Source organism: Plectropomus leopardus, chromosome 15 (genome assembly GCF_026936395.1).
Source record: "Plectropomus leopardus strain MGB_pleo_1.0 chromosome 15, ASM2693639v1, whole genome shotgun sequence".
In the NCBI taxonomy this organism is placed as follows: Eukaryota; Metazoa; Chordata; class Actinopteri; order Perciformes; family Serranidae; genus Plectropomus; species Plectropomus leopardus.
The window spans coordinates 386345-458433 of record NC_142190.1 but is presented as its reverse complement, the minus strand read 5'-3'; the positions used below and the strand labels follow the sequence as shown (position 1 = coordinate 458433).

General features: G+C 38.1%; 2 protein-coding genes across 2 annotated transcripts; one reads left to right on the top strand and one right to left on the bottom strand.

The window, feature by feature from the left end:
* Positions 1–39938: 39938 nt before the first annotated feature.
* taf9 (TAF9 RNA polymerase II, TATA box binding protein (TBP)-associated factor) lies at positions 39939–46635 on the bottom strand. The gene is made up of 7 exons (XM_088088612.1): positions 46505–46635; positions 44824–44905; positions 44592–44728; positions 43367–43501; positions 43205–43286; positions 41714–41827; positions 39939–40382 (listed from the first exon to the last, which is right to left on the bottom strand). The coding sequence occupies exons 1-7, from the start codon at positions 46538–46540 to the stop codon at positions 40222–40224; spliced, it is 747 nt and encodes a 248-aa protein (XP_087944738.1). The 5' UTR covers positions 46541–46635; the 3' UTR covers positions 39939–40221.
* A 1107-nt stretch (positions 46636–47742) lies between these two features.
* On the top strand, positions 47743–57392 carry cdx1b (caudal type homeobox 1 b). Its single transcript, XM_088088829.1, has 3 exons — positions 47743–48462; positions 53977–54125; positions 55654–57392. Exons 1-3 carry the CDS (start codon positions 47967–47969, stop codon positions 55894–55896), a joined length of 888 nt encoding a protein of 295 aa, XP_087944955.1. The 5' UTR covers positions 47743–47966; the 3' UTR covers positions 55897–57392.
* The last annotated feature ends 14697 nt before the right edge of the window (positions 57393–72089 follow it).

The following is a 72089-nucleotide window of genomic DNA, read 5'->3' as shown; positions in this document are numbered from 1 at the left end:
CGGGTCATTTTTTGGACATGCACTGTTACACTGTTTTTGGGCTTTTTTGCAACATTCTATACTAAGGCGTGACTCGGCACCGGATTTCATGCACTTTTAAGGTGTTTTCAGTCCTTTTTGGGACATGTTATATTTTGATGTTTTTGCCATACTATAGCCTTGCCTTTTCGGGTCATTTTTTGGACATGCATTATTAAGGTAATATTGACCTTTTTTGCAACATTCTATGCTATGGTTTGTTTCGGAAGGCTCTTTTATGCAGTTTTAAGGTGTTTTGAGCTTTTTTTGGGACGTGTCATATTTTGACGTTTTTGCCATACTATAGCCTTGCCTGTTCGGGTCATTTTTTGGACATGCACTGTTACACTGTTATTGGGCTTTTTTGCTACATTCTATACTAAGGCGTGTATCGGCACCCTATTTCATGCAGTTTTAAGGTGTTTTCAGTCCTTTTTGGGACATGTCATGTTTTGACGTTTTTGCCATACTATTGCCTTGCCTTTTCGGGTCATTTTTTGGACATACATTATTACGGTATTATTGACCTTTTTGCAACAGTCTATGCTATGGTGTGTTTGGGGACGCTGTTTTATGCAGTTTTAAGGTGTTTTGAGCTTTTTTTGGGACGTGTCATATTTTGACGTTTTTGCCATACTATAGCCTTGCCTTCTCGGTCATTTTTGGACATGCACTGTTACACTGTTTTTGGGCTTTTTTGCAACATTCTATACTAAGGCGTGACTCGGCACCGGATTTCATGCACTTTTAAGTTGTTTTCAGTCCTTTTTGGGACATGTTATATTTTGATGTTTTTGCCATACTATAGCCTTGCCTTTTCGGGTCATTTTTTGGACATGCATTATTAAGGTAATATTGACCTTTTTTGCAACATTCTATGCTATGGTTTGTTTCGGAAGGCTCTTTTATGCAGTTTTAAGGTGTTTTGAGCTTTTTTTGGGACGTGTCATATTTTGACGTTTTGCCATACTATAGCCTTGCCTGTTCGGGTCATTTTTTGGACATGCACTGTTACACTGTTATTGGGCTTTTTTGCTACATTCTATACTAAGGCGTGTATCGGCACCCTATTTCATGCAGTTTTAAGGTGTTTTCAGTCCTTTTTGGGACATGTCATGTTTTGACGTTTTTGCCATACTATTGCCTTGCCTTTTCGGGTCATTTTTTGGACATACATTATTACGGTATTATTGACCTTTTTGCAACAGTCTATGCTATGGTGTGTTTGGGGACGCTGTTTTATGCAGTTTTAAGGTGTTTTGAGCTTTTTTTGGGACGTGTCATATTTTGACGTTTTTGCCATACTATAGCCTTGCCTTCTCGGGTCATTTTTTGGACATGCACTGTTACACTGTTTTTGGGCTTTTTTGCAACATTCTATACTAAGGCGTGACTCGGCACCGGATTTCATGCACTTTTAAGGTGTTTTCAGTCCTTTTTGGGACATGTTATATTTTGATGTTTTTGCCATACTATAGCCTTGCCTTTTCGGGTCATTTTTTGGACATGCATTATTAAGGTAATATTGACCTTTTTTGCAACATTCTATGCTATGGTTTGTTTCGGAATGCTCTTTTATGCAGTTTTAAGGTGTTTTGAGCTTTTTTTGGGAAGTGTCTTATTTTGATGTTTTTGCCATACCATAGCCTTGCCTTTTCGGGTCATTTTTTGGACATGCATTATTATGGTATTATTCACCTTTTTTTGCAACATGCTATGCTATGGCGTGTTACGTAACACTCTTTTATGCAGTTTTAAGGTGTTTTGAGCCTTTTTTGGGACGTGTCATATTTTGACGTTTTTGCCATACTATAGCCTTGCCTTTTCGGGTCATTTTTTGGACATGCATTATTATGGTATTATTCACCTTTTTTGCAACATTCTGTGCTATGGTTAGTTTCGTAACGCTCTTTTATGCAGTTTTAAGGTGTTTTGAGCTTTTTTGGGGAGGTGTCATATTTTGACGTTTTTGCCATACTATAGCCTTGCCTTTTCGGGTCATTTTTTGGAAATACATTATTATGGTATTATTCACCTTTTTTGCAACATTCTATGCAATGGTTTGTTTCATAACGCTCTTTTATGCAGTTTTAAGGTGTTTTGAGCTTTTTTTGGGAAGTGTCATATTTTGACGTTTTTGCCATACTATAGCCTTGCCTTTTCGGGTCATTTTTTGGACATGCACTGTTACACTGTTATTGGGCTTTTTTGCTACATTCTATACTAAGGCGTGTATCGGCACCCTATTTCATGCAGTTTTAAGGTGTTTTCAGTCCTTTTTGGGACATGTCATGTTTTGACGTTTTTGCCATACTATTGCCTTGCCTTTTCGGGTCATTTTTTGGACATACATTATTACGGTATTATTGACCTTTTTGCAACAGTCTATGCTATGGTGTGTTTGGGGACGCTGTTTTATGCAGTTTTAAGGTGTTTTGAGCTTTTTTTGGGACGTGTCATATTTTGACGTTTTTGCCATACTATAGCCTTGCCTTTTCGGGCCATTTTCTGGACATGCATTATAATGGTGTTTTCCGCTGGTTTTGCAACATGCTTTGCTATGGCGTGTTACGTAACACTCTTTTATGCAGTTTTAAGGTGTTTTGAGCCTTTTTTGGGACGTGTCATATTTTGACGTTTTTGCCATACTATAGCCTTGCCTTTTCGGGTCATTTTTTGGACATGCACTGTTACACTGTTTTTGGGCTTTTTTGCAACATTCTATACTAAGGCGTGACTCGGCACCGGATTTCATGCACTTTTAAGGTGTTTTCAGTCCTTTTTGGGACATGTTATATTTTGATGTTTTTGCCATACTATAGCCTTGCCTTTTCGGGTCATTTTTTGGACATGCATTATTAAGGTAATATTGACCTTTTTTGCAACATTCTATGCTATGGTTTGTTTCGGAATGCTCTTTTATGCAGTTTTAAGGTGTTTTGAGCTTTTTTTGGGAAGTGTCATATTTTGATGTTTTTGCCATACCATAGCCTTGCCTTTTCGGGTCATTTTTTGGACATGCATTATTATGGTATTATTCACCTTTTTTGCAACATTCTATGCAATGGTTTGTTTCATAACGCTCTTTTATGCAGTTTTAAGGTGTTTTGAGCTTTTTTTGGGAAGTGTCATATTTTGACGTTTTTGCCATACTATAGCCTTGCCTTTTCGGGTCATTTTTTGGACATGCACTGTTACACTGTTATTGGGCTTTTTTGCTACATTCTATACTAAGGCGTGTATCGGCACCCTATTTCATGCAGTTTTAAGGTGTTTTCAGTCCTTTTTGGGACATGTCATGTTTTGACGTTTTTGCCATACTATTGCCTTGCCTTTTCGGGTCATTTTTTGGACATACATTATTACGGTATTATTGACCTTTTTGCAACAGTCTATGCTATGGTGTGTTTGGGGACGCTGTTTTATGCAGTTTTAAGGTGTTTTGAGCTTTTTTTGGGACGTGTCATATTTTGACGTTTTTGCCATACTATAGCCTTGCCTTTTCGGGCCATTTTCTGGACATGCATTATAATGGTGTTTTCCGCTGGTTTTGCAACATGCTTTGCTATGGCGTGTTACGTAACACTCTTTTATGCAGTTTTAAGGTGTTTTGAGCCTTTTTTGGGACGTGTCATATTTTGACGTTTTTGCCATACTATAGCCTTGCCTTTTCGGGTCATTTTTTGGACATGCACTGTTACACTGTTTTTGGGCTTTTTTGCAACATTCTATACTAAGGCGTGACTCGGCAATCGGATTTCATGCACTTTTAAGGTGTTTTCAGTCCTTTTTGGGACATGTTATATTTTGATGTTTTTGCCATACTATAGCCTTGCCTTTTCGGGTCATTTTTTGGACATGCATTATTAAGGTAATATTGACCTTTTTTGCAACATTCTATGCTATGGTTTGTTTCGGAATGCTCTTTTATGCAGTTTTAAGGTGTTTTGAGCTTTTTTTGGGAAGTGTCATATTTTGATGTTTTTGCCATACCATAGCCTTGCCTTTTCGGGTCATTTTTTGGACATGCATTATTATGGTATTATTCACCTTTTTTGGCAACATGCTATGCTTTGGCGTTTTACGTAACACTCTTTATGCAGTTTTAAGGTGTTTTGAGCCTTTTTTGGGACGTGTCATATTTTGACGTTTTTGCCATACTATAGCCTTGCCTTTTCGGGTCATTTTTTGGACATGCATTATTATGGTATTATTCACCTTTTTTGCAACATTCTGTGCTATGGTTAGTTTCGTAACGCTCTTTTATGCAGTTTTAAGGTGTTTTGAGCCTTTTTTTGGGACGTGTCATATTTTGATCGTTTTGCCATACTATAGCCTTGCCTTTTCGGGCCATTTTCTGGACATGCATTATAATGGTGTTTTCCGCTGGTTTTGCAACATGCTTTGCTATGGCGTGTTACGTAACACTTTTTATGCAGTTTTAAGGTGTTTTGAGCCTTTTTGGGACGTGTCATATTTTGACGTTTTTGCCATACTATAGCCTTGCCTTTTCGGTCATTTTTGGACATGCATTATTATGGTATTATTCACCTTTTTTGCAACATTCTGTGCTATGGTTAGTTTCGTAACGCTCTTTTATGCAGTTTTAAGGTGTTTTGAGCCTTTTTTTGGGACGTGTCATATTTTGACGTTTTTGCCATACTATAGCCTTGCCTTTTCGGGCCATTTTCTGGACATGCATTATTATGGTATTATTCACCTTTTTTTGCAACATTCTATGCTATGGTGTGTTTCAGAACGCTCTTTATGCAGTTTTAAGGTGTTTTGAGCTTTTTGGGAGGTGTCATATTTTGACGTTTTTGCCATACTATAGCCTTGCCTTTTTCGGTCATTTTTGGACATGCATTATTATGGTATTATTCACCTTTTTGCAACATTCTGTGCTATGGTTAGTTTCAGAACGCTCTTTTATGCAGTTTTAAGGTGTTTTGAGCTTTTTTGGGAAGTGTCATATTTTGACGTTTTGCCATACTATAGCCTTGCCTTTTCGGTCATTTTTGGACATGCATTATTATGGTATTATTCACCTTTTTTGCAACATTCTATGCTATGGTTTGTTTCATAACGCTCTTTTATGCAGTTTTAAGGTGTTTTGAGCTTTTTTTGGGAAGTGTCATATTTTGACGTTTTTGCCATACTATAGCCTTGCCTTTTCGGGTCAGTTTTTGGACATGCATTATAATGGTGTTTTCCGCTGTTTTTGTAACATGCTATGCTATGGCGTGTTACGTAACACTCTTTTATGCAGTTTTAAGGTGTTTTGAGCCTTTTTTGGGAAGTGTCATATTTTGACGTTTTTGCCATACTATAGCCTTGCCTTTTCGGTCATTTTTGGACATGCACTGTTACACTGTTTTTGAGCTGTTTTGCAACATTCTATACTAAGGCATGTCTCGGCACCGTATTTCATGCACTTTTAAGATGTTTTAAGTCCTTTTTGGGACATGTCATATTTTGACGTTTTTGCCATACTATAGCCTTGCCTTTTCGGGTCATTTTTTGGACATGCATTATTATGGTATTATTCACCTTTTTTGCAACATTCTGTGCTATGGTTAGTTTCGTAACGCTCTTTTATGCAGTTTTAAGGTGTTTTGAGCCTTTTTTTGGGACGTGTCATATTTTGACGTTTTTGCCATACTATAGCCTTGCCTTTTCGGGCCATTTTCTGGACATGCATTATGATGGTATTATTCACCTTTTTTTGCAACATTCTATGCTATGGTGTGTTTCAGAACGCTCTTTTATGCAGTTTTAAGGTGTTTTGAGCTTTTTTGGGGAGGTGTCATATTTTGACGTTTTTGCCATACTATAGCCTTGCCTTTTCGGGTCATTTTTTGGACATGCATTATTATGGTATTATTCACCTTTTTTGCAACATTCTGTGCTATGGTTAGTTTCGTAACGCTCTTTTATGCAGTTTTAAGGTGTTTTGAGCTTTTTTTGGGAAGTGTCATATTTTGACGTTTTTGCCATACTATAGCCTTGCCTTTTCGGGTCATTTTTTGGACATGCATTATGATGGTATTATTCACCTTTTTTTGCAACATTCTATGCTATGGTGTGTTTCAGAACGCTCTTTTATGCAGTTTTAAGGTGTTTTGAGCTTTTTTGGGGAGGTGTCATATTTTGACGTTTTTGCCATACTATAGCCTTGCCTTTTCGGGTCATTTTTTGGACATGCATTATTATGGTATTATTCACCTTTTTTGCAACATTCTATGCTATGGTGTGTTTCAGAACGCTCTTTTATGCAGTTTTAAGGTGTTTTGAGCTTTTTTGGGGAGGTGTCATATTTTAACGTTTTTGCCATACTATAGCCTTGCCTGTTCGGGTCATTTTTTGGACATGCACTGTTACACTGTTATTGGGCTTTTTTGCTACATTCTATACTAAGGCGTGTATCGGCACCCTATTTCATGCAGTTTTAAGGTGTTTTCAGTCCTTTTTGGGACATGTCATGTTTTGACGTTTTTGCCATACTATTGCCTTGCCTTTTCGGGTCATTTTTTGGACATACATTATTACGGTATTATTGACCTTTTTGCAACAGTCTATGCTATGGTGTGTTTGGGGACGCTGTTTTATGCAGTTTTAAGGTGTTTTGAGCTTTTTTTGGGACGTGTCATATTTTGACGTTTTTGCCATACTATAGCCTTGCCTTTTCGGGTCATTTTTTGGACATGCACTGTTACACTGTTTTTGGGCTTTTTTGCAACAGTCTATGCTATGGTGTGTTTCGGCATGATTTCATGCACTTTTAAGGTGTTTTCAGTCCTTTTTGGGACATGTTATATTTTGATGTTTTTGCCATACTATAGCCTTGCCTTTTTCGGTCATTTTTGGACATGCATTATTAAGGTAATATTGACCTTTTGCAACATTCTATGCTATGGTTTGTTTGAAGGCTCTTTTATGCAGTTTTAAGGTGTTTTGAGCTTTTTTGGGACGTGTCATATTTTGACGTTTTGCCATACTATAGCCTTGCCTGTTCGGGTCATTTTTGGACATGCACTGTTACACTGTTATTGGGCTTTTTGCTACATTCTATACTATGGCGTGTATCGGCACCCTATTTCATGCAGTTTTAAGGTGTTTTCAGTCCTTTTGGGACATGTCATGTTTTGATCGTTTTTGCCATACTATTGCCTTGCCTTTTTCGGTCATTTTTGGACATACATTATTATGGTATTATTGACCTTTTTGCAACAGTCTATGCTATGGTGTGTTTAGACGCTTGTTTTATGCAGTTTTAAGGTGTTTTGAGCTTTTTTTGGGACGTGTCATATTTTGACGTTTTGCCATACTATAGCCTTGCCTTCTCGGTCATTTTTGGACATGCACTGTTACACTGTTTTTGGGCTTTTTGCAACATTCTATACTATGGCGTGACTCGCAATCGGATTTCATGCACTTTTAAGGTGTTTTCAGTCCTTTTGGGACATGTTATATTTTGATGTTTTTGCCATACTATAGCCTTGCCTTTTCGGGTCATTTTTTGGACATGCATTATTAAGGTAATATTGACCTTTTTTGCAACATTCTATGCTATGGTTTGTTTCGGAATGCTCTTTTATGCAGTTTTAAGGTGTTTTGAGCTTTTTTGGACGTGTCATATTTTGACGCTTTTGCCATACTATAGCCTTGCCTGTTCGGTCATTTTTGGACATGCACTGTTACACTGTTATTGGGCTTTTTGCTACATTCTATACTATGGCGTGTATCGGCACCCTATTTCATGCAGTTTTAAGGTGTTTTCAGTCCTTTTTGGGACATGTCATGTTTTGACGTTTTGCCATACTATTGCCTTGCCTTTTCGGTCATTTTTGGACATACATTATTACGGTATTATTGACCTTTTTGCAACAGTCTATGCTATGGTGTGTTTAGATGCTGTTTTATGCAGTTTTAAGGTGTTTTGAGCTTTTTTGGGAAGTGTCATATTTTGACGTTTTTCCATACTATAGCCTTGCCTTCTCGGGTCATTTTTTGGACATGCACTGTTACACTGTTTTTGGGCTTTTTTGCAACATTCTATACTAAGGCGTGACTCGGCACCGGATTTCATGCACTTTTAAGGTGTTTTCAGTCCTTTTTGGGACATGTTATATTTTGATGTTTTTGCCATACTATAGCCTTGCCTTTTCGGGTCATTTTTTGGACATGCATTATTAAGGTAATATTGACCTTTTTTGCAACATTCTATGGTATGGTTTGTTTCGGAATGCTCTTTTATGCAGTTTTAAGGTGTTTTGAGCTTTTTTTGGGAAGTGTCATATTTTGATGTTTTTGCCATACCATAGCCTTGCCTTTTCGGGTCATTTTTTGGACATGCATTATTATGGTATTATTCACCTTTTTTTGCAACATGCTATGCTATGGCGTGTTACGTAACACTCTTTTATGCAGTTTTAAGGTGTTTTGAGCCTTTTTTGGGACGTGTCATATTTTGACGTTTTTGCCATACTATAGCCTTGCCTTTTCGGGTCATTTTTTGGACATGCATTATTATGGTATTATTCACCTTTTTTGCAACATTCTGTGCTATGGTTAGTTTCGTAACGCTCTTTTATGCAGTTTTAAGGTGTTTTGAGCTTTTTTGGGGAGGTGTCATATTTTGACGTTTTTGCCATACTATAGCCTTGCCTTTTCGGGTCATTTTTTGGAAATACATTATTATGGTAATATTCACCTTTTTGCAACATTCTATGCTATGGTTTGTTTCGGAAGGCTCTTTTATGCAGTTTTAAGGTGTTTTGAGCTTTTTTTGGAACGTGTCATATTTTGACGTTTTTGCCATACTATAGCCTTGCCTTTTCGGGTCATTTTTTGGACATGCATTATTATGGTATTGTTCACCTTTTTTGCAACATTCTATGCTATGGTTTGTTTCGTAACGCTCTTTTATGCAGTTTTAAGGTGTTTTGAGCTTTTTTTGGGAAGTGTCATATTTTGACGTTTTTGCCATACTATAGCCTTGCCTTTTCGGGTCATTTTTTGGACATGCATTATTATGGTATTATTCACCTTTTTTGCAACATTCTATGCAATGGTTTGTTTCATAACGCTCTTTTATGCAGTTTTAAGGTGTTTTGAGCTTTTTTTGGGAAGTGTCATATTTTGACGTTTTTGCCATACTATAGCCTTGCCTTTTCGGGTCATTTTTTGGACATGCACTGTTACACTGTTATTGGGCTTTTTTGCTACATTCTATACTAAGGCGTGTATCGGCACCCTATTTCATGCAGTTTTAAGGTGTTTTCAGTCCTTTTTGGGACATGTCATGTTTTGACGTTTTTGCCATACTATTGCCTTGCCTTTTCGGGTCATTTTTTGGACATACATTATTACGGTATTATTGACCTTTTTGCAACAGTCTATGCTATGGTGTGTTTGGGGACGCTGTTTTATGCAGTTTTAAGGTGTTTTGAGCTTTTTTTGGGACGTGTCATATTTTGACGTTTTTGCCATACTATAGCCTTGCCTTTTCGGGCCATTTTCTGGACATGCATTATAATGGTGTTTTCCGCTGGTTTTGCAACATGCTTTGCTATGGCGTGTTACGTAACACTCTTTTATGCAGTTTTAAGGTGTTTTGAGCCTTTTTTGGGAAGTGTCATATTTTGACGTTTTTGCCATACTATAGCCTTGCCTTTTCGGGTCATTTTTTGGACATGCATTATTAAGGTAATATTGACCTTTTTTGCAACATTCTATGCTATGGTTTGTTTCGGAATGCTCTTTTATGCAGTTTTAAGGTGTTTTGAGCTTTTTTTGGGAAGTGTCATATTTTGATGTTTTTGCCATACCATAGCCTTGCCTTTTTCGGTCATTTTTGGACATGCATTATTATGGTATTATTCACCTTTTTGCAACATTCTATGCAATGGTTTGTTTCATAACGCTCTTTTATGCAGTTTTAAGGTGTTTTGAGCTTTTTTGGGAAGTGTCATATTTTGACGTTTTGCCATACTATAGCCTTGCCTTTTCGGGTCATTTTTGGACATGCACTGTTACACTGTTATTGGGCTTTTTGCTACATTCTATACTAAGGTGTATCGGCACCCTATTTCATGCAGTTTTAAGGTGTTTTCAGTCCTTTTTGGGACATGTCATGTTTTGACGTTTTTGCCATACTATTGCCTTGCCTTTTCGGGTCATTTTTTGGACATACATTATTACGGTATTATTGACCTTTTTGCAACAGTCTATGCTATGGTGTGTTTGGGGACGCTGTTTTATGCAGTTTTAAGGTGTTTTGAGCTTTTTTTGGGACGTGTCATATTTTGACGTTTTTGCCATACTATAGCCTTGCCTTTTCGGGCCATTTTCTGGACATGCATTATAATGGTGTTTTGACCTTTTTTGCAACATGCTTTGCTATGGCGTGTTACGTAACACTCTTTTATGCAGTTTTAAGGTGTTTTGAGCTTTTTTTGGGACGTGTCATATTTTGACGTTTTTGCCATACTATAGCCTTGCCTTTTCGGGTCATTTTTTGGACATGCACTGTTACACTGTTTTTGGGCTTTTTTGCAACATTCTATACTAAGGCGTGACTCGGCACCGGATTTCATGCACTTTTAAGGTGTTTTCAGTCCTTTTTGGGACATGTTATATTTTGATGTTTTTGCCATACTATAGCCTTGCCTTTTCGGGTCATTTTTTGGACATGCATTATTAAGGTAATATTGACCTTTTTTGCAACATTCTATGCTATGGTTTGTTTCGGAATGCTCTTTTATGCAGTTTTAAGGTGTTTTGAGCTTTTTTTGGGAAGTGTCATATTTTGATGTTTTTGCCATACCATAGCCTTGCCTTTTCGGGTCATTTTTTGGACATGCATTATTATGGTATTATTCACCTTTTTTTGCAACATGCTATGCTATGGCGTGTTACGTAACACTCTTTTATGCAGTTTTAAGGTGTTTTGAGCCTTTTTTGGGACGTGTCATATTTTGACGTTTTTGCCATACTATAGCCTTGCCTTTTCGGGTCATTTTTTGGACATGCATTATTATGGTATTATTCACCTTTTTTGCAACATTCTGTGCTATGGTTAGTTTCGTAACGCTCTTTTATGCAGTTTTAAGGTGTTTTGAGCCTTTTTTTGGGACGTGTCATATTTTGACGTTTTTGCCATACTATAGCCTTGCCTTTTCGGGCCATTTTCTGGACATGCATTATAATGGTGTTTTCCGCTGGTTTTGCAACATGCTTTGCTATGGCGTGTTACGTAACACTCTTTTATGCAGTTTTAAGGTGTTTTGAGCCTTTTTTGGGACGTGTCATATTTTGACGTTTTTGCCATACTATAGCCTTGCCTTTTCGGGTCATTTTTTGGACATGCATTATTATGGTATTATTCACCTTTTTTGCAACATTCTGTGCTATGGTTAGTTTCGTAACGCTCTTTTATGCAGTTTTAAGGTGTTTTGAGCCTTTTTTTGGGACGTGTCATATTTTGACGTTTTTGCCATACTATAGCCTTGCCTTTTCGGGCCATTTTCTGGACATGCATTATGATGGTATTATTCACCTTTTTTTGCAACATTCTATGCTATGGTGTGTTTCAGAACGCTCTTTTATGCAGTTTTAAGGTGTTTTGAGCTTTTTTGGGGAGGTGTCATATTTTGACGTTTTTGCCATACTATAGCCTTGCCTTTTCGGGTCATTTTTTGGACATGCATTATTATGGTATTATTCACCTTTTTTGCAACATTCTGTGCTATGGTTAGTTTCGTAACGCTCTTTTATGCAGTTTTAAGGTGTTTTGAGCTTTTTTTGGGAAGTGTCATATTTTGACGTTTTTGCCATACTATAGCCTTGCCTTTTCGTCATTTTTTGGACATGCATTATGATGGTATTATTCACCTTTTTTTGCAACATTCTATGCTATGGTGTGTTTCAGAACGCTCTTTTATGCAGTTTTAAGGTGTTTTGAGCTTTTTTGGGGAGGTGTCATATTTTGATCGTTTTGCCATACTATAGCCTTGCCTTTTCGGGTCATTTTTGGACATGCATTATTATGGTATTATTCACCTTTTTTGCAACATTCTGTGCTATGGTTAGTTTCGTAACGCTCTTTTATGCAGTTTTAAGGTGTTTTGAGCTTTTTTTGGGAAGTGTCATATTTTGACGTTTTTGCCATACTATAGCCTTGCCTTTTCGGGTCATTTTTTGGACATGCATTATTATGGTATTATTCACCTTTTTTGCAACATTCTATGCTATGGTTTGTTTCATAACGCTCTTTTATGCAGTTTTAAGGTGTTTTGAGCTTTTTTTGGGAAGTGTCATATTTTGACGTTTTTGCCATACTATAGCCTTGCCTTTTCGGGTCAGTTTTTGGACATGCATTATAATGGTGTTTTCCGCTGTTTTTGGAACATGCTATGCTATGGCGTGTTACGTAACACTCTTTTATGCAGTTTTAAGGTGTTTTGAGCCTTTTTTGGGAAGTGTCATATTTTGACGTTTTTGCCATACTATAGCCTTGCCTTTTCGGGTCATTTTTTGGACATGCACTGTTACACTGTTTTTGAGCTGTTTTGCAACATTCTATACTAAGGCATGTCTCGGCACCGTATTTCATGCACTTTTAAGATGTTTTAAGTCCTTTTTGGGACATGTCATATTTTGACGTTTTTGCCATACTATAGCCTTGCCTTTTCGGGTCATTTTTGGACATGCATTATTATGGTATTATTCACCTTTTTGCAACATTCTGTGCTATGGTTAGTTTCAGAACGCTTTTTTATGCAGTTTTAAGGTGTTTTGAGCCTTTTTTTGGGACGTGTCATATTTTGACGTTTTTGCCATACTATAGCCTTGCCTTTTCGGGCCATTTTCTGGACATGCATTATGATGGTATTATTCACCTTTTTTTGCAACATTCTATGCTATGGTGTGTTTCAGAACGCTCTTTTATGCAGTTTTAAGGTGTTTTGAGCTTTTTTGGGGAGGTGTCATATTTTGACGTTTTTGCCATACTATAGCCTTGCCTTTTCGGGTCATTTTTTGGACATGCATTATTATGGTATTATTCACCTTTTTTGCAACATTCTGTGCTATGGTTAGTTTCGTAACGCTCTTTTATGCAGTTTTAAGGTGTTTTGAGCTTTTTTTGGGAAGTGTCATATTTTGACGTTTTTGCCATACTATAGCCTTGCCTTTTCGGGTCATTTTTTGGACATGCATTATGATGGTATTATTCACCTTTTTTTGCAACATTCTATGCTATGGTGTGTTTCAGAACGCTCTTTTATGCAGTTTTAAGGTGTTTTGAGCTTTTTTGGGAGGTGTCATATTTTGACGTTTTGCCATACTATAGCCTTGCCTTTTCGGTCATTTTTGGACATGCATTATTATGGTATTATTCACCTTTTTTACAACATTCTGTGCTATGGTTAGTTTCGTAACGCTCTTTTATGCAGTTTTAAGGTGTTTTGAGCTTTTTTTGGAACGTGTCATATTTTGACGTTTTTGCCATACTATAGCCTTGCCTTTTCGGTCATTTTTGGACATGCATTATTATGGTATTATTCACCTTTTTGCAACATTCTATGCTATGGTTTGTTTCGGAAGGCTCTTTTATGCAGTTTTAAGGTGTTTTGAGCTTTTTTTGGGACGTGTCATATTTTGACGTTTTTGCCATACTATAGCCTTGCCTTTTCGGGTCATTTTTTGGACATGCATTATTATGGTATTATTCACCTTTTTTGCAACATTCTATGCTATGGTTTGTTTCGTAACGCTCTTTTATGCAGTTTTAAGGTGTTTTGAGCTTTTTTTGGGAAGTGTCATATTTTGACGTTTTTGCCATACTATAGCCTTGCCTTTTCGGGTCATTTTTTGGACATGCATTATTATGGTGTTATTGACCTTTTTGCAACATTCTATGCTATGGTTTGTTTGAATGCTCTTTTATGCAGTTTTAAGGTGTTTTGAGCTTTTTTTGGGAAGTGTCATATTTTGACGTTTTGCCATACTATAGCCTTGCCTTTTCGGGTCATTTTTGGACATGCATTATTATGGTATTATTCACCTTTTTGCAACATTCTATGCTATGGTTTGTTTAACGCTCTTTTATGCAGTTTTAAGGTGTTTTGAGCTTTTTTGGGAAGTGTCATATTTTGACGTTTTTGCCATACTATAGCCTTGCCTTTTCGGGTCATTTTTGGACATGCATTATTATGGTATTATTCACCTTTTTTGCAACATTCTATGCTATGGTTTGTTTCATAACGCTCTTTTATGCAGTTTTAAGGTGTTTTGAGCTTTTTTTGGGAAGTGTCATATTTTGACGTTTTTGCCATACTATAGCCTTGCCTGTTCGGGTCATTTTTTGGACATGCATTATTATGGTATTATTCACCTTTTTGCAACATTCTGTGCTATGGCGTGTTTCAGAACGCTCTTTTATGCAGTTTTAAGGTGTTTTGAGTCCTTTTGGGAGGTGTCATATTTTGACGCGTTTTTGCCATACTATAGCCTTGCCTTTTCGGTCATTTTTGGACATGCATTATTATGGTATTATTCACCTTTTTGCAACATTCTATGCTATGGTTAGTTTCGTAGCGCTCTTTTATGCAGTTTTAAGGTGTTTTGAGCTTTTTTTGGGAAGTGTCATATTTTGATGTTTTTGCCATACCATAGCCTTGCCTTTTCGGGTCATTTTTTGGACATGCCTTATTATGGTATTATTCACCTTTTTGCAACATTCTATGCTATGGTTTGTTTCGAATGCTCTTTTATGCAGTTTTAAGGTGTTTTGAGCTTTTTTGGGAAGTGTCATATTTTGATGTTTTGCCATACCATAGCCTTGCCTTTTCGGGTCATTTTTTGGACATGCATTATTATGGTATTATTCACCTTTTTTTGCAACATGCTATGCTATGGCGTGTTACGTAACACTCTTTTATGCAGTTTTAAGGTGTTTTGAGCCTTTTTTGGGACGTGTCATATTTTGACGTTTTTGCCATACTATAGCCTTGCCTTTTCGGGTCATTTTTTGGACATGCATTATTATGGTATTATTCACCTTTTTTGCAACATTCTGTGCTATGGTTAGTTTCGTAACGCTCTTTTATGCAGTTTTAAGGTGTTTTGAGCCTTTTTTTGGGACGTGTCATATTTTGACGTTTTTGCCATACTATAGCCTTGCCTTTTCGGGCCATTTTCTGGACATGCATTATAATGGTGTTTTCCGCTGGTTTTGCAACATGCTTTGCTATGGCGTGTTACGTAACACTCTTTTATGCAGTTTTAAGGTGTTTTGAGCCTTTTTTGGGACGTGTCATATTTTGACGTTTTTGCCATACTATAGCCTTGCCTTTTCGGGTCATTTTTTGGACATGCATTATTATGGTATTATTCACCTTTTTTGCAACATTCTGTGCTATGGTTAGTTTCGTAACGCTCTTTTATGCAGTTTTAAGGTGTTTTGAGCCTTTTTTTGGGACGTGTCATATTTTGACGTTTTTGCCATACTATAGCCTTGCCTTTTCGGGCCATTTTCTGGACATGCATTATGATGGTATTATTCACCTTTTTTTGCAACATTCTATGCTATGGTGTGTTTCAGAACGCTCTTTTATGCAGTTTTAAGGTGTTTTGAGCTTTTTTGGGGAGGTGTCATATTTTGACGTTTTTGCCATACTATAGCCTTGCCTTTTCGGGTCATTTTTTGGACATGCATTATTATGGTATTATTCACCTTTTTTGCAACATTCTGTGCTATGGTTAGTTTCGTAACGCTCTTTTATGCAGTTTTAAGGTGTTTTGAGCTTTTTTTGGGAAGTGTCATATTTTGACGTTTTTGCCATACTATAGCCTTGCCTTTTCGGGTCAGTTTTTGGACATGCATTATTAAGGTAATATTGACCTTTTTTGCAACATTCTATGCTATGGTTTGTTTCGGAATGCTCTTTTATGCAGTTTTAAGGTGTTTTGAGCTTTTTTTGGGAAGTGTCATATTTTGATGTTTTTGCCATACCATAGCCTTGCCTTTTCGGGTCATTTTTTGGACATGCATTATTATGGTATTATTCACCTTTTTTTGCAACATGCTATGCTATGGCGTGTTACGTAACACTCTTTTATGCAGTTTTAAGGTGTTTTGAGCCTTTTTTGGGACGTGTCATATTTTGACGTTTTTGCCATACTATAGCCTTGCCTTTTCGGGTCATTTTTTGGACATGCATTATTATGGTATTATTCACCTTTTTTGCAACATTCTGTGCTATGGTTAGTTTCAGAACGCTCTTTTTTTCAGTTTTAAGGTGTTTTGAGCCTTTTTTTGGGACGTGTCATATTTTGACGTTTTTGCCATACTATAGCCTTGCCTTTTCGGGCCATTTTCTGGACATGCATTATAATGGTGTTTTCCGCTGGTTTTGCAACATGCTTTGCTATGGCGTGTTACGTAACACTCTTTTATGCAGTTTTAAGGTGTTTTGAGCCTTTTTTGGGACGTGTCATATTTTGACGTTTTTGCCATACTATAGCCTTGCCTTTTCGGGTCATTTTTTGGACATGCATTATTATGGTATTATTCACCTTTTTGCAACATTCTGTGCTATGGTTAGTTTCAGAACGCTCTTTTATGCAGTTTTAAGGTGTTTTGAGCCTTTTTTGGGACGTGTCATATTTTGACGTTTTGTCATACTATAGCCTTGCCTTTTCGGGCCATTTTCTGGACATGCATTATGATGGTATTATTCACCTTTTTTTGCAACATTCTATGCTATGGTGTGTTTCAGAACGCTCTTTTATGCAGTTTTAAGGTGTTTTGAGCTTTTTTGGGGAGGTGTCATATTTTGACGTTTTTGCCATACTATAGCCTTGCCTTTTCGGGTCATTTTTTGGACATGCATTATTATGGTATTATTCACCTTTTTTGCAACATTATGTGCTATGGTTAGTTTCGTAACGCTCTTTTATGCAGTTTTAAGGTGTTTTGAGCTTTTTTTGGGAAGTGTCATATTTTGACGTTTTTGCCATACTATAGCCTTGCCTTTTCGGGTCATTTTTTGGACATGCATTATGATGGTATTATTCACCTTTTTTTGCAACATTCTATGCTATGGTGTGTTTCAGAACGCTCTTTTATGCAGTTTTAAGGTGTTTTGAGCTTTTTGGGAGGTGTCATATTTTGACGTTTTGCCATACTATAGCCTTGCCTTTTTCGGGTCATTTTTTGGACATGCATTATTATGGTATTATTCACCTTTTTGCAACATTCTGTGCTATGGTTAGTTTCAGAACGCTCTTTTATGCAGTTTTAAGGTGTTTTGAGCTTTTTTGGGAAGTGTCATATTTTGACGTTTTGCCATACTATAGCCTTGCCTTTTCGGGTCATTTTTGGACATGCATTATTATGGTATTATTCACCTTTTTTGCAACATTCTATGCTATGGTTTGTTTCATAACGCTCTTTTATGCAGTTTTAAGGTGTTTTGAGCTTTTTTTGGGAAGTGTCATATTTTGACGTTTTTGCCATACTATAGCCTTGCCTTTTCGGGTCAGTTTTTGCACATGCATTATAATGGTGTTTTCCGCTGTTTTTGGAACATGCTATGCTATGGCGTGTTACGTAACACTCTTTTATGCAGTTTTAAGGTGTTTTGAGCCTTTTTTGGGAAGTGTCATATTTTGACGTTTTTGCCATACTATAGCCTTGCCTTTTCGGGTCATTTTTTGGACATGCACTGTTACACTGTTTTTGAGCTGTTTTGCAACATTCTATACTAAGGCATGTCTCGGCACCGTATTTCATGCACTTTTAAGATGTTTTAAGTCCTTTTTGGGACATGTCATATTTTGACGTTTTTGCCATACTATAGCCTTGCCTTTTCGGGTCATTTTTTGGACATGCATTATTATGGTATTATTCACCTTTTTTGCAACATTCTGTGCTCTGGTTAGTTTCGTAACGCTCTTTTATGCAGTTTTAAGGTGTTTTGAGCTTTTTTTCGGAAGTGTCATATTTTGATCGTTTTGCCATACTATAGCCTTGCCTTTTCGGGTCATTTTTTGGACATGCATTATTATGGTATTATTCACCTTTTTTGCAACATTCTATGCTATGGTTTGTTTCATAACGCTCTTTTATGCAGTTTTAAGGTGTTTTGAGCTTTTTTTGGGAAGTGTCATATTTTGACGTTTTTGCCATACTATAGCCTTGCCTTTTCGGGTCAGTTTTTGCACATGCATTATAATGGTGTTTTCCGCTGTTTTTGGAACATGCTATGCTATGGCGTGTTACGTAACACTCTTTTATGCAGTTTTAAGGTGTTTTGAGCCTTTTTTGGGAAGTGTCATATTTTGACGTTTTTGCCATACTATAGCCTTGCCTTTTCGGGTCATTTTTTGGACATGCACTGTTACACTGTTTTTGAGCTGTTTTGCAACATTCTATACTAAGGCATGTCTCGGCACCGTATTTCATGCACTTTTAAGATGTTTTAAGTCCTTTTTGGGACATGTCATGTTTTGACGTTTTTGCCATACTATTGCCTTGCCTTTTCGGGTCATTTTTTGGACATGCACTATTATCGTATTATTCACCTTTTTTGCAACATTCTGTGCTATGGTTAGTTTCGTAACGCTCTTTTATGCAGTTTTAAGGTGTTTTGAGCCTTTTTTTGGGACGTGTCATATTTTGACGTTTTTGCCATACTATAGCCTTGCCTTTTCGGGCCATTTTCTGGACATGCATTATGATGGTATTATTCACCTTTTTTTGCAACATTCTATGCTATGGTGTGTTTCAGAACGCTCTTTTATGCAGTTTTAAGGTGTTTTGAGCTTTTTTGGGGAGGTGTCATATTTTGACGTTTTTGCCATACTATAGCCTTGCCTTTTCGGGTCATTTTTTGGACATGCATTATTATGGTATTATTCACCTTTTTTGCAACATTCTGTGCTATGGTTAGTTTCAGAACGCTCTTTTATGCAGTTTTAAGGTGTTTTGAGCTTTTTTTGGGAAGTGTCATATTTTGACGTTTTTGCCATACTATAGCCTTGCCTTTTCGGGTCATTTTTTGGACATGCATTATTATGGTATTATTCACCTTTTTTGCAACATTCTATGCTATGGTTTGTTTCATAACGCTCTTTTATGCAGTTTTAAGGTGTTTTGAGCTTTTTTTGGGAAGTGTCATATTTTGACGTTTTGCCATACTATAGCCTTGCCTGTTTCGGGTCATTTTTGGACATGCACTGTTACACTGTTATTGGGCTTTTTTGCTACATTCTATACTACATGTATCGGCACCCTATTTCATGCAGTTTTAAGGTGTTTTCAGTCCTTTTTGGGACATGTCATGTTTTGACGTTTTTGCCATACTATTGCCTTGCCTTTTCGGGTCATTTTTTGGACATACATTATTACGGTATTATTGACCTTTTTGCAACAGTCTATGCTATGGTGTGTTTGGGGACGCTGTTTTATGCAGTTTTAAGGTGTTTTGAGCTTTTTTTGGGACGTGTCATATTTTGACGTTTTTGCCATACTATAGCCTTGCCTTTTCGGGTCATTTTTTGGACATGCATTATTATGGTATTATTCACCTTTTTGCAACATTCTATGCTATGGTTTGTTTAAAAACGCTCTTTTATGCAGTTTTAAGGTGTTTTGAGCTTTTTTTGGGAAGTGTCATATTTTGACGTTTTTGCCATACTATAGCCTTGCCTTTTCGGGTCATTTTTTGGACATGCATTATTATGGTATTATTCACCTTTTTTGCAACATTCTATGCTATGGTTTGTTTCATAACGCTCTTTTATGCAGTTTTAAGGTGTTTTGAGCCTTTTTGGGACGTGTCATATTTTGACGTTTTTGCCATACTATAGCCTTGCCTTTCGGTCATTTTTGGACATGCATTATTATGGTATTATTCACCTTTTTGCAACATTCTGTGCTATGGTTAGTTTCAGAACGCTCTTTTATGCAGTTTTAAGGTGTTTTGAGCCTTTTTTGGGACGTGTCATATTTTGACGTTTTTGCCATACTATAGCCTTGCCTTTTCGGGTCATTCTTTGGACATGCACTGTTACACTGTTTTTGAGCTGTTTTGCAACATTCTTTGCTATGGCATGTCTCAGTAACACTCTTTTATGCAGTTTTAAGGTGTTTTGAGTCCTTTTGGGACATGTCATATTTTGATCGTTTTTGCCATACTATAGCCTTGCCTTTTCGGGTCATTTTTGGACATGCATTATTATGGTATTATTCACCTTTTTTGCAACATTCTGTGCTATGGTTAGTTTCGTAACGCTCTTTTATGCAGTTTTAAGGTGTTTTGAGCCTTTTTTTGGGACGTGTCATATTTTGACGTTTTTGCCATACTATAGCCTTGCCTTTTCGGGCCATTTTCTGGACATGCATTATGATGGTATTATTCACCTTTTTTTGCAACATTCTATGCTATGGTGTGTTTCAGAACGCTCTTTTATGCAGTTTTAAGGTGTTTTGAGCTTTTTTGGGGAGGTGTCATATTTTGACGTTTTTGCCATACTATAGCCTTGCCTTTTCGGGTCATTTTTTGGACATGCATTATTATGGTATTATTCACCTTTTTTGCAACATTATGTGCTATGGTTTGTTTGAACGCTCTTTTATGCAGTTTTAAGGTGTTTTGAGCTTTTTTGGGAAGTGTCATATTTTGATCGTTTTTGCCATACTATAGCCTTGCCTTTTCGGGTCATTTTTGGACATGCATTATAATGGTGTTATTCCGCTGGTTTTGCAACATTCTATGCTATGGCGTGTTTCGAACACTCTTTTATGCAGTTTTAAGGTGTTTTGAGCCTTTTTGGGAAGTGTCATATTTTGATGTTTTTGCCATACCATAGCCTTGCCTTTTTCGGGTCATTTTTGGACATGCATTATTATGGTATTATTCCGCTGGTTTTGCAACATGCTATGCTATGGCGTGTTACGTAACGCTCTTTTATGCAGTTTTAAGGTGTTTTGAGCCTTTTTTGGGACGTGTCATATTTTGACGTTTTTGCCATACTATAGCCTTGCCTTTTCGGGTCATTTTTTGGACATGCATTATTATGGTATTATTCACCTTTTTTGCAACATTCTGTGCTATGGTTAGTTTCGTAACGCTCTTTTATGCAGTTTTAAGGTGTTTTGAGCCTTTTTTTGGGACGTGTCATATTTTGACGTTTTTGCCATACTATAGCCTTGCCTTTTCGGGCCATTTTCTGGACATGCATTATAATGGTGTTTTCCGCTGGTTTTGCAACATGCTATGCTATGGTGTGTTACGTAACACTCTGTTATGCAGTTTTAAGGTGTTTTGAGCCTTTTTTGGGACGTGTCATATTTTGACGTTTTTGCCATACTATAGCCTTGCCTTTTCGGTCATTTTTGGACATGCATTATTATGGTATTATTCACTTTTTGCAACATTCTGTGCTATGGTTAGTTTCAGAACGCTCTTTTATGCAGTTTTAAGGTGTTTTGAGCCTTTTTTGGGACGTGTCATATTTTGACGTTTTGCCATACTATAGCCTTGCCTTTTCGGGCCATTTTCTGGACATGCATTATAATGGTGTTATTCACCTGGTTTTGCAACATGCTATGCTATGGCTTGTTACGTAACACTCTTTTATGCAGTTTTAAGGTGTTTTGAGCCTTTTTTGGGACGTGTCATATTTTGACGTTTTTGCCATACTATAGCCTTGCCTTTTCGGGTCATTTTTTGGACATGCATTATTATGGTATTATTCACCTTTTTTGCAACATTCTGTGCTATGGTTAGTTTCGTAACGCTCTTTTATGCAGTTTTAAGGTGTTTTGAGCTTTTTTTGGGAAGTGTCATATTTTGACGTTTTTGCCATACTATAGCCTTGCCTTTTCGGGTCATTTTTTGGACATGCATTATGATGGTATTATTCACCTTTTTTTGCAACATTCTATGCTATGGTGTGTTTCAGAACGCTCTTTTATGCAGTTTTAAGGTGTTTTGAGCTTTTTTGGGGAGGTGTCATATTTTGACGTTTTTGCCATACTATAGCCTTGCCTTTTCGGGTCATTTTTTGGACATGCATTATTATGGTATTATTCACCTTTTTTGCAACATTCTATGCTATGGTTTGTTTCATAACGCTCTTTTATGCAGTTTTAAGGTGTTTTGAGCTTTTTTTGGGAAGTGTCATATTTTGACGTTTTTGCCATACTATAGCCTTGCCTTTTCGGGTCATTTTTTGACATGCATTATTATGGTATTATTCACCTTTTTGCAACATTCTATGCTATGGTTTGTTTCATAACGCTCTTTTATGCAGTTTTAAGGTGTTTTGAGCTTTTTTTGGGAAGTGTCATATTTTGACGTTTTTGCCATACTATAGCCTTGCCTTTTCGGGTCAGTTTTTGGACATGCATTATAATGGTGTTTTCCGCTGTTTTTGGAACATGCTATGCTATGGCGTGTTACGTAACACTCTTTTATGCAGTTTTAAGGTGTTTTGAGCCTTTTTTGGGAAGTGTCATATTTTGACGTTTTTGCCATACTATAGCCTTGCCTTTTCGGGTCATTTTTTGGACATGCACTGTTACACTGTTTTTGAGCTGTTTTGCAACATTCTATACTAAGGCATGTCTCGGCACCGTATTTCATGCACTTTTAAGATGTTTTAAGTCCTTTTTGGGACATGTCATGTTTTGTCGTTTTTGCCATACTATAGCCTTGCCTTTTCGGGTCATTTTTTGGACATGCATTATTATGGTATTATTCACCTTTTTTGCAACATTCTGTGCTATGGTTAGTTTCGTAACGCTCTTTTATGCAGTTTTAAGGTGTTTTGAGCCTTTTTTTGGGACGTGTCATATTTTGACGTTTTGCCATACTATAGCCTTGCCTTTTCGGGCCATTTTCTGGACATGCATTATAATGGTGTTATTCCGCTGGTTTTGCAACATGCTATGCTATGGTGTGTTACGTAACACTCTGTTATGCAGTTTTAAGGTGTTTTGAGCCTTTTTGGGACGTGTCATATTTTGATCGTTTTTGCCATACTATAGCCTTGCCTTTTCGGGTCATTTTTTGGACATGCATTATTATGGTATTATTCACTTTTTTGCAACATTCTGTGCTATGGTTTGTTTCGTAACGCTCTTTTATGCAGTTTTAAGGTGTTTTGAGCCTTTTTTTGGGACGTGTCATATTTTGACGTTTTTGCCATACTATAGCCTTGCCTTTTCGGGCCATTTTCTGGACATGCATTATAATGGTGTTTTCCGCTGGTTTTGCAACATGCTTTGCTATGGCGTGTTACGTAACACTCTTTTATGCAGTTTTAAGGTGTTTTGAGCCTTTTTTGGGACGTGTCATATTTTGACGTTTTTGCCATACTATAGCCTTGCCTTTTCGGGTCATTTTTTGGACATGCATTATTATGGTATTATTCACCTTTTTTGCAACATTCTGTGCTATGGTTAGTTTCGTAACGCTCTTTTATGCAGTTTTAAGGTGTTTTGAGCTTTTTGGGAAGTGTCATATTTTGACGTTTTTGCCATACTATAGCCTTGCCTTTTCGGGTCATTTTTTGGACATGCACTGTTATACTGTTTATTGAGCTGTTTTGCAACATTCTATACTAAGGCATGTCTCGGCACCGTATTTCATGCACTTTTAAGATGTTTTAAGTCCTTTTTGGGACATGTCATATTTTGACGTTTTTGCCATACTATAGCCTTGCCTTTTCGGGTCATTTTTTGGACATGCATTATTATGGTATTATTCACCTTTTTTGCAACATTCTGTGCTATGGTTAGTTTCGTAACGCTCTTTTATGCAGTTTTAAGGTGTTTTGAGCTTTTTTTGAGGTGTTTTAAGTCCTTTTTGGGACATGTCATGTTTTGACGTTTTTGCCATACTATAGCCTTGCCTTTTCGGGTCATTTTTTGGAAATGCATTATGATGGTATTATTCACCTTTTTTTGCAACATTCTATGCTATGGTGTGTTTCAGAACGCTCTTTTATGCAGTTTTAAGGTGTTTTGAGCTTTTTTGGGGAGGTGTCATATTTTGACGTTTTGCCATACTATAGCCTTGCCTTTTCGGGTCATTTTTGGACATGCATTATTATGGTATTATTCACCTTTTTGCAACATTCTGTGCTATGGTTAGTTTCAGAACGCTCTTTTATGCAGTTTTAAGGTGTTTTGAGCTTTTTTTGGGAAGTGTCATATTTTGACGTTTTTGCCATACTATAGCCTTGCCTTTTCGGGTCATTTTTGGACATGCATTATTATGGTATTATTCACCTTTTTTGCAACATTCTATGCTATGGTTTGTTTCATAACGCTCTTTTATGCAGTTTTAAGGTGTTTTGAGCTTTTTTTGGGAAGTGTCATATTTTGACGTTTTTGCCATACTATAGCCTTGCCTTTTCGGGTCAGTTTTTGGACATGCATTATAATGGTGTTTTCCGCTGTTTTTGTAACATGCTATGCTATGGCGTGTTACGTAACACTCTTTTATGCAGTTTTAAGGTGTTTTGAGCCTTTTTTGGGAAGTGTCATATTTTGACGTTTTTGCCATACTATAGCCTTGCCTTTTCGGGTCATTTTTTGGACATGCACTGTTACACTGTTTTTGAGCTGTTTTGCAACATTCTATACTAAGGCATGTCTCGGCACCGTATTTCATGCACTTTTAAGATGTTTTAAGTCCTTTTGGGACATGTCATGTTTTGTCGTTTTGCCATACTATAGCCTTGCCTTTTCGGGTCATTTTTTGGACATGCATTATTATGGTATTATTCACCTTTTTGCAACATTCTGTGCTATGGTTAGTTTCAGAACGCTCTTTTATGCAGTTTTAAGGTGTTTTGAGCCTTTTTTTGGGACGTGTCATATTTTGACGTTTTTGCCATACTATAGCCTTGCCTTTTCGGGCCATTTTCTGGACATGCATTATAATGGTGTTTTCCGCTGGTTTTGCAACATGCTATGCTATGGTGTGTTACGTAACACTCTGTTATGCAGTTTTAAGGTGTTTTGAGCCTTTTTTGGGACGTGTCATATTTTGACGTTTTTGCCATACTATAGCCTTGCCTTTTCGGGTCATTTTTTGGACATGCATTATTATGGTATTATTCACCTTTTTTGCAACATTCTGTGCTATGGTTTGTTTCGTAACGCTCTTTTATGCAGTTTTAAGGTGTTTTGAGCCTTTTTTTGGGACGTGTCATATTTTGACGTTGTTGCCATACTATAGCCTTGCCTTTTCGGGCCATTTTCTGGACATGCATTATAATGGTGTTTTCCGCTGGTTTTGCAACATGCTTTGCTATGGCGTGTTACGTAACACTCTTTTATGCAGTTTTAAGGTGTTTTGCGCCTTTTTGGGACGTGTCATATTTTGACGTTTTGCCATACTATAGCCTTGCCTTTTCGGTCATTTTTGGACATGCATTATTATGGTATTATTCACCTTTTTGCAACATTCTGTGCTATGGTTTGTTTCGTAACGCTCTTTTATGCAGTTTTAAGGTGTTTTGAGCTTTTTTTGGGAAGTGTCATATTTTGACGTTTTTGCCATACTATAGCCTTGCCTTTTCGGGTCATTTTTTGGACATGCACTGTTACACTGTTTTTGAGCTGTTTTGCAACATTCTATACTAAGGCATGTCTCGGCACCGTATTTCATGCACTTTTAAGATGTTTTAAGTCCTTTTTGGGACATGTCATGTTTTGTCGTTTTTGCCATACTATAGCCTTGCCTTTTCGGGTCATTTTTTGGACATGCATTATTATGGTATTATTCACCTTTTTTGCAACATTCTGTGCTATGGTTAGTTTCGTAACGCTCTTTTATGCAGTTTTAAGGTGTTTTGAGCTTTTTTTGAGGTGTTTTAAGTCCTTTTTGGGACATGTCATGTTTTGACGTTTTTGCCATACTATAGCCTTGCCTTTTCGGGTCATTTTTTGGAAATGCATTATGATGGTATTATTCACCTTTTTTTGCAACATTCTATGCTATGGTGTGTTTCAGAACGCTCTTTTATGCAGTTTTAAGGTGTTTTGAGCTTTTTTGGGGAGGTGTCATATTTTGACGTTTTTGCCATACTATAGCCTTGCCTTTTCGGGTCATTTTTGGACATGCATTATTATGGTATTATTCACCTTTTTTGCAACATTCTGTGCTATGGTTAGTTTCGTAACGCTCTTTTATGCAGTTTTAAGGTGTTTTGAGCTTTTTTTGGGAAGTGTCATATTTTGACGTTTTTGCCATACTATAGCCTTGCCTTTTCGGGTCATTTTTTGGACATGCATTATTATGGTATTATTCACCTTTTTTGCAACATTCTATGCTATGGTTTGTTTCATAACGCTCTTTTATGCAGTTTTAAGGTGTTTTGAGCTTTTTTTGGGAAGTGTCATATTTTGACGTTTTTGCCATACTATAGCCTTGCCTTTTCGGGTCAGTTTTTGGACATGCATTATAATGGTGTTTTCCGCTGTTTTTGTAACATGCTATGCTATGGCGTGTTACGTAACACTCTTTTATGCAGTTTTAAGGTGTTTTGAGCCTTTTTTGGGAAGTGTCATATTTTGACGTTTTTGCCATACTATAGCCTTGCCTTTTCGGGTCATTTTTTGGACATGCACTGTTACACTGTTTTTGAGCTGTTTTGCAACATTCTATACTAAGGCATGTCTCGGCACCGTATTTCATGCACTTTTAAGATGTTTTAAGTCCTTTTTGGGACATGTCATGTTTTGTCGTTTTTGCCATACTATAGCCTTGCCTTTTCGGGTCATTTTTTGGACATGCATTATTATGGTATTATTCACCTTTTTTGCAACATTCTGTGCTATGGTTAGTTTCGTAACGCTCTTTTATGCAGTTTTAAGGTGTTTTGAGCCTTTTTTTGGGACGTGTCATATTTTGACGTTTTTGCCATACTATAGCCTTGCCTTTTCGGGCCATTTTCTGGACATGCATTATAATGGTGTTTTCCGCTGGTTTTGCAACATGCTATGCTATGGTGTGTTACGTAACACTCTTTTATGCAGTTTTAAGGTGTTTTGAGCCTTTTTTGGGACGTGTCATATTTTGACGTTTTTGCCATACTATAGCCTTGCCTTTTCGGGTCATTTTTTGGACATGCATTATTATGGTATTATTCACTTTTTTGCAACATTCTGTGCTATGGTTAGTTTAAATACGCTCTTTTATGCAGTTTTAAGGTGTTTTGAGCCTTTTTTGGGACGTGTCATATTTTGACGTTTTTGCCATACTATAGCCTTGCCTTTTCGGGCCATTTTCTGGACATGCATTATAATGGTGTTTTCCGCTGGTTTTGCAACATGCTTTGCTATGGCGTGTTACGTAACACTCTTTTATGCAGTTTTAAGGTGTTTTGAGCCTTTTTTGGGACGTGTCATATTTTGACGTTTTTGCCATACTATAGCCTTGCCTTTTCGGGTCATTTTTTGGACATGCATTATTATGGTATTATTCACCTTTTTTGCAACATTCTGTGCTATGGTTAGTTTCAGAACGCTCTTTTATGCAGTTTTAAGGTGTTTTGAGCTTTTTTTGGGAAGTGTCATATTTTGACGTTTTTGCCATACTATAGCCTTGCCTTTTCGGGTCATTTTTTGGACATGCACTGTTACACTGTTTTTGAGCTGTTTTGCAACATTCTATACTAAGGCATGTCTCGGCACCGTATTTCATGCACTTTTAAGATGTTTTAAGTCCTTTTTGGGACATGTCATGTTTTGTCGTTTTTGCCATACTATAGCCTTGCCTTTTCGGGTCATTTTTTGGACATGCATTATTATGGTATTATTCACCTTTTTTGCAACATTCTGTGCTATGGTTAGTTTCGTAACGCTCTTTTATGCAGTTTTAAGGTGTTTTGAGCTTTTTTTGAGGTGTTTTAAGTCCTTTTTGGGACATGTCATGTTTTGACGTTTTTGCCATACTATAGCCTTGCCTTTTCGGGTCATTTTTTGGAAATACATTATTATGGTATTATTCACCTTTTTGCAACATTCTATGCTATGGTTTGTTTCGGAAGGCTCTTTTATGCAGTTTTAAGGTGTTTTGAGCTTTTTTTGGAACGTGTCAGATTTTGACGTTTTTGCCATACTATAGCCTTGCCGTTTTCGGGCCATTTTCTGGACATGCATTATAATGGTGTTTTCCGCTGGTTTTGCAACATGCTATGCTATGGTGTGTTACGTAACACTCTTTTATGCAGTTTTAAGGTGTTTTGAGCCTTTTTTGGGACGTGTCATATTTTGACGTTTTTGCCATACTATAGCCTTGCCTTTTCGGGTCATTTTTTGGACATGCACTGTTACACTGTTTTTGAGCTGTTTTGCAACATTCTATACTAAGGCATGTCTCGGCACCGTATTTCATGCACTTTTAAGATGTTTTAAGTCCTTTTTGGGACATGTCATGTTTTGTCGTTTTTGCCATACCATAGCCTTGCCTTTTCGGGTCATTTTTTGGACATGCATTATTATGGTATTATTCACCTTTTTTGCAACATTCTGTGCTATGGTTAGTTTCGTAACGCTCTTTTATGCAGTTTTAAGGTGTTTTGAGCCTTTTTTTGGGACGTGTCATATTTTGACGTTTTTGCCATACTATAGCCTTGCCTTTTCGGGCCATTTTCTGGACATGCATTATAATGGTGTTTTCCGCTGGTTTTGCAACATGCTATGCTATGGCGTGTTACGTAACACTCTTTTATGCAGTTTTAAGGTGTTTTGAGCCTTTTTTGGGACGTGTCATATTTTGACGTTTTTGCCATACTATAGCCTTGCCTTTTGGGTCATTTTTGGACATGCATTATTATGGTATTATTCACCTTTTTTGCAACATTCTGTGCTATGGTTAGTTTCGTAACGCTCTTTTATGCAGTTTTAAGGTGTTTTGAGCCTTTTTTTGGGACGTGTCATATTTTGACGTTTTTGCCATACTATAGCCTTGCCTTTTCGGGCCATTTTCTGGACATGCATTATAATGGTGTTTTCCGCTGGTTTTGCAACATGCTTTGCTATGGCGTGTTACGTAACACTCTTTTATGCAGTTTTAAGGTGTTTTGAGCCTTTTTTGGGACGTGTCATATTTTGACGTTTTTGCCATACTATAGCCTTGCCTTTTCGGGTCATTTTTTGGACATGCATTATTATGGTATTATTCACCTTTTTTGCAACATTCTGTGCTATGGTTAGTTTCGTAACGCTCTTTTATGCAGTTTTAAGGTGTTTTGAGCTTTTTTTGGGAAGTGTCATATTTTGACGTTTTTGCCATACTATAGCCTTGCCTTTTCGGGTCATTTTTTGGACATGCATTATGATGGTATTATTCACCTTTTTTTGCAACATTCTATGCTATGGTGTGTTTCAGAACGCTCTTTTATGCAGTTTTAAGGTGTTTTGAGCTTTTTTGGGGAGGTGTCATATTTTGACGTTTTTGCCATACTATAGCCTTGCCTTTTCGGGTCATTTTTTGGACATGCATTATTATGGTATTATTCACCTTTTTTGCAACATTCTGTGCTATGGTTAGTTTCGTAACGCTCTTTTATGCAGTTTTAAGGTGTTTTGAGCTTTTTTTGGGAAGTGTCATATTTTGACGTTTTTGCCATACTATAGCCTTGCCTTTTCGGGTCATTTTTTGGACATGCATTATTATGGTATTATTCACCTTTTTTGCAACATTCTATGCTATGGTTTGTTTCATAACGCTCTTTTATGCAGTTTTAAGGTGTTTTGAGCTTTTTTTGGGAAGTGTCATATTTTGACGTTTTTGCCATACTATAGCCTTGCCTTTTCGGGTCAGTTTTTGGACATGCATTATAATGGTGTTTTCCGCTGTTTTTGGAACATGCTATGCTATGGCGTGTTACGTAACACTCTTTTATGCAGTTTTAAGGTGTTTTGAGCTTTTTTTGGGAAGTGTCATATTTTGACGTTTTTGCCATACTATAGCCTTGCCTTTTCGGGTCATTTTTTGGACATGCACTGTTACACTGTTTTTGAGCTGTTTTGCAACATTCTATACTAAGGCATGTCTCGGCACCGTATTTCATGCACTTTTAAGATGTTTTAAGTCCTTTTTGGGACATGTCATGTTTTGTCGTTTTTGCCATACTATAGCCTTGCCTTTTCGGGTCATTTTTTGGACATGCATTATTATGGTATTATTCACCTTTTTTGCAACATTCTGTGCTATGGTTAGTTTCGTAACGCTCTTTTATGCAGTTTTAAGGTGTTTTGAGCTTTTTTTGGGAAGTGTCATATTTTGACGTTTTTGCCATACTATAGCCTTGCCTTTTCAGGCCATTTTCTGGACATGCATTATAATGGTGTTTTCCGCTGGTTTTGCAACATGCTATGCTATGGCGTGTTACGTAACACTCTTTTATGCAGTTTTAAGGTGTTTTGAGCCTTTTTTGGGACGTGTCATATTTTGACGTTTTGCCATACTATAGCCTTGCCTTTTCGGGTCATTTTTGGACATGCATTATTATGGTATTATTCACCTTTTTGCAACATTCTGTGCTATGGTTAGTTTCAGAACGCTCTTTTATGCAGTTTTAAGGTGTTTTGAGCTTTTTTTGGGAAGTGTCATATTTTGACGTTTTTGCCATACTATAGCCTTGCCTTTTCGGGTCATTTTTTGGACATGCATTATGATGGTATAATTCACCTTTTTTTACAACATTCTATGCTATGGTGTGTTTCAGAACGCTCTTTTATGCAGTTTTAAGGTGTTTTGAGCTTTTTTGGGGAGGTGTCATATTTTGACGTTTTTGCCATACTATAGCCTTGCCTTTTCGGGTCATTTTTTGGACATGCATTATTATGGTATTATTCACCTTTTTTGCAACATTCTGTGCTATGGTTAGTTTCAATAACGCTCTTTTATGCAGTTTTAAGGTGTTTTGAGCTTTTTAGGGGAGGTGTCATATTTTGACGTTTTTGCCATACTATAGCCTTGCCTTTCCGGGTCATTTTTTGGACATGCATTATTATGGTATTATTCACCTTTTTTTTCAACATTCTATGCTATGGTGTGTTTCAGAACGCTCTTTTATGCAGTTTTAAGGTGTTTTGAGCCTTTTTTTGGGACGTGTCATATTTTGACGTTTTTGCCATACTATAGCCTTGCCTTTTCGGGCCATTTTCTGGACATGCATTATAATGGTGTTTTCCGCTGGTTTTGCAACATGCTATGCTATGGTGTGTTACGTAACACTCTGTTATGCAGTTTTAAGGTGTTTTGAGCCTTTTTTGGGACGTGTCATATTTTGACGTTTTTGCCATACTATAGCCTTGCCTTTTCGGGTCATTTTTTGGACATGCATTATTATGGTATTATTCACCTTTTTTGCAACATTCTGTGCTATGGTTTGTTTCAGAACGCTCTTTTATGCTGTTTTTAGGTTTTTTGGGCCTTTTTTTGGGACGTGTCATATTTTGACGTTTTTGCCATACTATAGCCTTGCCTTTTCGGGCCATTTTCTGGACATGCATTATAATGGTGTTTTCCGCTGGTTTTGCAACATGCTTTGCTATGGCGTGTTACGTAACACTCTTTTATGCAGTTTTAAGGTGTTTTGAGCCTTTTTTGGGACGTGTCATATTTTGACGTTTTTGCCATACTATAGCCTTGCCTTTTCGGGTCATTTTTTGGACATGCATTATTATGGTATTATTCACCTTTTTTGCAACATTCTGTGCTATGGTTAGTTTCGTAACGCTCTTTTATGCAGTTTTAAGGTGTTTTGAGCTTTTTTTGGGAAGTGTCATATTTTGACGTTTTTGCCATACTATAGCCTTGCCTTTTCGGGTCATTTTTTGGACATGCACTGTTACACTGTTTTTGAGCTGTTTTGCAACATTCTATACTAAGGCATGTCTCGCACCGTATTTCATGCACTTTTAAGATGTTTTAAGTCCTTTTTGGGACATGTCATGTTTTGTCGTTTTGCCATACTATAGCCTTGCCTTTTCGGGTCATTTTTGGACATGCATTATTATGGTATTATTCACCTTTTTGCAACATTCTGTGCTATGGTTAGTTTCAGAACGCTCTTTTATGCAGTTTTAAGGTGTTTTGAGCTTTTTTGAGGTGTTTAAGTCCTTTTGGGACATGTCATGTTTTGACGTTTTGCCATACTATAGCCTTGCCTTTTCGGGTCATTTTTGGAAATACATTATTATGGTATTATTCACCTTTTTGCAACATTCTATGCTATGGTTTGTTTCGGAAGGCTCTTTTATGCAGTTTTAAGGTGTTTTGAGCTTTTTTTGGAACGTGTCAGATTTTGACGTTTTTGCCATACTATAGCCTTGCCTTTTCGGGCCATTTTCTGGACATGCATTATAATGGTGTTTTCCGCTGGTTTTGCAACATGCTATGCTATGGCGTGTTACGTAACACTCTTTTATGCAGTTTTAAGGTGTTTTGAGCCTTTTTTGGGACGTGTCATATTTTGGCGTTTTGCCATACTATAGCCTTGCCTTTTCGGTCATTTTTGGACATGCACTGTTACACTGTTTTTGAGCTGTTTTGCAACATTCTATACTAAGGCATGTCTCGCAACCGTATTTCATGCACTTTTAAGATGTTTTAAGTCCTTTTTGGGACATGTCATGTTTTGTCGTTTTTGCCATACCATAGCCTTGCCTTTTCGGTCATTTTTGGACATGCATTATTATGGTATTATTCACCTTTTTGCAACATTCTGTGCTATGGTTAGTTTCAGAACGCTCTTTTATGCAGTTTTAAGGTGTTTTGAGCCTTTTTTGGGACGTGTCATATTTTGACGTTTTTGCCATACTATAGCCTTGCCTTTTCGGGCCATTTTCTGGACATGCATTATAATGGTGTTTTCCGCTGGTTTTGCAACATGCTATGCTATGGCGTGTTACGTAACACTCTTTTATGCAGTTTTAAGGTGTTTTGAGCCTTTTTTGGGACGTGTCATATTTTGACGTTTTTGCCATACTATAGCCTTGCCTTTTCGGGTCATTTTTTGGACATGCATTATTATGGTATTATTCACTTTTTTGCAACATTCTGTGCTATGGTTAGTTTCGTAACGCTCTTTTATGCAGTTTTAAGGTGTTTTGAGCCTTTTTTTGGGACGTGTCATATTTTGACGTTTTTGCCATACTATAGCCTTGCCTTTTCGGGCCATTTTCTGGACATGCATTATAATGGTGTTTTCCGCTGGTTTTGCAACATGCTTTGCTATGGCGTGTTACGTAACACTCTTTTATGCAGTTTTAAGGTGTTTTGAGCCTTTTTTGGGACGTGTCATATTTTGACGTTTTTGCCATACTATAGCCTTGCCTTTTCGGGTCATTTTTTGGACATGCATTATTATGGTATTATTCACCTTTTTTGCAACATTCTGTGCTATGGTTAGTTTCGTAACGCTCTTTTATGCAGTTTTAAGGTGTTTTGAGCCTTTTTTTGGGAAGTGTCATATTTTGACGCGTTTTTGCCATACTATAGCCTTGCCTTTTCGGTCATTTTTGGACATGCATTATGATGGTATTATTCACCTTTTTTTGCAACATTCTATGCTATGGTGTGTTTCAGAACGCTCTTTTTTGCAGTTTTAAGGTGTTTTGAGCTTTTTGGGAGGTGTCATATTTTGACGTTTTGCCATACTATAGCCTTGCCTTTTCGGGTCATTTTTGGACATGCATTATTATGGTATTATTCACCTTTTTTGCAACATTCTGTGCTATGGTTAGTTTCGTAACGCTCTTTTATGCAGTTTTAAGGTGTTTTGAGCTTTTTTTGGGAAGTGTCATATTTTGACGTTTTTGCCATACTATAGCCTTGCCTTTTCGGGTCATTTTTTGGACATGCATTATTATGGTATTATTCACCTTTTTTGCAACATTCTATGCTATGGTTTGTTTCATAACGCTCTTTTATGCAGTTTTAAGGTGTTTTGAGCTTTTTTTGGGAAGTGTCATATTTTGACGTTTTTGCCATACTATAGCCTTGCCTTTTCGGGTCAGTTTTTGGACATGCATTATAATGGTGTTTTCCGCTGTTTTTGGAACATGCTATGCTATGGCGTGTTACGTAACACTCTTTTATGCAGTTTTAAGGTGTTTTGAGCCTTTTTTGGGAAGTGTCATATTTTGACGGTTTTGCCATACTATAGCCTTGCGTTTTCGGGTCATTTTTTGGACATGCACTGTTACACTGTTTTTGAGCTGTTTTGCAACATTCTATACTAAGGCATGTCTCGGCACCGTATTTCATGCACTTTTAAGATGTTTTAAGTCCTTTTTGGGACATGTCATGTTTTGTCGTTTTTGCCATACTATAGCCTTGCCTTTTCGGGTCATTTTTTGGACATGCATTATTATGGTATTATTCACCTTTTTTTTCAACATTCTATGCTATGGTGTGTTTCAGAACGCTCTTTTATGCAGTTTTAAGGTGTTTTGAGCCTTTTTTTGGGACGTGTCATATTTTGACGTTTTTGCCATACTATAGCCTTGCCTTTTCGGGTCATTTTTTGGACATGCATTATTATGGTATTATTCACCTTTTTTTTCAACATTCTATGCTATGGTGTGTTTCAGAACGCTCTTTTATGCAGTTTTAAGGTGTTTTGAGCCTTTTTTTGGGACGTGTCATATTTTGACGTTTTTGCCATACTATAGCCTTGCCTTTTCGGGCCATTTTCTGGACATGCATTATAATGGTGTTTTCCGCTGGTTTTGCAACATGCTATGCTATGGTGTGTTACGTAACACTCTTTTATGCAGTTTTAAGGTGTTTTGAGCCTTTTTTGGGACGTGTGTCATATTTTGACGTTTTGCCATACTATAGCCTTGCCTTTTTCGGGTCATTTTTGGACATGCATTATTATGGTATTATTCACCTTTTTGCAACATTCTGTGCTATGGTTTGTTTCAGAACGCTCTTTTATGCAGTTTTAAGGTGTTTTGAGCTTTTTTTGGGACGTGTCATATTTTGACGTTTTTGCCATACTATAGCCTTGCCTTTTCGGGCCATTTTCTGGACATGCATTATAATGGTGTTTTCCGCTGGTTTTGCAACATGCTTTGCTATGGCGTGTTACGTAACACTCTTTTATGCAGTTTTAAGGTGTTTTGAGCCTTTTTTGGGACGTGTCATATTTTGACGTTTTTGCCATACTATAGCCTTGCCTTTTCGGGTCATTTTTTGGACATGCATTATTATGGTATTATTCACTTTTTTGCAACATTCTGTGCTATGGTTAGTTTAAATAACGCTCTTTTATGCAGTTTTAAGGTGTTTTGAGCTTTTTTTGGGAAGTGTCATATTTTGACGTTTTTGCCATACTATAGCCTTGCCTTTTCGGGTCATTTTTTGGACATGCACTGTTACACTGTTTTTGAGCTGTTTTGCAACATTCTATACTAAGGCATGTCTCGGCACCGTATTTCATGCACTTTTAAGATGTTTTAAGTCCTTTTTGGGACATGTCATGTTTTGTCGTTTTTGCCATACTATAGCCTTGCCTTTTCGGGTCATTTTTTGGACATGCATTATTATGGTATTATTCACCTTTTTTGCAACATTCTGTGCTATGGTTAGTTTCGTAACGCTCTTTTATGCAGTTTTAAGGTGTTTTGAGCTTTTTTTGAGGTGTTTTAAGTCCTTTTTGGGACATGTCATGTTTTGACGTTTTTGCCATACTATAGCCTTGCCTTTTCGGGCCATTTTCTGGACATGCATTATAATGGTGTTTTCCGCTGGTTTTGCAACATGCTATGCTATGGCATGTTACGTAACACTCTTTTATGCAGTTTTAAGGTGTTTTGAGCCTTTTTTGGGACGTGTCATATTTTGACGTTTTTGCCATACTATAGCCTTGCCTTTTCGGGTCATTTTTTGGACATGCATTATTATGGTATTATTCACCTTTTTTGCAACATTCTATGCTATGGTGTGTTTCAGAACGCTCTTTTATGCAGTTTTAAGGTGTTTTGAGCTTTTTTGGGGAGGTGTCATATTTTGACGTTTTTGCCATACTATAGCCTTGCCTTTTCAGGTCATTTTTTGGACATGCATTATTATGGTATTATTCACCTTTTTTGCAACATTCTGTGCTATGGTTATTTTCGTAACGCTCTTTTATGCAGTTTTAAGGTGTTTTGAGCCTTTTTTGGGACGTGTCAAATTTTACCTTTTTGCCATATTATAGCCTTGCCTTTTCGGGTCATTTTTTGGACATGCATTATTATGGTATTATTCACCTTTTTTGCAACATTCTATGCTATGGTGTGTTTCAGAACGCTCTTTTATGCAGTTTTAAGGTGTTTTGTGCCTTTTTTGGGACGTGTCATATTTTGACGTTTTGGCCGTACTAAAGCCTTGCTGTTTGGGTCAATTTTTGGACATTCATCATCAGAGTGTTTTTGGCTGTTTTTGCGATAGTCTATGCTATGGCGTGTCTTGGTGTGCTATTTTATGCCATTTCAAATTGTTTTGAGCCTTTTTTAGGACATGTCATATTTTGACGTTTTTGCCTTGCCTTTTTGGGGCATTTTCTGGACATGCATTATAGCTATGTTTTTGGCTGTGTTTGCAACATTCTTTGCTATGGCGTGTCACAGGACGCTATGTTATGCGGTTTGAAGTTGTTTCAAGCCTTTCTGGGGACGTGTCATATTTTGAGGTTTTTGCCATACTATAGCCTTGCCTTTTCGGTCAACTTCTGGCAGAGTGATCCCCATCATTCTCAACACCTCTTTCTGAGGTCCACCTTAAAACACCTTAAAACTGCAGAAAAGAGCGTCCCCAAACACACCATAGCATAGAATGTTGCAAAAAGGTTAATAATACCGTAATAATGTATGTCCAAAAAATGGCCCGAAAAGGCAAGGCTATAGTATGGCAAAAACGTCAAAATATGACACGTCCCAAAAAAAGGCTCAAAACACCTTAAAACTGCATAAAAGAGCTGCTATTTAAACTAACCATAGCACAGAATGTTGCAAAAAAGGTGAATAATACCATAATAATGCATGTCCAAAAAATGACCCGAAAAGGCAAGGCTATAGTATGGCAAAAACGACAAAACATGACATGTCCCAAAAAGGACTTAAAACATCTTAAAAGTGCATGAAATACGGTGCCGAGACATGCCTTAGTATAGAATGTTGCAAAACAGCTCAAAAACAGTGTAACAGTGCATGTCCAAAAAATGACCCGAAAAGGCAAGGCTATAGTATGGCAAAAACGTCAAAATATGACACTTCCCAAAAAAAGCTCAAAACACCTTAAAACTGCATAAAAGAGCGTTATGAAACAAACCATTGCATAGAATGTTGCAAACACAGCCAAAAACAGCGTTATAATGCATGTCCAGAAAATGCCCCCAAAAAGCCAGGCTATAGTACGGCCAAAACGTCAAAATATGACACGTCCCAAAAAAGGCACAAAACACCTTAAAACTGCATAAAACAGTGTCCTGAAATACGCCATAGCATAGCATGTTGCAAAAACAGCGGAAAACACCATTATAATGCATGTCCAAAAATGACCCGAAAAGGCAAGGCTATAGTATGGCAAAAACGTCAAAATATGACACTTCCCAAAAAAAGCTCAAAACACCTTAAAACTGCATAAAAGAGCGTTATGAAACAAACCATAGCATAGAATGTTGCAAAAAAGGTGAATAATACCATAATAATGCATGTCCAAAAAATGACCCGAAAAGGCAAGGCTATAGTATGGCAAAACGTCAAAACATGACATGTCCCAAAAAGGACTGAAAACACTTCAAAACTGCATGAAATAGGGTGCTGAGACACGCCTTAGTATAGAATGTAGCAAAAAAGCTCAAAAACAGTGTAACAGTGCATGTCCAAAAAATGACCCGAAAAGGCAAGGCTATAGTATGGCAAAAACGTCAAAATATGACACGTCCCAAAAAAAGCTCAAAACACCTTAAAACTGCATAAAAGAGCCTTCCGAAACAAACCATAGAATAGAATGTTGCAAAAAAGGTGAATAATACCATAATAATGTATGTCCAAAAAATGACCCGAAAAGGCAAGGCTATAGTATGGCAAAAATGTCAAAATATGACACGTTCCAAAAAAGGATCAAAACACCTTAAAACTGCATAAAACAGTGTCCTGAAATACGCCACGCTATAGCATAGAATGTTGCAAACACAGCCAAAAACAGCGTTATAATGCATGTCCAGAAAATGCCCCCAAAAAGCCAGGCTATAGTACGGCCAAAACGTCAAAATATGACACGTCCCAAAAAAGGCACAAAACACCCTAAAACTGCATAAAACAGTGTCCTGAAATACGCCATAGCATAGCATGTTGCAAAAACAGCGGAAAACACCATTATAATGCATGTCCAAAAATGACCCGAAAAGGCAAGGCTATAGTATGGCAAAAACGTCAAAATATGACACTTCCCAAAAAAAGCTCAAAACACCTTAAAACTGCATAAAAGAGCGTTATGAAACAAACCATAGCATAGAATGTTGCAAAAAAGGTGAATAATACCATAATAATGCATGTCCAAAAAATGACCCGAAAAGGCAAGGCTATAGTATGGCAAAAATGTCAAAATATGACACGTCCCAAAAAAGGCTCAAAACACCTTAAAACTGCATAAAAGAGTGTTACGTAACACGCCATAGCATAGCATGTTGCAAAAACAGCGGAAAACACCATTATAATGCATGTCCAAAAAATGACCCGAAAAGGCAAGGCTATACTGTGTCAAAAACGTCAAAATATGACACGTCCCAAAAAAGGCTCAAAAAAATCTTAAAACTGCACAAAATAGCGTGTTGAGATACGCCATAGCATAGAATATTGAAAAAAGGGCCAAAAATACCATAATAATGCATATCCAAAAACTGACCGAAAAAGCAAGGCTATAGTATGGCCAAAACGTCAAAATATGACACGTCCCAAGAAAGGCTTGAAACACCTTAAAACCGCATAACATAGCATCTCGTAACATGCCATAGCATAGAATGTTGCAAAAACAGCCAAAAATACCATGGTCTACCCGGCAACCTGCCCCACCACCTGATCTAACACACCACCAGATGGTGATCAGTTGACAGCTCTGGTCCTCTCTTCACCCAAGTGTCCGAGACACACGGCAGCAGATCAGACGATACAACCACAAAGACAATCATCGATCTTTGGCCTCGGGAGCTCTGGCTCCAAGTACACTTCTGAACATCTCTATGCTCAAACATGGTGTTTGTTATGGACAAACCATGACAAACCATGGTTGTAGGGATTGAACGGTGGATTGGTGCGGCAGCCGCAGCGTTGGGGGAATTGCGTCTGACTGTCATGTTGAAGAACGAGCTGAGCAGGAAGGCCAAGCTCTCGATTTACCGGCCCACGTACGTTCCGATCCTCACCTATGGTCATGAGCTCCGGGTAATGACTGTAAGAATGGGATCGCGGAAACAAGCAGCTGAAATGAGTTTCCTCCGCAGGGAGGCTGGGCTCAGCCGTAAAGAGAGGGTGAGGAGCGTCGAAAGGGGCCAGCTGAGGTGGTTTCAGCATCTGATCAGGAACTGGAAAGCGCTGCTGGAGAGAGGAACGTCCGGAATGCTCTGCTCCACCTGTTGCCCCCGCAACCCGGCCTCGGATAAGCAGACGAAAATGGATGGATACTATACTATAACTTATTTTTCATGATTTTGGATGACATGCTATACTATCACGGTTTTTCCATGACATTGGACGACATGCTATGCTGTGAAGTTTTTTGTCACGATTTTTGGACGACATGCTATACTAAGACGTTTTTCATGATATTTGATATCATGATAAAACGTCGGTCTGTGAAAAACAAATTCAAAAGAAAACACAGATGCAGTTTAGTTTTCATTTTAACGCAGTTTTATTGTAAATTGGGTTTCTTCGGTTTTACAGAAGCTTCTGTTTGAATCCACAGTAAAGCTCTGACATCCTCATCTCGAACCTTCCAGCAGACTGGTTACACCGGTGAACTCCAGTCTGGAGTCGCAGGTCTTCGCTGGTTAAACGTTCTAGAAAAACTAATCTAACACGAGTTTTTAGTGATCTGGATCAGCATCCGGCGGGAGCAGGGGTCAAAGTATTTTGAAGGATAATAAAAAGCGCCACCTTCAGTCACACTGTCATAAAGCATCGTAGTCGTCATCGTCCTCGTGCTTCCTCTTCAGCGACTCGCCGCCGCTCGAGTTCTGCGAGACCATGTTGGTGGTGATGAGGATGTTCTTGGAGCCAATCAGAGACGGATTGATGAGGACATTGGAGACAGCCGGCGTGGACGGGGTGGCTGTCGGGATGAGAAAAGCATTGAGGATTAAACTATGTTTCACTCTGTGTATTCACTAAATACTCAAAAGCAACGTTATAGTGGCTTTTGAAGGTTTTCCTCCACCTAAAAACACAAAAACATCTCACATTTTACAGAAGAGCTTCACATCTGAACTCCATTAAAACAATACTGACGACGGATGTACACAGAGACAGAGACATCCTCCTGTTCATACTGGAAATAAGCTACCATGATTTATCAGTCAGAGTTAAATCTGGGGCACAACCTGTTATGAGGAGCACTGTTTGTTATGAGGAGCACTGTTTGTTAGGAGGAGCACTGTTTGTTAGGAGGAGCACTGTTTGTTATGAGGAGCACTGTTTGTTAGGAGGAGCACTGTTTGTTATGAGGAGCACTGTTTTTTATGAGGAGCACTGTTTGTTAGGAGGAGCACTGTTTGTTAGGAGGAGCACTGTTTTTTATGAGGAGCACTGTTTTTTATGAGGAGCACTGTTTGTTAGAAGGAGCACTGTTTTTTATGAGGAGCACTGTTTGTTAGAAGGAGCACTGTTTTTTATGAGGAGCACTGTTTTTTATGAGGAGCACTGTTTGTTAGAAGGAGCACTGTTTTTTATGAGGAGCACTGTTTGTTAGGAGGAGCACTGTTTGTTAGAAGGAGCACTGTTTGGATTCCATATCTACTGTCTGTTCCAACCCCGTGTTCTCGTAAGGGTTAGGGTAAGGGTTTTTGTATCTTGTCTTTCAATAAATTAATTGATAAAATATATATATAAGGGGTGCAATTATCTTTTGCTTATTCCTGAAAATTGTCTAAAGACAATGTGTAGATAAACATCATTTATTGAATGTCAGATGATTTTAAAGTTTTAATAATTTACATTTTTAGTTTTAACCAGTTCTTTGTCGACTGTGTTTGTCTGACTTTATAAGAGTTTTGTTGGATTATGAATCTTTCTCATGTTTATTGAATTTAAATAAATCAAAATAAATACAGAATTAAATCACAATTAATTTATTTTACTGCTATAACAAAACCTGCACAACATAATATTCATATTATGATGAGATTATGATTCAAACTTAAACATTGCGGTTTGGTTTTGAGATAGATATATTATTTAAAACCATAAAACATAAAATAAAAAATATCACTTCACTTATTTTGATTTTTGTCCAAACAAAAGAAAAGATTTTTAAGGTTCCTGGTTGAATGAACACCAGCTTGCTGTTCTCCAACACGGATACAAACATAGTGGTTTCGGTGGTTGAATGCTGGTATGAAGTTGGTACCAGTTTGAATAGGTGACTGGGAGAAAACTGGTTCTTACTGGTTTTGGTGGTGGCTGTCTGAGAGGGCGGTGGGATCTGAACAGTGAACCTCTGTCCCGTCAGAGACACTGGAGCTCCAACTTTGGTGGTGACGGACTGGACAGACGGCGTCCCTGTGGCGAACAAACTGGTCAGAAATACTGGTCTCACAGACACAGAGCCGTCTCACAGACACAGAGCCGTCTCACAGACACAGAGCCGTCTCACAGACACAGAGCCGTCTCACAGACACAGAGCCGTCTCACAGACACAGACACAGAGCTGTCTCACAGACACAGACACAGAGCTGTCTCACAGACACAGAGCCGTCTCACAGACACAGACACAGAGCCGTCTCACAGACACAGAGCCGTCTCACAGACACAGAGCCGTCTCACAGACACAGAGCCGTCTCACAGACACAGACACAGAGCTGTCTCACAGACACAGACACAGAGCTGTCTCACAGACACAGAGCCGTCTCACAGACACAGACACAGAGCCGTCTCACAGACACAGAGCACAGATCTCACAGACACAGACAGAGCTGTCTCACAGACACAGAGACAGAGCGGTCTCACAGACACAGAGCTGTCTCACAGACACAGACACAGAGCTGTCTCACAGACACAGAGCCGTCTCACAGACACAGACACAGAGCCGTCTCACAGACACAGACACAGAGCCGTCTCACAGACACAGAGCCGTCTCACAGACACAGACACAGAGCTGTCTCACAGACACAGACACAGAGCTGTCTCACAGACACAGAGCCGTCTCACAGACACAGACACAGAGCTGTCTCACAGACACAGACACAGAGCTGTCTCACAGACACAGACACAGAGCCGTCTCACAGACACAGACACAGAGCCGTCTCACAGACACAGAGCTGTCCCACAGACACAGACCCGTCTCACAGACACAGACACAGAGCCGTCTCACAGACACAGACACAGAGCCGTCTCACAGACACAGACACAGAGCTGTCTCACAGACACAGACACAGAGCCGTCTCACAGACACAGAGCCGTCTCACAGACACAGAGCCGTCTCACAGACACAGACACAGAGCCGTCTCACAGACACAGAGCCGTCTCACAGACACAGACACAGAGCCGTCTCACAGACACAGAGCCGTCTCACAGACACAGACACAGAGCCGTCTCACAGACACAGAGCCGTCTCACAGACACAGACACAGAGCCGTCTCACAGACACAGACACAGAGCTGTCCCACAGACACAGACCCGTCTCACAGACACAGACACAGAGCTGTCTCACAGACACAGACACAGAGCCGTCTCACAGACACAGAGCCGTCTCACAGACACAGAGCCGTCTCACAGACACAGACACAGAGCTGTCTCACAGACACAGAGCCGTCTCACAGACACAGAGCTGTCTCACAGACACGGAGCCGTCTCACAAAATGACACAAAAACACAGAACTTTGGAAATTTACTTAAAAACAGATACTTCAGTGACCTCCTGAGTCCAAACACACTCACCGAGCGTCGGCGTGCTCGGCCTGCTGGTGACGGCGCCCACGCTGAGGCGAGGCACCGATATCCTGCTGGTAGACGACGACACCTGCGGGGAGACGAAGAGCGAGACGTGACGGGCGGTCAGAGGACGGGCGGAGCGCCACACCGATTGTTAAACGTCCGTACCTTCTTCTGGATGGACTTGAGTCTATAGTTGGGCGCCGTCAGACAGTAGCGGTCCGGAGGAAGTCGAGGTCCGGTGTACGGTTTGATCAGCGGGAGAGGAGTCTGGTTCTTCTGCCTCGCCACCTCCAACAGGAACTGAGCGCACAGCAGAGCAGGAAGTTACTGAATCAGATCAAAGGTCACACGCGTTTTAACCCAAACTTTTCCAGGACATTTCCAGGACTCTGAGTCAGATTTTAAAGACCAAACATTCTCTGAAACGACGGTCGATACTCCACATCGGTTCTGTTTCATCACTATGTAACAGCTTTTTAAAGTAGATTGTATTTTTAAGCAGTAATGAATTCAGAGCAGGATTTGAACTGAATATTTAAATATAACTTAGGGACTGTTAGCTATTTATGAGAGAGGAGGGGGTGGTGCAAGAAGGGGCGGGGATGTCAAATAATGTTTTACACTCTGGGGAGGGAGCGATGGGTTTTTTTTGGCTTTGGGGGAGGAGCAGACAACTTTAAATGGATTTTGGATTTACTTTCCTGCTCATTTTTAAAGAAATTGACATTTTCCTTAGATTTTCTGTGAATAATTTTTGGGGTATTTTGTTAATTTTAATTGCAATTTTTTGTGATTTTTTTTAAAAGCAAAAAGAGCCATTTTTGATCATTGAATTTTTTGGGTGATTTTTAAAGAACAAAATATGGTGCTTTTTTTCAACAGGTTTTTTTTTTGGTGATGTTAAATTTCCTTTAAAAGTTTTGATGATACTGAAAGAAAAAAATCCTGACTATTTTTTTTCTTTCAAATTTTTGGCTTTTTTTTTTGTCATCCATATGACCTCATCAAGTATGATTGGATTTTCACATTTCCGACAGTCTTTGAACACATCACGTGTGATTCTACAGATCTGAAAAACAAAATTCTCAGACTTTCCTAAAACTTTTGCAGGGCTGGAAACTGTGATCTGCACATTCCATGACTTTTCCAGGATTTCCATGACCATAACAATCATGTATTTAAACAGAATCATGCAAACAGCGACCTCCCGTGGTTGTCTGTGGGAGGGATTTAAAGGGTTAATGTCAACACGCTGAAACACGTTCGTCTGACACAAAAACTTACACTTAAAATGACGTTTTCACTGAAAAAACAGAGTAACCGTAGCGACAGGACGCCGAGCAGCTGTGACGGCTAACAGCTCAGAGAGTGAAGACGGGCGCAGACTTACGTCTCGTGGCGGCGGCGAGGTGAACGACTGGTCCATGCGGCACTGGATCGCCAGTTTGATGTCGTCGGCGTCCACGTTAGACTTCTTGGCGTGTGTGGCGTAGATTTTGGCGTCCTCGATGATGGTCGTCACGTATCCTGGGAGCAGAAATAAGAACCGTGAACCGCTTTGTTTGATTTTTTTCTTCAGAGAAACGACGCGGCGTCTGACGCGCCAACACGTCAGGACTCACTGTAGGTGAACTCCAACATCTGGTTGATGACGCGGGGCTCGTACTCGGTGATCCCCATGTCCTTCAGGATCTGGATCATCACCTGAGACACAGTTCAGATCCGTCAGACCACAAAAACACGACTCACTGCGGCTCAGAGGATTCACACGGAACCTCATCAAATAAAACAGCAGGATGTTTTTAAATGACCATCGAGATAAAGACTTTATGGATCCTTTGTTGACATTTACAAGCTCCACAGCATGAAGGCATATATCTATATATACTGTATATATCTATATATATTTATATATATATTCTAAAATAAGCTCCACCTTCACCATCTGCAACAGTGAGCTGATCAACACATCAGTGCTTTCATTATTCAAATAAATACATAAATAAAGTGTATGTCTGCAGGATGAGTACTTTTTCTTTTGGTACTTTAAGTAATTTTTTATGCTAATAATAAATGTTTTTATACCATAACTTTGAAAAAAGAATTTTGTCAAACAAAGCAAAGCAGAAGTAAGAAACCCAAATCAAAACCCAAAAAAGAGATCAGATGCAAGAACAAAATAATAAGAAAATAAAAGAGACGAAAACAATGATAAAAAAGTAATAAAAGCAGTTCTTAAAAAAAATGCAATAATAAGAACAGAAAAAACTACTACTAATAATAAATATTATTACTTTTACTATTACTACTACTACTGTTGTAAAAACAACCACAACAATATTATAAATGATAATAATAATAATGAGGATGAACACACAATAGGACGAATAAAAGCTGTAAAAACGAAATTATAATAACAATAGTAACAATAATAACAACAATCATATCAAGAATATATAAAGAAAATAATAATAACGATGAGGGCATAAAAAAAGAAAAAAGGTAAAAATGCAGCAACAATTATGATTATGATAATAATAATAACAATAATAATAATAATAATAATAATAGTAATAATAGTAATAATAATAACAATAATAATAACAATAATAATAATAATAATAATAGTAATGAGGATGAAGATTAAAAAATAAGAAAAACGGCATTTAAAAACAACGAAATAACGACAATAACAATAACAATATGAAGACGGTGAATATGAGGCAGAATTTAAAAAACTAAAAACGGGTCAAATACTGAACTTTGTGACGTCAGTCTGCAGCTGGAAAGTGTCCACATACTTTTGGCCACTGAATAATGATGCGCGTGCATGACTTTGACACACAGAAGGGAAACTAACATACAACATGTATGTTTATTTCCACACATGAACTCAGTGACCACGTTCACCGAAACACCAGCTAACGGCTAACGGCTATCAGCTAACAGCTAACAGCTAACTAACAGACCATTCACCGGACAAACACTCCGGGACAACGAGCTCGAAGCCCCGGTTACCGGAGACAGATCCGCCGTGACTCGGAGCAAAAACACCGACAAAAGTCGCGCTTTTTTCCCATAACCGAAGACTAACGGCTAGGCTAACGTGCTAGCTGCTGCCCGTAGTAGCGGACGGTGATCCGGTGCTAACGTTAGCCGACGAGCTAGCTGCCGTTTACAGGTTCAGAGAAACGAGTCGTTTGTCGACGTTAGCGGTGAGATTCAGACCGAAGCGCGTCCGGGGTCAGCTCTCGCCGGAGCTCGCAGGCAGACGGAGGGTAGAGCGGGTTAGCGGTCACTCACCTGAGCGTCTTTCGGGATCGTTTTCGGGGCAGACATTTCGATCCTCCCCGCAGCGGTTCAACTTCTTCTTCTACGGTTCAAGCTCCCAGCGGAGAGCAGAGCGCCGCTCTGCAGCGCGCCGCCGCCTGCTGGTCAGAGCCGACATTACACAACCGTTTAAAAACATGAAATAAAGATTTAAATGAGAACAAGATAAAAACATCAAACCCGGAGGAGGAGGAACACCTCCCAGTGTGCAAATACTCTCAAAACCATCAGCATCACTGTACACGTTAAGTACCAAAAGTAAAATATGATATCATTGTATTATAATACTGATACACTAAAGCATTCATCTGTTAAATGTTGCAGCTGGTAACGCTGGAGTTCATTTTAATGACTTTACATTACAAATGTGAGATTCCACTTTAAAGGATTTTGTATGCACATACACACACATATGTGTGTATATAATAGTTTTATATAATTAAACACATTTTTTTAATTAATTCCTTTATGTATTCATTTTTTCATTTATGTCCATATTTATATTTTTTAATATTATATTATTATTATTATTATTATTATTATTATTATATTTTGAGTAGAATTTGATTATAATAATGTCTTGTGTTTGGCTTGTTTGGACACAGAGACTTTGTTTGATGGTCCCTTTGAAATTCAGCAGACATTGTGATGCAAATGAGACAGGAGACAGAGAGACAGTGAGAGACAGAGAGACAGTGAGAGACAGAGAGAGAGCGACACTCAGAATGTCCCTTATTTCTGGGGTTCAAACCTGCTGCTGCCTATTTATCAGAGGAGGGAGGTGGCTGTTTTGTTTATTATTATTATTATTATTATTATTATTATTATTATTATACTTTTCCTCTGTGATAATTTCTGTTTTTACAGTTTCTGGCTATAATAAATCACCAAATATTAAAACAAATAAATACAAAAATAGGCAAATATATAGAGAGACAAAAAACGTCACAGAATTTTTAAAAATGATCAAAAGCTTTAAGAAAAAATTAACAAAAAAGATGAAAAAAACTTTAAATGAATAAAAAAACACACACACACACACACACACACACACACACACACACACACACACACACACACACACACACACACACACACACACACACACACACACACACACACACACAGAGAGTGAGAGAGAGAGAGAGATAAGGGTAATAAAAGTGAGCATGTGACCTCAGCAGGTTTTAACGGGCAGCTGATGTAGAGACACCTCAGACACACAGACAGACTGACAGGCACAGGACACAGGGGACTGACTGAGAGGACAGATCAGACAGTGGTGTGGACAGGTGAGGACAGCCAGGTGTGGTGTCAGACAGGTGGGGACAGAGGACAGGTATAGCTAGGTGTGAGACACAGAGGACAGGTGTGTTGTGGACAGGTGGACAGGCTGGATCCGCAGTATGCTGAGGGAGTCCCCTCACCTGGAAAGATGTACGTGAGCTACCTGCAGCTGGACAAGGATCCCGCCATGTACCCGCACCAACCCCCGGTGAGCCGCCACCTGGGCCTCAGCCCGCAGAGCTTCCCGGTCCCGGCGCCGCAGTACCCGGACTTCCCGTCCTACCACCACCACCACCATCACCACCCGGGCATCACCGCGGAGCCGCAGCAGGCGGGCCCGGCCGGCGGCGGCTGGAGCTCGCCCTACCCGGCGCCGCCTCCTCCGGCCCGGGACGACTGGTCCACCCATCACTACACCACCGCCGCCGCCGCCGCGGCCGCCGGGGGCCCCTCCGCCGCCTCCACCGTGCCCGGGGTGGTGGGGCCCCCGCTGGGCTTCAGCCCCCCGGAGTTCGCTGTACAGCCGCCGGCACTGCTGCCTGCCGCCCTCAACGCCTCCGCCGGCCAGCTGTCCCCCGGATCCCCGCAAAGGAGGAACCCGTTCGACTGGATCCGCCGCAGCTCCGCACCGCCCGCAAACCCCAGTAAGACCCGCACTGAGCCCCGCACCGACACCCGCAACTCCAGCTTTAATTTAACTTGTTTAACCCTCTAGGACCCCAATAATAGCCAAACAACAACAACAACAACAACAACAATAATAGTTATTATTAATATAATAGTACTAATTAATATAATAGTAATAATTAATATAATAATAATAATAATAATAATAATAATAATAATAATAATAATAGTTATTATTATTATTATTATTATTATTATTATTATTATTACTACTGTAAACTACACAGACAGGTCTAAGGCATCACAGTCCTGTGTCTGAGTGCGTATTTATCAAAACACTTGCAAAATGTCTTTTGAGGTGGGAGAAATTCAAAAGATCTTGATATTTGGGCTTCTAAAATTGGTTACAGTTCTTGAAGGCTCCCCCAATTAGAGAACAAACTCCACCTGCGAGAACAAAACAGGAGCACTTAATATAATAATAACAATAATATAAATATTATTATTATTATTATTATTATTATAACACGGAGAGAGGGCAACTTGACAAGACACGACTCCAAAATAACAAGTAATTATTAAATAGTTGAAAACTACCTGAAAAACGCAATTTAAAAAAGTCAATTATGTATATATTTCATTTTTCAGTTCATTTTCTTCGTCACATTTGAATAATTTCTTGCGGTCTTTGTTTTGGGCAACAAAAAAGGACGAAAATGAGAAAATGTCAACACTGACTTAAAAAAAAAAAATCTAATTCCGATCATGTTTCCGTAATATTTTTATATTGAGTTCAGTTTGTTTGTTTTAAAATCCTAACAATACTTTACTTTAAAAAAAACTCTGTAATCATGTCCAGGCCTTTCTTAAAAACGTTTTTTTTTTTTAAATAAAACACTCAGACTGTAACACTTCAACATTTGAATATAATCTGCGCTGAAAACCGTCTGATAACAGCGAGCCAGTCTTTGAGCTCTCATTAATAATCAATAATCGGCCCGATCAGCAGCTGCAGACAGACAGTCAACAAGTATTAACACGGTCCGAGAAAAATCAAAATTTTGATATTAAAACAAAAATAACAGAAAATAATGAGCAGATTTACAGGCCGAGCCTACATTAAATAAGCTATCAGAGGGGAAGAAACCGCCTCAAAACATACAGGATGATAATAATAATAATAATAATAATAATAATAATAATAATTCCCTCAGTTTGTATAAATCTCTGTAAAAACATTAATAATATTTTTTTTAAAAAGAAGAAACTTTCGCTCATGTTATAAACAGCAGGTCGGTCTTATCATTTGGTGTTTTTTTTTTTTTGTTTGTTTGTTTTAAAAAAGAAAGGAATTATAAGAGTATCTATACATTGTTTTATTTTTGGGGTCAAATGTGACAGAGTCTATCTTTTTAATAACTGCTGAAATAAAATCATTAAATAAAGTCAAAATCAGTTCTACAACTTTATTTTCAGATCAAAACCCCGATATTCACTTTCCTTTATTTCACCTGAAATTCTCCTTTAAAAAAAGAAAAGATATAAAAAAGATATATTTATTATTTTTTTGTGGATATTTGTTGCGTTTATTTATTTCCCAGTTAAACCTCTTTTGAGTTGATTTGAATGATGTTGAGAGAGTTTTCAGTGCAGATTTAAGCTCTTTTTTGAGGGGAAAACGGACTTTATGGATCAGTAGCTTAATAATTTCGCATTTAAGTAGGTGAACAGGGCAACACAAAATTAAGTAATAAATTATCTAATAAACTGGCATCGTCATGAAAAAAGCTGATTACTGACAGTTAGATAATTATTTTAAATATTACAAGTTTTCAGAGGTTTTATATAAATGATGCACAATCTAATAAAAAGGGCGCTTTGTTGCGTAAATTTTCAGAACAGAAATCGGAGCTAAATGTGAGTTTTGACTTCCCTTAAACAAAAAAAAAAACAAAAACAAAAAAAACAGGAAAATGATCCGAATAAATAATATGTGACACAGTTTTCTAATATTTCCCTTTAAATTATTATTATTATTAATAATAATCATAAAAATGGTTTTATTTTCTTTCCACCTTTTATCACTTCGATGCTCATCGCCTTTCATGTTTTTGAAGATTTTCGCGCCAGTTTCAAAGGTTGAAATAATACATGTAAAAGAATAAAGCACACAAAACAAACTGATGTCCATCAAGGTTTAAAAGGGTTAAAGCAACGTAATAATAATAATAATAATAATAATAATAATAATAATAATAATAATAATAATAATAATAATAATAAAATTAGGCCTTTGTCGCGCTTTTTTTTAAAAAAAAAAGAAAACTGTAAATCGCAATACCTGACGTGAAAACCGGCGTGTGTGTCGCCTTTAAAAAAGTTAAGTTGAAAAAAGTGTGTGTGTGTGTGTGTGTGTGTGTGTGTGTATGTGGTTCCCACGCGGGAACCGTCTGGTCTCGTGGCGGATGAAACGTGTGAACCGGTTCTGAGGCGGTTTGATGCCGTTGTGATGGAAATGTCCCTCGCCGGAGGACATGCGAGTCTTTGTCCCCAGCTTGTCTGTGGGCGGAGAGGACAAGAGGACAGTCAACACTTTGAAGTGTGACCACAGTGTGTGCGTGTGCGTGTGCGCGCACAAATCGAATGAATTTTAGTTGGTTGATTTTGCAGCAGGGGGCCGAGGGCTTATTATTATTATTATTATTATTATTATTATTATTATTATTATTATTATTATTATTATTATTGTTGTTGTTGTTGTTGTTGTTGTTATTGTTATATTATTATTATTGATATTATTATTGTTGTTGTTGTTGTTATTATTGTTATTATTATTATTATTGATATTATTGTTGTTATTATTATTATTGTTGTTGTTGTTGTTGTTGTTATGAAGAAGCTCTTTTTTAATGCTTTTCTTTTTACTTTTAAGGAATCTGGCACCTTATTTTCATTTTGTTCTTTCCAGAGTAATGATGAATTAGATGTTAAAAACATTAAGGGACTGTTCTTTATTTATTGGGGGTCCCACGTGATGAGTTCAAGAACCATCTGAAATTTTAAAATCCAATTTCTAGTTTCTGGCTCATTTAGTGTTGGCAGAGAGACATGGAGACAGCAATTGTCTCTATGTCTCTCTGCAGAGACACTTAACATGTCCGTCTCTCTGCAGAGACAGACTGAAGTGCTGTGTGATTTACGTCCTTCATTAGCGTCTCGTGTCTCTCGTCTCGTTATCTGCAGACGGAGAGTCAAACTGTTGGTTTTTACTTTGAGACAAATGAAGCAGAAAGTTGGGACAGATGTCCCCTGATCAGAGGATGGACACTGTGTGTGTTTAAAGACACATAAGTGTGTGTTTAGTGTTAATACTGAATCAGAGCGTGTTAAAGAGCGCTGACGGCTATTTCATTTACTGACCCCTCACTGTCTCACTGTCTCACCGTCCCACTGTCTCACTGTCTCACCGTCCCACTGTCTCACCGTCTCACTGTCCCACTATCTCATTGTCTCACTGTCCCACTGTCTTACCGTCCCACTATCTCACTGTCTCACCATCCCACTGTCAGACTGTCTATATCTCACTGTCTCACAGTCTCATGGTACCTGTGTCCCACTGTCTCTGTCGTCTCTGTCTCACTGTCCCACTGTCTCTGTCTCTTTTTGTCTGTTTCTCTGTCTCTGTCGTCTCTGTCTCACTGTCCCACTGAACACTAAATCATGTCAGACTGAATAATGAAGCAAAAAAAGACACTGATTTCACAAAACTGTTGTTTTTGAGTAAAAAAATGAACAAAAAGAAAACTGCCCCCTCCCAAAGAAAAAAAAATCACCAAAGATTTGTACAAAAAAAGAAAGAAAAAAGCCAAAAGTCTACAAAAAGTTTAACAAATATACATAAATAAATAAATAAAACGGCTGAATTTAAAGTTGACTTCAGTGTGGACAGCGGGGACAGTTTAAGAGTAACACATCAACACTGAGACCAGAAATGAAGAAAAGCAGATATGAGTCCAGTTTATGCAAATCCTGCCGCAGCCGCTCGTCTATTTGAATACAGGAGACACGAAAGAGGACGCGCGGGCCATCCGTCCCGCTGTACTCGGGACACTTTATGGGACCGCTTTATAACACGCCATAGAAAATACTACCAGTCCCACACTTCATTCAGGTTTCTGCGGAGCGGTGCGGGTGTGATTTTATGCGTCACAAAGACTTTCCAAAAATAAAACCTTAAAAAAAACCCCAAAAACTCCAGCATGGATTAAACTGTGTGCCATAAAACTTCAAATAAGATGACACACTCTGACAAATAAAGACTTGTCTCTATTAGACGCTCGCTCTGGTTACCACGGTTACCATGCAGTGTTTTGGATGTATAAAGCAGGCTTGTTGGCGACCTGCTGCAGATAGCGTCAGTTAGCTGCTCAGATCACACTCACAAACGTGTTTATATGTTTAAACTTTTGTCAACATGCACAAACTGCACACAGTGTTGATTCAGTTAATCCGACTGAAACCAGAGAACCAAAGAAGAAGAGGACGGATTATCAGTCAACAAAAGAGACGAACGGGAGAGATTAGCAGATTATTTTAAAACAAAGAAAAAATGTCCAGCGAACTATATTCATAATTATATATTTGAAATTATTTTACAGAGTTACTGTAACTTAAAGCTTCAGCTTCAGGTCTTTTTTTGCTTTGTAACTTTTATTTTTTTTTTGGGTACATTTTCAGGTAATTCTCACAGATTTCTCGCTATCCTCAGGCTCATTTCTTCATTTGTTGCTCGTTATCTTCTTCCCATAGTTTTGAAAAATAAATGAACCCAGTTTGCCTAGGTCTCAAAGGGTTAAATAAATCATTTGATTTTATTTACAGTCTTTGTTATGCAACAGTTTTGTGTGAAAGGAAAAAAAAGCGCGTCCCAAACATGAGCCTGTTGAGTTCAGTCATCTAAAGTTTTAAGTTTTAAGCCCTGCTCTTAATTTCATTTGACAGAGTTTACCGAAGATCACTTTACCAAACTCAACGTGCGCCCTAAAAATCACAGGCCTGGTCGTATCGGTTATTCTATGGATTATATGGATTTTTTAAACTGTTAAAGTTAAATAATGTTATTTTTTAGATTCTGGGAACTTTGTTTATCTAAGCGAAACACCGTCTGAGTTTTCAGCGAGTCCTTCGGTCACCTGCAGGGGGCAGCAGCCTGCGAAACACACAGATTGAAGCTTCATAGATTCGACTTTCTTTAATTCTTCAATTCTACAATTTCATTTAGCAGACGCTTTTATCCAAAGCGACGTACAACACAAGCAAGAATTTAGCCTTAAGGAAAAAACCCTTAGTAAGTGCAAAAAGTGCTTCAGGTGTGATTGGTCACAGGTATTGCCGTCTAGTGGCAGAAGAAGTGCCGCACAGATTCAACAATCTCAGTATCACTACTTACGATGACAGCCAACATACAACATCACACAACTTTGTCAGTGCTAGATAATCAATAGCTGCTTTCATGTTTCTGTGTTTAACAGACGGAAAGACACGGACTAAAGACAAGTACCGGGTGGTTTACACCGACCACCAGCGCCTGGAGCTGGAGAAAGAATTTCACTACAGCAAATACATCACCATCAGGAGGAAGGCGGAGCTCGCCACGACGCTCGGCCTGTCAGAGAGACAGGTACATCCACACACAGACGCTGCTGGGATGATTTACTGAGTTTTTATTAACAATTAGCATTGTTCCACGTTTCTCAACCAAAACAAATCCCCAAACAATGTGTCTGTCCTTCTCTCAACACTTCCTGTCAACACGTCAATAAGATCCTAAAACAGCTGCTCAGCACAAAAAACGGCCAAACATCGAAAAACAACTTCTGGATTCTTCACCTGATCCCATGGGGAAATGTCCTAATATCTGAGAAATGCCCAAAAACCCTACAAATGTCCTAAAATGCGACAAATGTCCTACAGTCCTAAAAAAGTCCTAAAATCCCCAAACATTCCAAAATCTGACAAACCTATTGAAATGTTCTAATATCCCAGAAACATCCTAAAATCATTCTGCCAAAGTTACCCTTGAGCAAAGCAAGTTCAGTATCCCTGCCATGGGGGCTCACTCTTTTGAAAAAAAAAAAAAAAAATCTTGTGCACTTGTGCCTTCATGTCTTTTTGTGTCCCCTTATTAAATTCAGAGGTTTTGGCAGGTCCATGAACGCAACATTTTCTTCCTGTCTAAATGTGATGTTTTTCTACACTTTACCATCCTAATAATCCAAAATCCTGACCATCCGTGCCAGCACAGAAGGACACCGAGAGCGTAATATGCAGACACAGAAGGATACCGAGAGCGTAATATGCAGACACAGAAGGATACCGAGAGCGTAATATGCAGACGCAGAAGGATACAGAGAGCGTAATATGCAGACGCAGAAGGATACCGAGAGCGTAATATGTAGACACAGAAGGATACCAAGAGCGTAATATGTAGACGCAGAAGTCCACTGCAAAGCGGCAACATGTGATGACTTGAGATGAAAACGTGTTAGAATATCACGCCGTTCTCCCACCTCACTGTATAAAAGGTCCGATCACAGAATCGGGGGCCAGAGTCGTGTCAGTGTCGTCTTTGAGCCAGTAAAGACAGTAGTAACACTGCAGAATCAAGGTCTGTTTAAAAGGGACAGCTGGCAGAACGGGACCATGTGGGCGGGATGTTTCGACATGTGTTGTGTGTGTGACCCACCACAAGAGATTTAAAAAGCGATCGTTAGCAGCTGACTCAAAAAGAAGAACAGCGGCCGTAAATGTCCACGCAAAATGAAAACAGTGAGCTCCAGCAGCTCCTGACCCTCCAATCAGAGGACGAGATCAGCCGCCAGAGAACAGGGACGATCAATGACTGTTATTGACATGTGATGTCATTGTTATTGTTTACAAACAGCTGCTGACACGTATGTTACATGTCACACTAGAGAAACACGCTATTGTGTTAAACCTCTTTAGTTTCCATGGTGCCGGCATGTTGGCTAAACTCACACTCTGTAGACATGTGATGCTGCCGTCTGATTGGTTCAGTAAAGACGGGACACCAGAGACAGTCTGCAGAGACGCTCTGTGGGAAAACGGTTATTGTTCTTATGTCAGTATTCATATATTATGTCATGGATCAAACAGAAATAAAAACACGTCCTCTTCTTCTGCTGCAGGTGAAGATCTGGTTCCAGAACCGCCGGGCGAAGGAGCGCAAGATCAACAAGAAGAAGCTCCAGCAGCCGGCCTCCTCCACGACCACGCCCACGCCTCCCACCGGGAGCAACGGCAGCACAGGAGGCGGCGGCGGCCTGCACGGAAACGGCGGGAACAGCGTCGCCATGGTGACAAGCAGCAGTGGCAGCAACGGGTTGGTGTCTCCCTCCTCGCTGTCTCTGAACATCAAAGAGGAGTACTGAGGGAAAAATAAGAGGTTTCATGGACGCTGAAGGCGGGGAGTCTGGACGAAACGTACTCCCCCACAAACTGAAAAAACTTTTCGCTTCACATCCTCCTGCCCAGTTTCAGCCGTTCTCTCGGAGAGACGCCACCAGCAGCAGCTGCTCTGCCATCAGACTGTTGCTGATTGTTGTGATCAGATGTTTGGCGGCCGGCTGTCGGTCCGGCTGCACGTTAACTGTCAGACTCTGTAGTGCAACGAGGCGCTGCACACTTTCTGCAGAACTTTATCTGAAATTCTAGCTGAGATCCCAAAGTTCCCCAATGATATTGAGAATTTCCATCTGATGGAAAGACACAATGTCGTTTAGCTTCAGTGAAGAGCTGCAGCCAGCAGGAGATACTGTCAGACAGTTGGTTTTTACGCTAAAGCTACTTAAAATAACGGAGATTTTCAGGCTGAATCCAGTTTCCAGATGTTTGTTTTTCACTTGATGATGATGCATTTTTGAAAGATTTGTCCTGTTTCTTTAAGAAGTGTTTCCTCAGGTCATAGAGGAAAATAAAGTCACGTGACAGTAGCAGGTTTATGTTTCTGTGTATGAACATCTGTAACTGCAGAACATGTGACCAGGAAACACAAAAAATGATCCCAAAGGAACACAAAACTATGAAGATGCAAAACAACCCCACAAAACACAAAATGACCCTAAAGAGACATAAAACAACCCCAAAGAGATGCAAAATTACCACAAAGAAAGGCAAGCCGACCCCAAAGCGACATAAAACCACCCCAAGATGCAAAGTGACTTCAAAGAGACCCAAAACGCCCGCAGAGATGTAAAATGATCCTAAAGCGACATAAAACAACCCAAAAGAGAAACAATATGACTGCAAAGGGACAAAAAAACAACATCATAGAGACACAAAACATCCCCAACAAAATGTGAAGAGACCCAAAGAGACATAAAATGACTCCAAAGAGACACACACCGACCTAAGAGAGACATGAAATGACCCCAAAGAGATGGGCAATGACCCCAAACAGACCCAAAACGACGGCAGAGACATGTGAGATGTTTCATATAAAACAAAATCTGTTTCTATGCAAATGATACCGTGTTGTACAGCTGGATGGATCCAACAAACCCCAGACTTTCATACAGGAGTCCGGTGTTCTCGTAATGCGCAGACACAGAGGGCGACATGTGATGACTTGGGAATGACACTTTTGCTTCAGCCAGGCTTGAAAGCAGGATTTTTGGAATATTTTGTGTGGTATTTTTACTTCAGTGAAGGGTGTGAATACTTCTGTCAGGCTCAGCGGGTTTTGTTTCCTGTTCAAACACGCTGAATGTTTGTAAACAATGGTGATGTCATCAGTGGACATGGGTTATCATGGGTCTGTTTTCTGAAATGTAATTTTTTTAACAATGTAAAACATTTGTATCTGGTTTAACCATACGTTCCCCCGCTGCCTTAATTTAATGCATATTAAAGATAAACAGGAAGTTTCCATCGTGTGTTTTCTTTAAAGTGTCTCTCCAGCTTAACCCTTTGAAACCTGGACTGGTATCACTTTTTTTAGTTGGGCTCAAACACCTTTCGCAGGCAATTTGCAACCTGGAGCAAATTGCTTTTGGGGGGGGGTAATGTAACTTGGTAGGAAATGTTATGTTTTTATCAAAGAAAATATTCTGCTTCAGTCTGTTTTTGATGGTATTTATATTTAAAAAGTAACTTTTTCACCGCCTGCACTCTCAAACAGCACCATACATTATGTTAATTAATAAAAAATTAGCAGGGCTGCCAAATGATTTATTTTTTAAAATTGCGATTAATAGCAGAATTTCAAGTGTTGATTGCACTTCATCAACTTTTTTAATCACATTTTCAGTTCCATGATTTTGCATTTCAAAACAGTGTTGAAGTCCATATTGATGAGGTGAAGCAATTCTTTGCGGATTCTCGATTAGGAATCAGATGACAGCAAAAAAAACTGCCTGTGACCGTCATAAAGTGGGCATGTCCGTTAAAAGGAGACTCACGAGGTGTGCTGAACCCATTTTCATTCAGGTATCTGGAGGCCAGAGCTCAAGGGACCCGGGGAAATGGCCATGCCTTTTTTCCTTTGCCAAAATTTAGCCTATATTTGGAGCATTATTTTCCTGAGAAAATAACATGACTGGTGCCGCTGGATTCCTCGGCTCATCACTGGAGTTACAATTCATTCTGGTACAGTCTTTTAAAAATAAAGCATTTTGGACGGACATTAATCGCATCACAGTTAACGCTGACAGCCCTAAAAATAAATCAGTAGTGCACCAGGCTTTGATGCTAATTTTTAAAGTGGCTAAAAAAGCGGTACTGCAGTTTCCGGGGTCCGTCACGTGATGCCAAGATAGTTTTCCATACAATTACATTGGGAAATATATTCGACTATAAAAAACCGATCCCTTCAGTCTGACAGCATTTAGAAATTCTAGAAGATCTGCAGAATTAAATCATTTTATTCCCTATTAAGCAACCGGAGCGCGAAACAGGAAGTCGGTGCTCGGCTGGAAGTTTGCCGCTCGGCGGCGCTCAGCTGAGCTCCGTGCTGCAGAGGAAACGCCGTGCATCTGAGCACTTTTTACACAGGGCGGTTTAGTTAAGTCATTTTTGCTTCGTGTGCGACTGAGCAGCCTTCATAGGAATAAACACGGCCCCCCCATCTACACTGTATCCAGGTCTCCTAATACATCCAGGATTTAACCCTATAAATCTCTCAGCCTGCAGAAACATTTTCTCAAGTTGTTTTAGGCTAAACAAACAAAGAAAAGACAAAGAGGAAAAAAAAGAAACAGAAAAAACAAGCAACACACACACACACACACACATGCGCACACACACACTTGATGCAGCAGTTGAGGTGTGGTGTTCAAAGGGCGAAGAGGAGCGCTGGGCAAACAGAGCTCAGGATCCTGCTATCTGCTGCTCTGTGCAGGTGTGTGTGTGTGTGTGTGTGTGTGTGTGTTCATGTATTCTCACTCAGACCTTTGTCCTTCTGAGTCCATTTTGCCTCCAACAACAGTGATATCTGCACCCTGATAGAGACTATCAGCAGTGTGAGTGTCGGATGATCACTGCGTCGGCGGCCATCTTGAACTTGAGGGCTGAAAAAAACGTCATCCAGAAGCAAAATTAAACACGTTCAGAAAAGGCCGCTCGCCTCCGAGGCTCAGATGGCACTTCCTTCTCCTTATGCTTGAGACACACTGCATCTTTGTCAGCTAACGTCTGCGTCTGCATGTTACGCTCTAGGTATCCTTCTGCGTCTGCATGTTACGCTCTTGGTATCCTTCTGCGTCTGCGGTTGACGTTTCAGGATGCTGCTACTGTGACGTCAACACGAGCACACGGTTGTTTATCATCGTTCATGTTTCATCACTTCCTCCCTGGGTTTGCCTCCTATTTTTGTGCCAGCTATTTCAACAATTATATTTCAATAAATATTTGATAATTTTATAGCTGCAATTTTGCACAAATTTCCACAAAGAGATTTTTCATGATAAGGTGGGATATGTGGATAACATTAATTTATTTGTTCCTGGGGACTATGGGCAGAAAGTAGCAGCTTTGCTAAAACCTGGTACAGAGCATCTCTCCTTGTCTAATGTAAGGTTAATGTTTAATTGTGCATTGTCCCTGTCTAAAAAAATACATTTAAACAGAGTCTGAGTCTGAAATGTTTGAAAAACTCCAGGCAAAACGAGCAAGAAAAAAAAAATCTTAATGATTTAAGATCATTAAGGCTGCCTCTTAGGAAAGTTGGTGCGTGACAGTGTGTGGGAACCTTGACTATATTAACACGGCTGAACCTTCACAAGTGAAGATGATTTGAGGACAAACCTTTTGTGCAAAGAAGCCAAATCAGAGCTATTTTCTTTGGATTCTGTATATTTTTGTGCGATGTGGTCGGAGCGGTCCAGCTCGAGCTCAGAGTTCAGTCGAGGTAGAGAAGAGGGATAAAGTCAAGTTTACCAGAGGAAGGTCCATAACAGCATTATTTATGTAGTTCAGCAGAGACGCTCACAAACCCACTTCATTCACTTTTGATAAGCTGCAATAAGTTATATAAAGAGGAGCGGTGGCAGTGTGCCAAAACCATAAAAATAAAGGCAAACGTGTTCGAAAACCAGGACGCAAACTGAAACCATCAGAGGTTCACTCAACTGCTCAACTCAAGTCACTTTTATTTTTATAGCCCAATATCACGATTATTATATTTGCCTCAAAGGGCTTTAAAATCTGCGCGGCAGATCTTCAGACCCTGACCGATTAAAATTTGCAGGGAAGTAAATGTATCCTTGTCTTTTCTCTCGTTTGTTGTTAGGTGCGTAATTACTATTTTGATGAAGTCAACAAGCTCGCCCTGTCCTTTTTAACACTGTGGGACAAAGACATCACTGCTCGTGTTGTCCCCCACATTTTGAATGTTGCAACGCTATCAAGCTCGCTAAACTCCGGTTAGAGCGTCGGCTCAGACGGCGTTTTTTTTCACTCTTTATGTAAATAATTATGCACGAGTCTGAAAATGAAATTTCAGTGGAAGTAAATGATTTTGAAATGACGATGAGATTATTTTCCCCATCAGCCGTTATTATAAATGCGTCTGTAAAACTGCCGACACGCCTTTAACTTCGACGCACACCGGTGAAGTCAATTTAGAAGCTAGAAAACTTTATCGGCATTATGCCAGACGAGCAGCTCCTCTGGACAGAATAGGTGCCATCTTTTACCGCCACGATTCACGTTGGCATTTTCCGAGCGCGTTAGCCTTTAGCTGCAGATCATCAGCTAGCCTGCGAGTCGTCACCGTCATCAAGTTTCTATAATATTTCTAAATTATCACAAAAATATTTTTGCATAGACACGGATGAACTTTGCCTGTTCGCATATTGTTTTGAGCGAGCTTTGAAATGAAATCAAGACTTGTGTTCGTTTTTTAATGCTGTGCATTTTAATACTACTTTGTTATGCTGACATTACTCTTTTTATGCTACTCTCATCATTACTGTTTTATGCAGATGTTACTGTTAAAAAACGCTCATGTTTTTTTATTTTAATGCCGTCATTACTCTCTTCCATGCTTATGTTTTTAAACGCTAACAGTACTCTGTAAATGCTAAAAGTACTCTTTTTATGTCAATGTAACGTTTTAATGGTGTAATTGCTTTCTTTTAAGTTGATGTTACTGTCTTTTATGTTAACGTTACTCCTTTTTTAATGCTTTTATTACTCTTTTTTACAGTATCATTACTTTCTAATATGCTATTGATACTCTTTTTTATTAGGTGTCATTACTGTAGTAAACATTACTCTTTCTCGATGCTATCATCTCTCTCTAGTTACTCTCTTATGCTTAAATTACTATTTTTTAACAGTATCATTGCTCTACTACATGACTCTCTTTTATGCTCATGTTGCTATTTTTAATGCTACTGTTTCACTTTTTTAATTACTTTTTTGTGCCGTTTTTACTCCTCTTTAATGGTATCATTACTCCCCTGTGCTGGCATTACGCTTTTATTTTTAATTCATCGGGTTACTGATTTCACATAAATGTAAGTTATTCACTTAAATTTAAACATTTTAATCATTTTGGGTGCATTTCAACTGAAATTTCACCTCGTAGAATCTGCATCCGTTTTTCATTAACTTTTTGTGCACTTCCACATCTATTAAGATTACATTTTCTGCAAAATTTCAAAACAGATTGTGTTCATTAAATCTGCATTAAATCTGGACCTTATGGTTCGTGCAGCTGCATGAGGTCTGCAATGTAAACTAAATGTAATTATTAAGATTCATCCAACTTGAAAGTTGTATGTTTGAACAGCCCCCTCTCACGGTGCCTGCTTATAGGTCTGTAGATCTACAAATCAAAATAAAAAGTGTCGTCTTAGAGAGGAAACACACATTTATACATCTTTATGAGGGCAGAGAGAGTAGATCCACGTTGTGAGGAGCAACGGCTGTGTTCGTGTCTCATTTTTGGGTAAACAGAGGATAATGAGAGCGGAGCTGCTCGGCCTCTTCAACGCCATAAAGTTTATTGGGGTGGACGCAGTAAAAAAGGTTTCACCACAGAGACGCAGATATGTTTGTTGAGGAGGCGTGATGAGCTCTGATAGCAGCGACGCTCGGAGGATTCAACCCCTGAGATCAGACGAACACGAGGCCCAAACGTTTCATAAGGTCTCTTCTTATTCAAGGAAAAAACTGATCCAGACATCGATATCTGACTTTCACCGCCTCCGGTTTAAAACGATGTAAATTCAGACGGGCGATCTTGTTTTTACATCTGCTCGATATCCCTTTAACCTGATGACAATATGACATAATAATCTCATGTCCAGATCAACGTCAGAGTCACTTTTAGATACACACAGCGGGTCGGATCTGTAACACTTTTAAAAATCGAACGAGCTCAAAAAGAGATTTAATGCAACTTGTTCCGTCTTATAAGATCATATATATTTCAGTCATCACGCATTATGGAAATAAGCAAAGTAAGGCACCAAAATTTGGATAACCCATTATAATAAGCCATTAATCTGAGCATAACCCACATATTTAGGAAAGCTCAGATCACGTGACCAACGCACTGATGGGAATAACGAAGGAGACGTTAAGTTATTAAAGGTACTTCCCCACATTTCTTTTCCTAAATCTAGCCTCCGTAACTTTACTTAAGTAAACCGAACTCATGTAACTTACTTAAACCTATCCTCTGTAACTTTTACTTACCTTACCTACCTACTTACCTGAATATTACTTAAGTAACTTTACTCACCTGAACCTGACTAAAGTAACTTTACTCACCTGAACCTGACCTCTGTACCTTTACATAAACTTAGACCTAATAAACTACATAAGTTAACTCACCTAAATCGAACCCGTGTAACTCCACATCAGGTTTGTCACTTTGCGTTTAGGACATTCTTCATCAGTGGGGTTTGTCAGACATCATACGAACGGTTGTATGAGGACACGTTAAGTTCTTATTGTTTCACTGACTTGTTGTTGTTTTGTCTCCTGAGTTAATTTTCCTGAGCTGTTATTAATGAAGCAGGATATTTGTAGTAGTACTTGATGCAGTGTGTGTCCGCAGTAAGTTTGTTTTTGACACTTGGAGATGAGCGTGAAGCAGCTCTGTGGGAAACAAAGTTTTTATGACTGTGGCCTGGCGGCTCCGCTGCGTGTTAATGAGGAACAACATCCTCGGCTGTTATCACTCGGGTCAAATGTTCAGCCGGCAGTAAACAGCAGGATGTCGAGGACGTTCGTCCAAACCTGCAAACTTCGACTTACGTAACTATAGAGGCAGTCTGGGGTTTATTTAAGTCTGTAGTACGAAGACTGGGTCAGTCCAATTACTGTGACAACCCATTTAAATCGTCTCTTTCTGATTTTGATTATGTCCATACTTTACATTATTATCATTTGATACTATACTTTATTAAACTATACTCCACTTTACTATATTATACTTTCCACACCAGGATTTTCTCTACGGCTCTTTTGTTGTTGTACGCCTTGTTTCACCAAGTATCATGACCTCATCGCAGTATTTATTTTTCTTTTACATTTAAACTATTTAAACTACAGTATTATAGTTTTACTTTTACACTTGTTTATACATCCTGTTTGATTTATTGAATTTTGTGCTTCTCTGTGTATCTGCTCTGACCTCGAACTTTGAGCTGCGGGATCGTTAACGCTTTATTTGATCCGATCTTTTAATTTCTCCTCTTTTTTGAATGGACTTCACTAAAGATCGTTCATTTTATCTTTGACGATGGTTATCAATACGAACGCTGTCAATATCTTCTTTATATCAGTCTGTCCTTCCTGGAAACTACACACACACACACACACACACACACACACACGAGTCCAACAGTCAGTGTGTGTTTGCGTAGAGACTCCAAACACTGACGACGGTGGCTCTCCTGACGGGGCGGCGGCCATTTCAGGGCACATTTCACATCTCCAAAACAAAATGGTCGCCAGCACTCGTGAACGATTTCGTGCGTCCTGGAGCTGAACGCAGCGTTCCACTTCAACACATTCACACTGACGCCGAGGCCGAACGCCACAGATTCAACACGTGAAACGCCTCCTCGGCTGCGTCAAAGTCTGTTTGTAGCCAGTTTAAAGTCGTTTCCTGCATCGTCTCCGACAACAGCGACAAAAATTACAGCAAAAAAAAGCAAAAGACAACAAAGCGAGCAAACAGCTCTCGCCGCCCGCCGGCGTCCATAAACGCTCGAGGAATCGCCCCTCGCAGCAGCTCATCCACACTTATACAGCCGCACGTTTATGGGCCATTTTACCATAAACTTTCATTTACAATATACTTACTGGCCCTAATACGCCGCTGCGTCGGCCACATTGATTGTGGATAAACAGAGGAGCTGTAAAGGAGCAGCGCTGGAACGGCAGTAACGCTGTAAAGGGCAGATAATACTGAAGACGCGGCGGGACTACTGGTATTCCCCGTCAAACGCGGCACGTTCGGCTCAGCAGAGGAGGTGAAGACGGCAGGAAAAACCCAAATTAAATAAAACTATTTTTGAGATTATTGATCTAGAAATTTAAAAAAATTACATGGAACTTTACGTGTCAAAAACAAATTGACGAATAAAACACGCAAAATACAACGGACGAAAATCAACCAAAGAAATTCTTTGAAAATATGACGCAACAAGAAAATGTACAATTGTATAAAGAAAATATTATATTATAAATTAATAATAAAATAAAAGAATTACATAAAATTTTATATTAAAAAAGGGGACAAATAAATAATGAGGTTTGGTCTGCGTCACACCGCTGTTAAAAATGACCGTTCATCATAAGCGGTTAATAAATGGACAAAGAGAATATTAGAAAATGACCAAAATATTTTGTAAAAAACTACAGCGGCAGAAAATCAAAGGCAGAATTGCATAAAAATACACAATAAAGATAAACTAAAAAAGTGCAGGACCTGACGCTGGAAAACTTTGTTTAACAAAAAAATTAATTACTTTTGAAATTATATATTGAGAAAAAAAGACAGAACTAGTTGAAAGTTTGTGTAAAAATATTTTCTTTTTAATTATAGCTTCAGAAAATGAACGACTTCATTAAATGTTATATGTAAAAAAAGGACAAATAATGATAATAAAAAAGAAGGTCGTAGATTCTGAATGAGATCATATCTGTACAGCTAAAAATATAATGGACAAAAACGCAATAAATACATTCTTTAAAGATATGACACCTAAGTTATTTCAACCATGAAAATATATGTGAAACAAAAAAAGTTTTAAATTTTAGATATTAAATATCAGATTTCCGGTTGTGAGTTATTTTACAGCAGACGTGGTGCGTTCAGGTTAAACGAGGAGTTTTATGAACGCTGTGATTACAGTCAATCAGTCAGACAGATTGTTGTCTCCAATTACACATAATCACACAGTAAACTGCTGCAGCCCCATTAACCTACATCACACACACACACACACACACACACACACACACACACACACACACACACACACACACACACACACTCTGAGTTTATGCAGTGACTTTATGGTTTGTGTTATTTATAGTTATTTTACTGCCTTTAATGTGAAAGTACGAAGATTTAAAGATACACAATTTTTAAATTTTAGGACATTTCCAAGATTATCAGACATTTTTAGGATTTAAGGACTTTCCAGGATTTAAGGACATTTTTGAGATTTTAGAATGTTTCATGGATTTGAGGACATTTCTAAGATTTGAGGACATTTGTAGGATTTTAGATGACATTGTTTTGCATTTTAGTGGATCATAATGTGTGTAAAGCAGTGAGGTCCATTCACATGAAATAATGTCACACAATGTGTTTTTTCCGTTACGTGAAATAAAAATGACTAAAGACAGTTTCAGTTGTCGGGGGGAGATTACTGTTTATACTCAGAGACAAAACTGAAGTTTTGTTGTTTTGATGTTTGCACTACATAATAATGTGAAGATGTAACGTGTTTTGTGGTCTGAAGAAGCGTACGATTCCAACATTCATTTTGCCAACTGGGATGAAAAGCAAGACGTGTAAAAAAAGGAAGAATAAAACAAATTATTAGACACGTGTGAAATAAAAGAGAAAGGTCAAACAGAGCTCGAGGAAAAGTGTGTTTTCAGCCACCAGAAGTTTCTCAGAGACTCGCTGCTGCTTTTCAAAGGTTCATAACATCAAAGATACAAAACGAGCCGCCGCTGCGAACACTGATGCGATGATTCAACACTAAATATTTTATGCACACCTGAGGTCACAACTCACCTGTATGTGTGTGTGTGTGTGTGTGTGTGTGTGTGTGTGTTTGTGTGTGTGTTAGTAATGTTGTGAGGACATTCACCTTTTTCACACTGTTAATTTTGGGAACTCGACTTCTTTTTGTGACCAAACACAAGTTCCCATGTCAGAAACAATGAAGTATTCGAGTGAAGACTGGGGTTAACATTCGGAGAGGTTACAGTTACGATTATGGTAAGTCTCCAGGAAGTGATAGGAACACGACTTTGTGTGTGTGTGTGTGTGTGTGTGTGTGTGTGTGTGTGTGTGTGTGTTGCCTGCCTTACCTTTCCCCCTCATTAACCTTTGATCCGGTGATAATGTCAGAGGTTTCGACACGATTGCAGAACTCTGACTCCTCTCCAAGTTCATGTTAGGCAACTTCAGAGGAGACACAGATAGACTTCTTCTCATTATTATTTTCGTAGAGTTTGTTCTGGAGGACCTGACTGATTAAATAAAAAAAATGAAAGAATCACAACACAGCTGCACATTTACAGTCATTTATCAGAATCACAGCATTTCTTTCTAAAATGTAATTTGCTTCCACAATTTAATTGCAAAAAGCAAAGCCCTAAAAAATATTGCAACATGCATTGCATTTCATTTTCTGTCTTTCTTTTTTGTCGTAAGCAAAACAGGCATTGCAAATGAGGACAATCACAAAAAAAGCCCATGAAATCCTTGAGGAAGTGTTAACTATGTTTTAAATACTTATGCAACATGAATCTTAAAATCCTGAAAAAATATTATGTGATTCTGTTACTTTGTAACAGAGCCGGGTTAGCGTGGGCTTAAAATACAGTTGGTAAATTTTAGCAGTTAGTTGATTTTGACATTTTGCGCAATTTGGCCAAATGAAAGAATATGCTATAAATGTTAAACATCAGTGGCCCGAGGACTGTGCCTTGGGGAACTCCACATCTCATTAGATGCATAGTGAGGTGAATGGGAGATTATTCTCCTCCGACTGACACAGGAGAAAAGTTTATAAAAATGGTTATAAGCTGCAAGATCTTCAGACACTTTTTCTATAAAAAGACACAAAAGACAAATCAAAGAAAAGGCATTAAAAAAACAGGGCTCTTTTAAAATCTATCATATATCTTTCTCTTTAAAGGAAAATATGGCTTCAAATGAGGTGAATGCTTTAAAAACAGAGCAGAGCTTTACATTCCTTGTATAACTGTTATTATGTGGAAAGCAGTTTTCACATGTTCTTATTTCATAGATTTACTTAAACAGTTGAGTTACATTAATGTCCTACTTTTTACTCTGAAAACATGCAGATGAAGAAGAAGTAGATTAAGTGAGACTGAAAGCAGGATTTATGTGTTTCTGTCCTTCTTTTTGTCCTGCTTTTCTATGCATTTCACCCCTGAGTGTGAGTTCCTCTCCGGCCCGCAGGCTGTTAAACAGTCAATAGTTAACCACTGAAAAAGTAAACGGAAGCCATGAACGCCATCACATCTATTGTAGTTTTATGTGACGCTTGTGTCCTTGTTATGACCCCAATCAAGTCATAGATTTACAGTATATCTAAGAGCCACAAATACAGAAGCACAAAACTCATCAGTTAGAAATGCAGAAATAAAGAGATTTGATAAATACAATCTGTTTGTTCTGTGAGAATTTATATTCTTAATTACTTTATATTATACAATCTTAAACCTCACTGTGTGTGTGTGTGTGTATGTGTTGAATTTGTGAAGAAAACATTTTTCTCCCATGCTTCCACTGTGCAAGAACTCAAAAAGGCAAAAATTCAGTAAAAATATATAACATTATTACTGTTACATTACAATTATAAATATTACTACTAATACATTAGTTATTTACATTATTCTAATACATTATAATATTTAATGCACTAATACATTTTAAGTATTAACATTATCACTCACACATTAGAATTAACAATATTGCTAACACATTGAAATTATTAACAATTTACAATGCATTAATATTGATATAGTTACTATCACATTAAAATTAACACTATAACTAATTCATAGCAATTACTGACATTAGGCCAACTACCAATACATAACAAATAGTATTTATAACACATTACAATGATTAACACAAGGCCTATTACTAATAATATACAATTATTAACAGTATCAATAACACATGATCATTACATAAGGCCTTTTACTAATCCATTAAAATTATTAACATAATTGTTAATAAACGGAGTTATTAACATCATTGCTAATACATTACAACTATTAACATTATTACTACTTTGTTACAATTAGCATTATGATTAAGAAAAAAGTCATTACTGACATTAATGACATGAATTTCATTACTATTGTTAACATAAGACCCATCACTGATACAATAATTGATATGATCACAAACATAATTATTATAATAGGCTTTTACTAACACATTACAATTATTAACATTATTACTAATACATTTGATTTAAAATAACTACAAATGCATAATAATTACTGATATGAGGCCTATTATTGAAGTATTATTAATATGTTGTATTTAAAGTATTATTAATAAATAATAATTACTAATGCGATTATTAACAGTATTACTTAATAATTGACATTGTTATTACTAATATATAATAATTTCTGACATTAGACTTATTATTAAAGTATTATGAATATATTACAATTATTAACATACAGCCTTTTATTAAAATAATATAATTATATACAGTATTCCTACATCAGGGCTTTTACTAAAACATTACAGCTATTATCATTACTGATACATTATCATGATTAACATAATAACTAATACATTGCAATTATCATTATTATTACTAAAACATTATAATAATTTCCATTTTTACCAATACATTACAATTAACATTATTACTAAAACATAGCAATTATTATTTCTAAGGCATTACGTTTAACATTATAATTAATATGCATTAATTACTGACATTAGACCTAATTAAGGCATTATTCATGCTTTATTGTTGTCAATATAAGGGCCTTTTCTGATATAATACAATTATTAAATGTATGACTAACATGTAATTCCTACATCAAGCCTTTTACTAATATTATTATTTATATTATTACTAATACATTACAGTTATGGTCACTAATAATACTAATTACAATTATAACCCTAACCCTAACACATAGTTATCATATTAGGCTTACTACTAATATATTACATTAATAAACATTATTTCTAATACATTACAGTTATTAACATTATTAATGCATTATGATTATTAACATGAGGCCTGTTATTGAAAAAATACAATTATATGCAGTATGACCAACAAATAAATCCTACATCATGCCTTTTACTAAAACATTACAATGAATACCATAATAACTAAAACATTACAGACATGACTCGTTACTAATATATTATAATTACTGACATTATTAAAAGGAAACATTTTTAAGCTGGAGCCAGTGAACATTTGCCAGTTTTGCTTAATATAAAAAAAACTTTCAGTGATCAAGATAGATTGCCTTTGTTTTTTTTTAATTTCAGCCAATGTGGATTTTGTTTTTTTAGCATTTTCTGATTGGACAAGTTAATGGAGGCAGAATGTGAAACTTTCCAGTAATTAGTCTGGACCCTAATCTAATGACAACCTGTCAACACACACACACACACACACACACACACACACACACACACACACCCTCCCTCCCTCCATTCACGCGGTCCCTCCCTGTGAGCTGATGTTGTAAATGTCTTTATTTCTGAGAGCTGCCTGTAATTAGCTCACACACTAACAGATGAAAGCAGCCGCAGCGTTTCGGTCATCCTGCTTTAATCTGACTCTTTCTGTGTCGTAATAATCTCATCGTTTTGCCCGTCACGCGCGCGTCTCGGTGACACTTTAACAGCGCCGTTAACCCGCGGATCACTCTGTTCACAGGTCACAACCCTGAAGCCGCCGCACGCTGAAGATGCTAATTCCCTAAAAGAATGCAAACGAAGGCGGGGACGACGCTTCCTGGATCCCCGATTCCCGCCATTGTTTACCCAGACTGCACCTGTGAAGTGTGAGCCGGAGATGCTTCAGAGATGCGGCGTGAGTTTTGACACCAGGACAGTTTGAAGGAGACAAAAGAAACTTCACTGATACTTCAGGTTATAATTAACACTCTATATTAGAAACGCCTCTGAGGACAGTTAAACTTTTCAAATCTGACAAAACTGCTCTGATTTCTTTCAGTAACAGGAGACGAAGGCACGGCGGCGATTCAGAAGAGATGACCCTCCCAAACTTTACCCCAAAGATACACTGCATCACTATGAGAAAAATATAAAAATAAAGGAGGTTATTATTTAAATGTTATAAAATGTAATAACGTACTTATGAGGAATATTCAAAAACATTTAAGTTTAAAATTCACTCTCCTCAGATCAAGACAGCGAGTTATAATTAAATGTTTGAGTGTCAACGTCATATTTAAATACCTGTTTTCAGCTTCCTGGTGTGTCTTTTCTGACATATTGTATAAAACTAACATTATTAAACTGATCTGTAGACATAAAAAGAAAATTATTTTGGCCGCTGTGCTTCTGATTAGTGTATAAACCTAAATACACAATAGCAAGAACTGCCATGTTCGGATTTCACAGAGATACGAAGCTGCTTCAAGGAAACGATCCCACAACATCCACTAATGTTCCCTACAAGTTGCAAATATGCTTTTAAGAAAACATTTTAATCTAACTTTCAGAGAACGCTTTAAGGATGTTTATCATTTCAAATAATTAATGTTCCTGTGAGGTTAAATGTGACTAATGTTTGAGCTACGTCACTGAGGATGAGAACAAAGACAGAACGTTTCCAAAGCAACATTCAGAATCACGTTATTATTAACACGTACTGATGTTACAGGTGATTTCTTTTAATGAAAATGTGATGTCATGTGATATATTACCAACAGCAACAAAAAAAACAAACATTTTTTTTATGTTTATAGAGAATGTAACCGAAACTTAAAGAGAACATTTTGGAAACTAAAATAAAACTTCCCACTGAAAATGTTACTAAAACATTCAGTGGTTGCATTGTACCAAAGCTGGGTTGGTGTTTGAAAAAATCTATTACATAATGATGATAATAACAATAATAATAATAATAATGATAACAATAATAATAATAACAATAATAATAATAATAATGATAACAATAATAATAATAATAATAATAATAATAATAATAATAATAATAATAATTCCATTAAACTGTTAAACCGGCTCTGTTTTGATGGAAGTGAAGATGTATTTTAAGAGTGTAAATGGTCAAAAATGTCACCTGAGGCAGCAAAGTGCCACAAATGGCTAAAGTTCAAACTGAATAACTTCCATAAATAAAGGAATTCATTTACACTTATTCTGAATCTCGACAGCTGCACCATGTTTTTTTGTAATGTGGCAGTATTTAGTCCCTTTAAAGGTTAAGAAAATGTTTCAGTAATGTCGCTCTTAAACTGAAGTTCAGTTTGCAGTCAGACGGACTGAAATATTAATATCAAAGTGCAGATATGTGGGTCGCTGCTCGAGCAGTAAATCTTGTCTCTTTGCGTTTGACGAGTCCTGAAGGTTAATCATTTTTCAGCGCGGCGTACAGTTGGCGAGGTGTCGAGGTTCTCACGGCTTTACGGCGTCCGTGTGTGTGAACGTGTCCATAAACTCCGCAGGTAAACATCAGGACGCCGTCAGTAACCGGCTCGCCATTCAGAGTTTTTAATAAATGTTCGAGCGGTGGGAAAAGCAACACGCCGATGGACCGAGGTCAAAGGTCACACAGACTTTATCATCATAAATACACCTGCAATTGTCTTTTACTCCTAAAAATGCTGTCGGCCACTGAGAGAAATA

What these genes read in the sequence shown, in the direction of transcription:
- taf9 (XM_088088612.1), bottom strand. Translation starts at nt 46,540, where the DNA reads ATGTCTGCCCCGAAAACGATCCCGAAAGACGCTCAG. An exon ending in CGATCCCGAAAGACGCTCAG is followed by an intron (nt 44,906 to 46,504) that starts GTGAGTGACCGC and finishes ACTGTGTCTCAG; the next exon opens with GTGATGATCCAGATCCTGAA. An exon ending in GATGTTGGAGTTCACCTACA is followed by an intron (nt 44,729 to 44,823) that starts GTGAGTCCTGAC and finishes TTCTGCTCCCAG; the next exon opens with GATACGTGACGACCATCATC.
- cdx1b (XM_088088829.1), top strand. Translation starts at nt 47,967, where the DNA reads ATGTACGTGAGCTACCTGCAGCTGGACAAGGATCCCGCCATGTACCCG. An exon ending in CGCACCGCCCGCAAACCCCA is followed by an intron (nt 48,463 to 53,976) that starts GTAAGACCCGCA and finishes TGTGTTTAACAG; the next exon opens with ACGGAAAGACACGGACTAAA. An exon ending in TCGGCCTGTCAGAGAGACAG is followed by an intron (nt 54,126 to 55,653) that starts GTACATCCACAC and finishes CTTCTGCTGCAG; the next exon opens with GTGAAGATCTGGTTCCAGAA.